The sequence below is a fragment of the Tiliqua scincoides genome, chromosome 2, assembly GCF_035046505.1.
Source record: "Tiliqua scincoides isolate rTilSci1 chromosome 2, rTilSci1.hap2, whole genome shotgun sequence".
Classification (NCBI taxonomy): domain Eukaryota; kingdom Metazoa; phylum Chordata; class Lepidosauria; order Squamata; family Scincidae; genus Tiliqua; species Tiliqua scincoides.
Genome location: NC_089822.1, coordinates 250137242 through 250208028, shown reverse-complemented (window position 1 = coordinate 250208028; position 70787 = coordinate 250137242). Strand labels below are relative to the sequence as shown.

The window sequence follows — 70787 nt, the reverse complement described above, 5'->3', positions numbered from 1 at the left end:
CTAGATTCTGCGAGGCTGATGCAGCTTTGCAGTTTTCCTAAGCAAATATATAGACATCAGTCCCAGTGAAATCAATGTTGGGTGAAGGGCAGGAGAGGCAGTGGAGAGAACGAGTCTAAGGATGCCAGTTCAAATCCTTCCCTCGCCATGAAGCTTCCTGAAGAGGGATATACAGTATAACTGATGGATCGTAATCACTAGGAATTCACCTGGCATGTTGAAGGTTGACGTCCACAATTATGGTCACCAATGGCAATGGTAATTCTGGCAACCAGCTGAGTAAGGATCTGGCCCTAAGCATCCTTCATTACAAACCCACCAAGGTTACTTACTGGCCCAATATCCTGGCAGGAGCTGTCCATCCATAAGACTGACTAGAGTGGCCATTTTGAGTGGGGTGCTGAGGGGGGGGTGGAGAGTGCTGGCTGCCCCACACATTCACTCAGCCCCTTCTTGCTCATTCTCCTTGGATTGCATGGAAAGGAGGATGTTTGCGGTGCCAACTTCATTTTTCCCCAGTAGCAGAGCTGAAGGAGAGGGGAGCTGCTACTGTTGCCTCTGTTGTTTCCTTTAAACTTACTCAGTGGGGATGGTGGCCGCAGTGAGAGTCTTTCCCAGGGATTCTCCCTGTCTGACTAGTTTAAGCCATTTCTGCCCAACGTTACATACATGCAACAGGAATCAAATGTGTACATCTGTGGGCTGGGCAGAGATTGGTTAATGAAAGCAGTGGCAGCAGGTGAGGTGAGTTGAGGTAGCAGTGATGGGCATGGAAGGGTTGGGTGGGCTGCTGCTGGTGGAATCTGGCACCACTTTTGGCGCTGATTGGTTGCAGACTGTCCTGGCCCTAACTCTGGCAGAAAGTTGATCAGGAGTAGCATGAGGTGGACAACAGGATTCCGGAGCAGATTGTCAGTGAGACTGACAGCCCAATCCTCTCCCCACTTACCTGGGAGTAAGCCTCATTGACTCTAATGGGACTTACTTCTGAGTAGGCAGGCATAGGATTGGGCTGTCAATATACGCAAGCAACAAAATGAGGCAATTGAATCCATTCCAGAGAGAAGATTGGGAATCGCACTTACGAACTCTCTCCTCTAAAAACTTCCTGCAAGTGGGAAAGGAAACTAGTGTAACAGGCGAAAACCTGGAATGGAATAGGTCTCCCTTTGATGCTAGTGTCTGTTTGCAGAGTTGGTTTTATTATTGTGGGGGAGCCTTCAAAAGTGGTCTCCGGCACCTGGAGTCCAAGGTGGTGCCTTCCATTCTGCTTTGGAGTATTCTAGCAGCTCATTCTGCTGCTCAGGTAGTCCCAGTCTTGGGGAAAAGAAACTGGTTGGAGTAGGGGGAGGGAGGTGAAAGGAGATCTAGAAAGCGAGATTTGTTTTTTTCCATCTTCCTAGAATCTTAAAAACTTCTGTAAATTATTTATTCATCGCTCTGTAGGGATTTTCATTTGCTGGGTTTAGAATAATTTTTTGCGACTCCTTTGACCACACCTGTCGTTGCCTCTTTGGTGTGCCTGAAGCCGGAGAGCTACACTGAACTTCATCTGGGTCTTGACACCTGCAAAAATGTGTACTAGCCTGCCTGTCTGCTTTTGCCGCCTTGTCCTGTTTCACTTGTGACCGAAAACAAGAGAGAAATCTTTTTGTAACCTTTTCCTCCCCCATCATCTAGAGGCAATGCTTTCTCTATGTTCCCCATTTTATACCCGATTTGTTTGATCAAATCATCTCTAACTTGAAAACAATTTTAAAAAAAAACAAACTATTCCAGGGATCCTTGTGTCTGGCTGGAAGTGGAATGTGGCCTGTCCCCCCCCCCCCCCACGCCCAGGTGATAAGCAATCAGTTGAATTGCTGTTTTTCCAAACCCTGTTTAATTTTTCTGGATTGCAGCTGCTGAACCTGCAGAACCGGCAATTGCCCCCTACAGACAGTATCGTGGCACAACCTGGACATACCCAGAGGTGATTGACCTTCTGGTTATCTGGAGAGAAAGGGAGATCCAGCAGGAGCTTCAGAGGAGCCATAGGAACATAGAAACTTTCCAAGTTGTCGCTAGCAAGATGGCCAAGAGAGGCCACAAGCGTTCTGCACTGGAGTGCAGGTCCAAAATCAAGACTCTGAAGAGGGACTATAGGATAGCCAAGGCCAACAACTCCCCTGGGAAAGGGCACCTGGCTTGGCTGTTTTATGATCGGCTCGATCATCTTTTGGCAAATGATGCAAACATCCCGCCTCCAGACACGCTGCCCAGTTTCAGCCATCGTGGGGTGTCACGAGCCGACTCCATTTCCCAGTGTTCCACAGAAGAGGAAGGCATGCTGGAGGGCACCAAAGAACTTAGCCCAGCAAGTCAGGAGCCGCTTGCTTCAAGAATACAGTCACCTGGTGAGGCTTCCAGTTTGTCAGACTGCTTTCCCGTGGTGCACATCAAGGAGGAAGCCTCTGATGAAATAGGTGAGCCCTACATTTCAGTAATGTCCGTTCAGCCCGGCAGGAAGTATGAGATTTTTTTTTTTGCACAAATCCCAGAAGACACTGCGCTGATGTGTTGCAGCAAACTCACAAGAGAGTCCCGTGGAACCATTTAAGATTAGCAGATGTATTGTGATGGAGTTTTTGTAGGTTATTGTGTGCACGTGATTAGCCAGACTGAAGCCTACAAACACTTGTAATGTAATACACTGGTCATTTAATACAGGAGTGACCAAACTCACTTAATGTAAGAGCCACATACGATCAGATATTTGAGAGCCACAGTATTTCAGAAGCATTTAAAGTCTTAAATACGCTTATTCCCCATGAACGTTAAACTTGCGTTTTAATCCAGTGGACTCTCGGGTTATACCGGGTAAATAACTATAAAGCTTGAAAATTTGTTTACCTTTTACATTAATCGTGATGCAAAAAGAAGCTCAACCAATATATTTCTGTGAGCCACATGTTGTTTGTCAAAAGAGCCAAGGTTTGGTCACCACTGATTTAGTATGTCATGGACTCTTTGTCCTCCCCATCTTGCTATGGCTGCTGTACGTGCCTTTACAAGTCTTTATGGTATAACGAGATGTAATTCCTTCAAACTTTTAAAGGAGGGATGTGTTGGTGGCGGCAGCCAATGTTTTGGTGGTCCATTGAGTTAGGGAGTTCAGTGGTCTTCAACCTTTTTTGTGCCATGACCCCAATCAATCAATCAATCAATCATGAGATTGGAACCCCACTATTGATTCCACCCCCTCTCGGGACCCTATCTGCCTATCCCATTGCCACCCTCCAGGCCACCCATTGCCACCCATTGCCTGCCATCCATTGCCCCCTGTAATGCCCTCCCAGCACTGTTAACTGTAACAAAATACTCTTATTAGAGAGAGCAGAAAAAGCTACCCTGAAGCCAGGCACTAGTGAAAGCTATTTTAGCGCAATTGCTAAGAACCTGAGAAGGTCTGGGACACGATCTCCTATATCTGAAGGGGTATACCACATGCCTCCCCCTTTCCCTGGTGGTACTCTAGTCCAGTGGTCTTCGACCTTTTTCATTCCTATATGTTGCTGTAACCCCACAACTGAGGCTTTGTCACATTGGGGTCCTGACCCCAAGGTTGAAGAACACTGATGTAGTTCAAACTGGGGCATCACAGAAATGTCTGTAGCGTGGGGGTTAAGCTGAGGAAGTGGCTCTGGAAATGTAAGCGAATTCCATTCTGGGTCCCACAGACACCTTCAAAGATTCTTCCTTTCATCAGACTAGGGCAGGCTATACTGTTGAGAGTACCTAGTAGCCATTTTCATGGGGGCTATTTAAATCAGGCCTGCTGTAGCATTCAGAACCACAGCCAAAATACTTGATTTTTTTTCCCCTTTTGATTGTATGTAAGTTGACTAGAGAGGCCTTGGCCTGAAGAGCAATATACAGATGACCCAAATGCACTGCAAAAAGCTAAAACAGAGGAGCAGATGGTCCCTTTGAATTATGATGGTCTGTACCGTGTCAAGTTGTAGGTGGGGGTATGTATGGAACTAAATGCCTAAAATAGTCCATCCAGTATATAAAACTAGCATGTTTTGGGGAAAGTTTGCTTATGGACCTTTCTTCTTAATGTGCTGGATTTGTATATCTGGGAAATACTTTGTAGAAGGGAGCTGTCTAAACATTCAAGGCCCACCCCAGCGCCCTGTCTGAAATAGTGCAGCCCAGGAGCAGATATCCTGCATGACACTTCCGCAGCGTTTTAGTTCTAAATGCTGAACGGTGGGAGAGAGTAGAGGGGTGGGAACTGAATGATTGGCACCAAGAAGAGCACATGTGTATGTGCAACCTCCTGATTTTTGAAATGGGTTATGTCAGAATGCCAGATGCAAGGAAGGGCACCAGGATGCATTTCTCTTGTTATCAGGTGTGCTCCCTGGGGCATTTGGTGGGCCGCTGTGAGATACAGGAAGCTGGACTAGATGGGCCTATGGCCTGATCCAGTGGGGCTGTTCTTATGTTAGTTGTAAGAATTACTCGCCTTCCTTGTTCAAGACCTGAGCAAAGCAATTAGTTTTGCAAAGGGATCTCACGCAGCAGCCTCTCTCTTGCAGCCATCCTCCTTCCTGGTCAAGCAAACGGATGTACCCGCTTTCTGACACTGTACCATTTCTGTACTTTCAACAGAGCAGTTTCAAAGACTAGCTGTGGGAAGACAGGCCTACAACTGGGATTCATTAAAGGTTTGAACAAAGAGCGTGAGAGGCTTTGCAGTGCCAGAGACATAAATGGCCTCTTTTTATGGATTCTGTATTAGGACTAAAGACAGAAATCCCTCCCATATCTGTGGATCCAGGATCTGTGGGTCTGGGAGTGGGAGCAACCATTACAGTGCCTTTTGTTTTTTGTTAATAGTGCTGGAAGCACAGGTGTTCCTTGCTTAACAAGGACAATTCTTGCTTAACTGAATGTGCAGGCAACATGCTAGAGGGAGACTGACAGAACGTTAACAGGAAGCAAGAATGTTAACGTCCCTGTTAACGTCCCTGTTAACGTTCTGTTAGTCTCCCTCTAGCGTGCAAGCTGATTGCCTGCATGTTCAGTTGAGCAAGAATTATCCTTATTAAGCTAGTAACACCTATGCTTCCAGAGCTAGTAAAGAAAACTAATGGGCAAAGGAGGCATGGGGGCTTCTATTAGCATAGGGTTCCCCCTGTATCTATGGTTTACGTATCCATGGAGGGGGCAGAATGGAACCCCTGCAGATATGGATGCCTGTAATGAATAGAAGGGCTGGATTTGTGCTCCAACTAGCAGCATGTGTTGTGTAACACACACACACACACACACACACACACACACAGAGTTAATTTCATTAATCCTTTGCTGTTACTTGCCCTTTGTGCATATGAGAGCTCGGTGCCTTCTCGATCCCTTTCCTGCCTCTGCTGAAATAGTGAGCAGCCCACAAATGTTAAAACCTGTCTGTCTTTGTGGAGCCACAACGTGAGGCCTTTGGCTTCTATAGACCATGCTTTGGGAATTAACCCATCTGTGTCTTTTCAGGCATTGCAGAAGTTGGCAGTCCAGCCCCGCTGCTGCCATCTGCTTCCTGTGATAAACCAGGCAGCTCTGCCTCCACAGTAGGTAAGAACAGACCATTCCTGTGATGGGGGACTTCGGGAATCCTTTGTGCAAGCTTGTAAATAGCAAATGGTTTGGTTGTCTGGACCAAGTGAAAAATCAGGTGGGTGTGGCTCAGCACAGCGGAATTAATGTATGACAGACCCCTGCTCCAAGGAGGGAGCAAGAATGGCAGATAGCCTTGCAAATATATGTACAGTACATAAACGTTCTTGGCGCACCTGCGCAATTCTGTTACAGCAGATGGATCATGGCTCAGGTGTAGAGCACATGCCTTACCCAGAGAGGGTTGAGAGAGAACTATTGTATTATAGACCCCACTAACTTAGATGAGCAAGTGGCCCAATCTGGCAGAAAGCTCTCTTGTTGTCCATAATGTCTGTAGCTCAGTCGTAGTTGTGACTGTTGCCTGTAGAAGCCCCCCCCCCCCCCATCATAGGAAAGAGTGCTGAGAAGATGGAAGATGAAAGCAGACAGGCAATTCAAAACCGTGGATTGTCTGTACATTCTGAAACCTGTACCGCGTTTTGATGTAAGGGAGCCTGTGCTGTTCACACTTCTCCTGCACACCCACCTTAAGGACTCTGTACCAGTATTCTGACTCGCGCAACTTCTCTGCCTGACAAGGTGCCTGTGTCCGTCAGTCAGCGCTGGGGCCAGAATGGTTGGACTTTATGTTTCTAGAACTGGGGGAACAGCCATGATGGTCCCCTCTTTACTCCAGAAGCCCCGGGTGCAAATGGAGATTGTGACCACGCCCAGTGAGGGCTAATAAACATGTTTAGTCTCCAGTACTCCTCTGTCTTAAGACTGCTAGCAACTGTAGGTTTTGGGGCTATTGCATAATGTCATGTCATCCCTCTCCCCATTTTTTCACTTTACTTGACATCCAGCCAGATGAAGAGTTTTAAGAACTCAAAACCTTGCTTACGATTGTGATGGGTGCCCTGAAAGGGGGGGTCTCTGGGGGTCACCCGGCAGGCTGCCGAGGGTTGGCTGGATGGTCTCTTGGGACCTCTGGGTGGGGTGTCCACCTCCCTGGGGTTCCTTGCAGGGGAAGCCTCAGACCAAGCCAGGGGGAGGGGGTTCACAACACCCTTATCCTCCTCCCTGGAGGCAGGACCTGAGGCCCTTGGTCTTCAGGCAGGGGCTCCACCTCCAGCCTCCTGCCTTCCCTCTCCAGAACTGCCTGTCATCACAGTCCTTCCTGCTTTTATCTTCCCCAGCCACACCCTCAGCTCCTCCCCTCCCTCCCTCTCTAGGCTTAAAGGGGCCCTGACCCGCTTCCCTCCTCTGTGGTGGTTAATGGTCACTGCTCCGGTCAGGTGAGCTCTGGGTGTGCAGTCTCTCCCACCCAGCTGCCCTGCGTCTTACCTGGTCAGCTGGAGAGGCAGTGGTGGCTCTATGGCCAGGCAGTTCTGCCCCTGGCCTGCAGCCAGGTAAGGCAAGGGTCTGACAAGGGCTCGACCCCTGACAAAGATCTTGTATTTTTTTTTTATTTGATCCTAATAAAGTTGTTTGTAGCTCTTGAATTTCTACTCCCTCCTTGGAGACTTCCCAGCGAGGCTTGAAGACATTTATGTATCCTTCTGAGTTCTTGACCTTTTTAATGACATCTGGCTTTTATAGGCTCCTTTTTTAATAAGGTGTTTCTGTTATAAGGTGGTGGCTGGCTGCTGCTCTTACGTTGTATTGTAATAGTGTTTTATTGTTTTGAAGATTGCCTTAATTGTTTTATGGGTTTAAGTTTATTGTGTGCAATTTGCTTTTTTAATTGTGATTTTATGTTTTCCGTGTATTTGCATCTGTTTTGTTGTAAACTGGTTTGGGTCCTTTCAGGAAGAAAGGTGGGATAAAAATGCTGCAGATAAATATTCTCTCGGACCAACATGGCTAGCTGTGATTTTTTTTCATGTGTTGCAGATGGGGCTGGAACACCCTCTCCCAGTCCTTTGCCTGGCCCTGCAAGGTCTTATGCGGCTGAGCGACTTGCCAATATCCGAAAGCGGAAAAAGAAAAACCGTCAGGACATGGCCCTGGAAATCACACAAGCGGCTGACAAGCGGGTGCAAGCGGCCACTGACCGAATCCTGACTGCCCTCAGTGAATACGCAAAGGCGGACCTGGAGGACCGTGAAAGAGACCGTTTGGACACTGAGCAGATAATTGCACTCATGAATCGCCAGACGGAACTGCTGGAGTCACTGGTGCGAAAGCAGAGCGAGGCTCAGGCCCCTGTCTCCCCTGTGTTGACCCGGCACGCCCGGTTACCACGGCTTGGGCAGACCACTCATTCTGCAGATTCTTCTCCCTTGCGCTTGGGAGTGTCCAGGAGGCCCGTTGCCCGGGCAAGGTACAGAAGGTGATTCTGGAACTGCTCAACGTTGACTGGGAGTGCTTCTTTAGAGTTAGAGGGCAGGACTTTGGAAGGGGGGGGGTGTATTTGTAATGGGTTGCGGTTTCATTTTTCAGGGATTTGAAATCTTTTTACAATAATGATTTTTGTTTGCCAATTGTGTAAAGCAATGAAAATAATAAAGTAGGAAAGGTTTTTGCATAATGAATGTGGTGAAACACTGAAGAAGGGGGCAGCAAGGGGCAGGAGGTCTGGTCTGGGCAGGAGGTCTGGTCTAGAGGGTAGAGCCTCCGTCTGCCTGAAGATAACATCCACAAGGTCGCCAGTTCGAGGCCACCGGCACTGTGCGACCTTGGAGCAGCTGACAAGCTGAAGCCAAGCTATTCCATCTGCTCTGAGCGTGGGAGGATGGAGGCCAGAATGTGAAGCCAGATCGGAATGAAGCACCTGAATGTAGTGGTTCTTGAAAGAAAGAACCTTCTTTCAATTGTAAAAATCCCTATTTAATAAGGGATTTAAATAAGCCTGCCTATGTAAACCGCCTTGAATAAAGTCTTGAACAAAGACCAAGAAAGGCGGTATATAAATACCTGTTGTTGTTGTTATTATTATTTCTATAACAGTTTCGGCACAGAAAGTCTGTTGCCATTTCTTCTCCCAACTTCCAGTCTGGTAAGTAAAGCTGAGGTACCATAGCTTGCCCAAGACCTTGCCCTAAGCCATGATTTTTAACTCTGGGCAACTCTCTCCCCATAAGAACATTGGAGAGCGATAAGGAATGATTGAAGCTCAGTGCTCAGCACTGAATTTGCATGTAGAAGATCTCTGCTTCAGTCCTTAGTTTTAACTGGGGCTGCTGTTGCAGGCCAGAGGACTAGGAATTAGATGCCTGTGTCTCAGGAGCACCAGCATAGCTAAGACTAGACAGGATTGAGCTGGGTAGACCAATGAGTTGATTTGGTTCAATGCAGTTTCTTACGTTCATTGTGCCGCCGCAGCTGTTCACTGTGCCATGTCAGAGAGACCCCACAGTCCCCACAGCTTCTACCATCCTAGAGCCGCAAGAGGATTGGAAGGGTTGAGCAAAAAAATCCCCTAAGTTTAATGCCACGGATGATGTGGAAGGGAGTTCCCCCAGTTTCCATGACATGAATTGGGGTGATGAACTCGGCATCCCTTGCAGATCCTGCCATAATGCAGTTGTTAGGATGGAACCTGGATGATTTGCGAAAAGGAACAGGCAAAAGGGATTGATGGTAAGGATTGTTGCGGGAGCAGGGACGGGAGGTTATGCTGGGCAGTGTTCCTGCATGGCCGCGCAACTCTCAAACAAGCACTGCACAGCTTGGAGCTCAACTGAACTGGAAGTTGGCAATGCCGTATGATGCCTTTGCCGAAGGCTGGGAGGGTGCTACTGGGCAACCATGAGAGCGCTCCATGTTGTGGCACCTGATCCAGGGGTGGATTGGGAAGCAGCATGCGAAGAAGGGAATTTAGAGTGGGGTTCTTCTGCTTTCCAATGAAGGCATTTACATTCCTATATAATCTTTCGTCCACCACCACCCCAAAGAAACTCAGGGTAAAGGCTCCCTGCTGCCCCTTATGTTATCCTCACAACAACCTTGAGAGGTAGGCTGGGCTGAAATTTTGACTGAACCAAAGTCACCCAGTGAGCTCTTGTGGCTGAGTGGGGATCTGAACTCTCCAACCAAGCTGCTCCATCATTCCCAACTGGTCCTAGTTTGGCTCTATGCCAGGGGCATTGAACAGGCATATTTTTGGCACTGTTCTAAGTCAAGGGAAGCGATATGTCAGTTCAACCTGACTCATAAATCCACAGAAGTTGCAAGCCTACACACATTTTTATTAGGCTACTTGCTCATAGAGATATCAGTGTTAGTCCTTTGGAACCCTCATTACCCAGAAGAGTCGACTCTCTTCCCATGGCTTTCCTGCTTCCTCACTTGGGTTCTTGCCACAGTGGGTCAGTGTTCTACAGGGGTTAGAGTGTTGAACTGTTGCTTGAATTGCCCCTAGCCACTGGCCAAGCTGCTGCAGTGTCATGAAATGTTCAGAATTCTAATTGCTGAAGGGGGAGGGGCAGTTGTCTCTGATGAGACAGTACTCAGATGAAGCAGGGTACGTAGGAATGCATGGACCAAGAAGCAAAGGGGTCCAAGAGTTAAAGCTCACAGCTGAAGGACAATATGGTCTGCAGAGTCCATTAGCACCCAAAGTGTCTGACTCTTCTTCATCAGGCATCCGTCTGAACAAAGAAAAGGTATTTAAAAAAAAGAGAGGGGCGACCTCATAGGACTGGTCTGCCCTGCTGGATCTGCCCTTGTCTGAGAATGGCCTAAGGGAATAAGCTGCTTCTCTGGGAGCTGCCCAAACCAACTGTTCCTACCAATCTGGGATTTAAAATTTTTTTCTTTTTAAGCTAACAGCCTTTGTACTTGTGGACTGCTTGGTGGATCCTCCTAGGAATTCCAACTTGCAATAGCTGTCAAGGTCTCAAGCCAAGGTATTTTCAAGCCCCACTATCAGGAATCTGTTTTCTGAAGGTGCCTGGGATTGATACTAGACCCTGACACATTCAGAGCATCTGCTGTACCATAGCGTCCTCTCAGGTGGAAAGAGTAAAGATTCCTTTAGCAGCCTCATCCCACAACCGTAGTCACTGAACCCTCTTGATAATGGTCATCTCTCGGCAAAGCCAGCAATCAGTAGTCCTTAGCAATGCTCTTGGCCATCAGAACACATGCCAAGTGATAACACATACTATACATACACAGTTTGTCATTTGTATGTTTTTCACCGTTCTGAACAATTGATCTTTTCAAGTGGTTCACAATTTTGTTGTTAAGTCATGTCTGACTCTTTGTGACCCCGTGGACCACAGTACGCCAGGCCCCCCTGTCTACCACTAACTTCCGGAGTTTGTTCAGTTTCATGTTCATTGCCTCCGTGACACTATCTAACCATCTCATCCTCTGCCGTCCCCTCCCTTTTGCCTTCAATTGCTCTCAGCATCAGGGTCTTTTCTATGGTCATCCCTTCTCATTAGATGACCAAAGTATTTCAGCTTCAGCTTCAGCATCTGTCCTTCCAATGAACAATGAGGGCTGATTTCCTGTAGAACTGACTGATTTGATCTCCTTGCAGTCCAGAGGACTCTCAAGTCTTCTCCAACATTGTAGCTCACAATAGGAAACATCAAAGAACAGAAAAGATTAATACAATGAAATGCAACACACAAAACAATATTTTACATTGTAATGGCTGTATTGGTTGATGAGTATACTAAAATGAGTTTTAAACAACTTGTCATTTTTTTTATCCCCATTTAATTTCCCAACCTCCCACCCAATATACACCTTGGAATTGCAGCACTTCTGTCAAAGTTCCTCCTAATTTAAGAAATGCAGGTTTTTATAAGCTGTTATGTGCAATTAGGAGAATCAAATAATCAGGAGAGCCCAAGTGAGTAAAGGGGGAGGGAAGTGGGACAGAAATGCAGAAATGTTGACGCTTCTGCCTTATGCAACGTATTTTTTCTTTTTTTTTTAATGCCCCTCTTGTTTGTTTGTTGAGTCTTGTGTGTGACTTCTTCATTGGCTTCTTGATGTGTGTGTGTGACTTCTTCATTGGCTACTTGATGTGCCAACACTATGGTTCAGTTTTATCTTGCCACTTAACATAGTGCTGGTCTTTTCGCAGCAAATACTGCTTGTCTGATCCAAGCCTGCATTCCTTCTTTATATTCCAAATAACTGGAACATATTCTAATCCTTGAAGAAGATGAATGGGTTGGTTTAAAAAAAAATTTCTATCCTCTTTCTCCAACTGACATTCAAAGCAGCTGGCAACATGATTCAAATACATCAACATGCAAAAACCTATACGACAGCCATCCCCCAAAAGACCCACTCAGTTTACTTGATTTAAAAACAGCAGTAGCATAAAGATGTTAAAAAACAAAATGAGACAAAACAGTAACTAAATAGCAGCAATGCAGAAACTGCAATTGCATAGCCTTCAACCACCCCCACCCCCCAAAAAATAAAAAATTATTCTAAATGTCTTTAACCCCTGCTGGAACGATGCTGGGGGGGGATCTTCTCCAGTGAATTTTCCACACATTCCTAAGCCCAGACTGTTCCTTTCCATACTTCAGCAACTGCATCTCTGTAGTCTTGTACAACATTCTCAGAACCTGGTATGCCCCATGCCTACCACCTCATCAGTGAACACCAGTGGTGTTAAGAATATCTATATACTGCTTTTGAACAAACACGTTCCCAAAGCGCTTTATAGAGAAAATAGCTAAATAGTTCCCTGCCCCTAAAGGTCTTACAATTTTTATAATAAAACACCAGCAACAGCCACTAGAAAAGACACCGTGTTGGGGCGAAGTGGAATAGTTAGGCTGCAATCCTAACCACATTTTCCTGAGAGTAAGCCCCACTGAATAAAATAGGACTGAGTAGACCTGGTTAGGATTGTGCCCTTAGTCTCCCCCAGCTGAATATAAGAGGAGCAATCAATCAATTGGCATCCTTCAGTCTCAGAAGACTCTGGTATTGTGCTCTGAAAAGTGGTTCTGGAACAGCGTCTAGTGTGGCTGAAAAGGCCGATTCAGGAGTGACAATCTCTTCCACATTGGGAGCAAGTGTAGTGTGTCCCTGGTGTGTCTCCCTGGCTACAGGCCTGCCTTCTTTGTCTCAGTCTGTTCGGCAAGTGTCTCTTCAAACTGGGAGAGGCCATGCTGCACAGCCTGCCTCCAAGATCCCTATAAGGAGCACCACTTGAAAAAGTGCCCCATTGCCCAGTTAGCAAGAGTAATTCCACATTGCACAAGAATCCAGTCCAAGTCTCTCCTGTGTCAACCTGCATTCAATAGGCAAATGGAAGGTTTCATCTTGGTCAATGTATCCTTCTGCTGTGCTGGGAAAATAAGAGCTAAATCCTATGCATGTCTACTCAGAAGTAAGTCCCATTATAGTCAATGGAGCTTACTCCCAGGAAAGTGTGGCTAGGATTGCAGCCTTAGGGCACAATCCTAACCAGATCTACACAGAAGTAAGTCCTATTTTGTTCAATGGGGCTTACTCTCAGGAAAGTGTGGATAGGATTGCAGCCTTAATGTTCTTTGGGATCCTAGGCTGTAGCTGCACTGCCGGTATGTGAGGTAGCAACCTTGTATGTGAAGCTAAAACAGGTTTGGGTCCTGTCAGTGCCTAGAGGGGAGACCACTTGGCTAGCATCTATGCAAATACACAAGGATGTTGTAGGAAGCCTCCAGCAGTCATCCTTGCACTAGTGGTTTATGACACAATTTATCTCATTTTTGCCTGGCCCACAGGTGTACACATTTGGTCCCTGTTGCAGATCCGCAACTTTGGGCAGAAATCACCACTTCCCAGTTTTTCATCTGTGTCTGTGCACGATGGGCAGAAATCCGAGTGAAGACAAATAGTCTGTGTGTGAAGTGATGGCTGTTTCAGATGTCGTACCCCTGCCCAGAAGGGCAGCGCCAGTTCGGTAGACAGGGTGGATTCTGTCCAGTGCCGCTGAGGCCGAATAAGCAGACACTGAAAGGTGGAAGGCTTTGAAGGTTCTTTATTGTTCAACAGACATGTCTGTGACCTTTGAGAGTTTGCACCACTCAAATTCAAAGGCAATGTCAAAAGGGTGGGACACTCCTTTTATACATTTCAGTTGTCATTCAAAACACAGTCCCCCAAAAGGGTGTTAACTTTCCCTGGTAACTTTCTGCTGGCCTTCTCATGCCCCCCCACCTTCCAACAGGGAAGTATCCTGGTTTCGGTCTAGCCATAGCAAAACATGTCCTGCTATTTTCAGCTATGAGGTTACATATTGTCTGGCGTGTGGGGTTTTGTTAGCTGTCAACAGGGGAATTTTGTGACATTAAGCACTTTGGTTAACTTGTCAGCAAAAAGGAAGGGGGTCTGTTAATTATAGAATTTGCAAGGCAGTTAGTCTGGAGCATCTCCCCTAAGTTCATACTTGGCCTGTCTTTGTTCTGCTCCCCCTCCCTCTGTCCTGTATTGATGGCTGTTACAGGTTGCTTTGGGAGGAAAGAAGGGGGTCCAAGACAGGTAATTAGGTAACACAGACAAAGCTATAACAGTTTGAAAAGCTGGCAACCTTAGGAGTATAGTACTCAGGCTCCAGGGGCAGGCAAGTTTATTTTGGGGGTTAGGTGGTAAGCCTACTGCATGACACTATGGGAAATACATCTGTATGGAGACTGGAGGACACAGAGAATCCTATGGTAAATAAGTGACAGAGTTGTAAGAACATAAGAGCCCCGCTGGATTAGATCAAAGGCCCATCTAGTCCAGCGTCTTGTATCACACAGCGGCCCACCAGATGCCTCTGGGAGCACACAAGACAACAAGAAACCTGCATCCTGATGCTCTCCCTTGCACTTAGCATTCTGAGGTAGCCTACTTCTAAAACAAGGACGTTGCACACACCAAATCACAGCTTGAAACCTGATGGACGTTTCCTCCAGAAATCTGTCCAATCCCCCTTTAAAGGCATTCAGGCAAGATGCCACCATCATATCATGTGGCAAGGAGTTCCACCGACTAAATAAATATTTTCTTTTGTCTGTTCTAATTCTCCCGGCACTCAGTTTTATTGGCTGTCCCCTGGTTCTGGTGTTGTGTGTGAGGGAAAAGAGCAACCCTCTATCTGCTCTATCCATCCCCTGTATAATTTTGTATGTCTCAATCATGTCTTTTTTTTTTTTTCTAGACTGATATAGTAACCTGGACATAGTGATAGTGGTGTGGGTAGGTTGAAATCCTTAAATCAGTGGTTCCCAAACTGTGGTTTGGGACCCACAGGTGGGCTGTGACATGATTTTTGGTGGGTCCCCAAAGGGTGATGGAAAGATCAGGTAACTAATTTGCCTCAAGCCGTGAGGCTGTTAAAAAATCAGATACTGTAGCTGCTAATTACCCTGCAAAGAGCTCAGCTCCTGCAGTTTGCAAGCATGTGTACACATAGGGAGATAAATGTTTGAGGGTTTTTTCTGATTATTATAAATAAAATATTTCTTTCTAGAACTCCTTTTTTTAAAGGCTGGTAAACCTAGGTGGGTCCTAATAGAGTGTCATTTTAAAAAAAAAAGAGTCCTGGTGCTAAAAAATTTGAAAACCACTGTCTTAAAATAAGTTTGAAGCAATAGGACACTGTTTCACAAACTGTGGGTCCAGACCCACTAGTGAGGTTGTGAGCCAATTTCCGGTTGGTCCCCATTCATTTCAATGTGTATTTTATTTTTAGTATACGATGCCAACATGGTATGTGATTGCATTTGGGGAGATCTGTACTTTTGACAGGCTACAGTGTATATGCTTTTAACGATGATGGTCCATGGAGCTTACTCCCAGGTAAGTGCGGAGAGGACTGCAGCCTAGGATTGTTAAACATTTTTCCTGCCTGATGATGTCACTTGCAGCCATGACATCACTTCCAGGTTAATGACATCACTTCTGGTGGGCCCCCACAGATTATCAGTCTAAAAAGTGGGTCCTGGGCTAAGAAGTTTGAGAACCACTGCAATAGGGATTCCCTGCACTGGAGCAGGACTGCCTTTAAGACCGTGAGGGAGCTCATACGTAGAAGATTTCCGGGCTGGGCAGCAGAGGCAGGAAGGGAAGGTATTGAATGGTTGCAGAAGGGCTTTGTTGCTGCTGGGCTGCCTCTGGGCTGCCCATCTCCTGCCAGGCCTGTGCAGAATTCCTAGGATAATTCTCTTCCTTGATGCAAAGGCCCTTTGCTTTTATACCAAGAAGTTCACCAGCTTTGGAAACTGTGCAGGGAGCCTGGCCAGCCAGCTTCACTCCAAGACAGAGCAGGAGATTTAACCCCCCCCCCCCCCACACACACACCCTTCCCCAATGGAAGGATTGAGGTGATGTCCATTGAATAGCATGCGATCAAGGTACATGTGGGCTCCTGGGGGCAAGTGGGAAGATGTGGGAGAAAGGCACACCCAAGGCAGGGAGGGGGGAACAGAGCTTTGGGGGTACAGTGGTGGAAACAGCTTTGTAGTTTGTGTATTTATTTTTATTTTTTTAAGCCATTTCTGTGCAACATTACATATGCGCAACAGGGACCAAATGTGTGCACCTGTGGGCTGGGCAGAAATGGGTTAAGCCAGTGGCCTTGAACCTTTTTGTGCCACGATCCAAATGTAAGTAATGGGACTGGGAACCCACTACTGGTCCTGCCCCCTCCCGGGACCCAATCCGCCTACCCCTTGTCCCCTCCTGCCCGGTTTCCCCTACCACAGTCTTCATGGCACACTCTTGGCTGCTGGAACCTTGCAGCCAAAGTCTTAAAATCTTAGCATGCTCTGAAAAACTTGCATCAAGCGCTGACTGCATTTGTTCTGACTTCTGTTCCCTGATCAGGATTTTCCTGTCTCAAAACCTGAGCTGATGGCCAAGATGGAGAGAGGGGAAGGAACATGGAGGCTGGATCCCCAGGAGCCTGGGGAAGGGGACATCCCAAAAGATGTTGTTTCAGGTAAAGACTTGACCAGAAAAACATAAGTAAGTGCTAATACTGTGTAGTATATTAAGAGTAATTATTTTGATTTTCTGCAGTGGGGTGGTGTTGGCTCCCAGAACTGTGTCTTCTGTGTGTTGTGCCTGAAAGCTGCTCTTGGGCTCCATCTAAATTGCATATTTCTCTCGCTCACCTTAAGCCTAAAGACTTAAGGCACACATAGAACCACAAGACTTGTCACTGTTTTTATTATAATTATTTTGGTTCAGCTTGTGCCGCTCTGTACCACTTCAGGCTGCACGCTGGGAATCGAATATTGAATTGCTTCCCCATATTAAACCCAATTCTGCCCAGCTACACATTTGATCCCTGTTGCATATATGCAACGTTAGACAGAAATGGCTTAAAGAATCTCTGCCTGCATTTGCACAGCTAGCCTAGTCTTCTCAGGGATGTGCTAGTTTGGTATTCAATGATTTTTTTTTTTGTTTTTAAACATGGGGAAGGGTGTATTCAAGCATCTCCCTTTTGCAACCTGACAGCCCAATCCTATTCACACTTTCCTGGGAGTAAGCCCCATTGACTGTAATGGCACTTACTTCTGAGTAGACAGATGCCTTAAATCAAGCCAGACCATTGGTCATTCAGTATTGTCTAAATAGACTGGCAGCAGCTGTCCATGTTGTTGGACAGAACGTTTTCCCAGCCCAACCCTGAGGTGTCAGGGATTGAACCTGGAACCTTTCCTATATAAGCATGCGCTCTGTCACTGAACCGTTTCCAGAATGTCACAGGATGCTGCAGAGTGCATTTTGCCTTCCCAAGTTAGGGTTGTATGAGTTTAAATTCCCAGGATCACCAAGCAAAGGTGTGGAATTGGGTATCTGAAATGCAAGTCGGCATCCTTCCCTTCAAAAAATATGTATCTGGTCCTTATGGCTGTGCAGATCATTTTAAGAAGACTACCTGGCAAAATTGCAGAAGACAGAGGTGGACTGATTGTGATGTGCAGCAAGGGGCAGTTCCAAGGGGGGTCCATGTGTGCACACACACCCCAAACTGTCTGTTAGCAGGCAAGGGCGCCCATCAGGCTGAGAAGCAAAATCAGGTGCAAGAGGAATGCCCACTGGACAGGCACTAGTGAGATTGGCTGCAATGGAAGCCCAAGTCTACCCAGCCAGTAGACTTGGGCTCCAAGGCCAGGTGGGAGCCCAGGTCCACCCAGCTGGTAGATCTAGGCTCCAAGTCCAGGCAGGAGCCCAGGTCTACCCACCCAGCAAACCTTGGCCATGGAGGCCATTGAAATCAACCCGGAGCCCAGGTCTGCCCACCAGGTTGACCTGGGCTCTGGAGCTGGCAGTGCTCACCCCCCCCCCCCAAAAAAGACACTGGATTTGCCCCTGTGTGCAGCTATGTCAGACTATGGGGAGGGGGTTGAATATCCCACACAATCCTTTGTTCCTTGTTTTGACTTGCAGAAGCAACAAATTATCCAAAACAGGGGTGCCCAAACCCCAGCTCGGGGGCCACTTGCGGCCCTTTGGGGCTCCCAATCAGGCCCTCGGGGAGCACCCAGTCTCCAATGAGCCTCTGGCCCTCCAGAGACTTGTTGGAGTCTGTGCTGGCCTGATGCAACTGCTCTCTTCATGACAGCCAACTGTTCGACCTCTCACATGAGCTGTGGAACAAGAGCTCCCTCCACTGCTTGCTGTTTCATGTCTGTGATGCAGCAGTGGCAGCAAAGGAAAGGCTGGCCTTGCTTTGTGCAAGGACTTTTATGTCTTGAGCTACTGCAAGACCTTCATTCATTCATATAAGTTCCATCGCTAATAAATTCATTTATGTAAATTTATTCAAATTTTAAATGTAAATTCATTCTTTTTTTCTCCGGCCCCTGACACAGTGTCAGAGAGATGACGTGGCCCTCCTGCCAAAATGTTTGGACACCCCTGATCCAAAACAACGATCTACGCAATTTATTCAGACGATAGCAACGTGACCTGTTCTTTAGCCCTGTATTAACTGAAATTCACCAAAGCGAAGGATGTTTCTGAAAATGGTCTTTCCTCCATTTCTTCCCCCTTCAGACATGAGTTTTGCCAACGACAAAGTGGTTTCTGCCGCCGTTACAGTGGCCCTGGCAGCTGTGGGCGCTGTTAAGACCGTCATCGGGATCCAGACCCGCATCTTCACCAGACTGGCCACACGCCGGAAGTTCCTAAGGCGGGAGTGCAGCGACTTGGATGAGTTGGAGCAGGTGGTGGAGAATGCGGCTGCAGTGCGCCTCCGGGCAATTGTCGAATCCAGCATAGATTCTTTAAAAGCCATGATGTGCTCCTGCCTCTTCCAGTCTCCTGCTGTCCTTGCCGGACTGATAGACGAACTTTACATCATGGAACGTGCTTTCTGGGTGCAACCAGGTCGCTCCCAGTGGTGGGAGAAGGTTGTCCTTCCCCACTGGGATGATCCGCTTTGGCAAGAGAATTTCAGGATGAGCCGACAAACTTTCATGGAGCTTTGCCATATGCTGAGGCCTGTCTTAGAGCGGCAGACCACCAACATGCGAGCGCCAATTACTGTCGAGAAGCAGTTGGCCATCGCCATCTGGAAGCTGGCCACCCCAGATAGCTACAGGTCAGTCGCCGAATGTTTTGGCGTTGGGCGCTCGACAGTCTCAAGGATAGTCATGGAAGTTTGCCAGGCACTTTATGATGTGTATCACCATGTGGTCCACCTGACGAGTGCCCAAGAGGTGATCAAAGGGTTCGCAGCCAAAGGTTTTCCACACTGCATAGGGGCCATTGATGCGACCCACATCCCTATCATTGCGCCTGCGCACAGAGCCACGGAATACATCAATAGCAAAGGCTATTACTCGATGGTCCTGCAAGCGCTGGTGGACCACAAAGGCAGGTTCACGGATGTCTACGCTGGGCGGTCTGGGAAAGTGCATGATGCGCGGATATTCCGAAGCTCTCCGATATTCCGTGCCATGAATCAAGGCACATTTGGTCCCAACACAACCATGGAAATGGAGGGTGAGCGGGTGAAACCTGTGATCCTTGGGGACACTGCTTATCCTCTCCTGCCTTGGTTAATGACTCCTTACAGCGGTCATTTGGACACTCGCAAGCAGCTATTCAACAATAGGCTCAGCCGCTGCCGAACTGTGGTAGAATACGCCTTTGAGCGCCTCAGGGGCCGCTGGCGGTGCCTGCTCTCCCGCCTGGACGTGAGGGAGCGCTACGCCCCCAGGGTCATTGTGGCTTGCTGCATATTGCACAACATCTGTGAGACCAAAGGAGAGCCCCTCCAGGAAGGGTGGGAAGAGGTGGTGAGGTCTGTGTCACGGTCTTACCAGCAGCCAGAGCGACAGCCTGTGTATGTGTCAAACCCACGTGCCCGGGGGATCAGGGAGCTTTTTAGTGCATATGTGGAAAAGAGAGAACAGGGGAACCACCGCTGAATCAGATGTTTTCCTCAACAGAAACTCTATTTGTAGGCCTTGGGAAGAAGATACCTCTCTCTTCTTCTTAAAAAAAACCAACACCACACAATTATTTTCCAGGGATTTTTTGGGAAGAGTTGATGGATTTTGATCTCATTTCTGAGAAGCAGCATGGCACAGTAGTTAGTGTTAGACTAAGAAGTAGGAGAGCCCAGTTCAAATGCATATGTGATTTTTGGGCCAGTGTGAGGGTACAATCCTATACACATCTACTTGGAAGTAAGTCCCATTGTGTTCAGTGAGGTTTACTCCTAGGAAAGTGTGTATAGGATTGCAGCCGCATTCTCTCAGCCTGACCTACTTCTTATGTGAAGAGCTATGTATGAATTGCTTGGTGGAAGAGCAGGATGAAAATGTATTAAAATTACATATCCTTTATTTATCACTTACCTGCTCACATGCAATGAGTTGAAATTGCTGACAGGTGAGTGGCTGGGTGACACACACCTACTTCTCTTGCTGCCTGATTTCTTAGGTCACTTCTGGCCACTTTAATTCTCCATTGTGTCCCTTTTTGCACGCGTGCGCACACACACACACACACACATATAGTGGCATGCTGTGGTTGCTACCCCTGCCAGTCTTTTTTCCTGGCAGAGACTGAGCATGTACAAGGACCACCAGCCATAGCATGCTTCCATGATGCTAGAGAGCTGGCAAAAAGTCTGAGCTACAAATCTGGAAGTTCTGATCTTGCCTCTAGGACAGTGGTTCTCAAACTAGTGGGTTGCGACCCACCAGTTGGTGTAACGCTTCCCCTGTTCCTTTAAGGGGTGGGTGGAGGGAGGGGGAGGGGAAGGGGAGGGAAGCTAAGGGGGGTGCTTTGCACTTACTTTCAGAAGACAGGGCTGCAGCAGGCTACAGGAGGTGCAGGGAGGCTTGGAACTTCCACTAAAAGCGGGCCTAAAGCGCTTCCGTTTTGCAGGACCTATTTCAAATTCTGACCTACACTACAGGATTGTTGCGAGACTGAGAGCACAAGCCTCTGCTTGTCTACTCAGCAGTATGTCTCGTTGTCTTCAGTGGGGCTTACTCTCAGGAAGTTGCAGTCTTAAAATAATACGTGTTGAAGTGAGGTCAACGTTTGAAAAGTACTTTAGTAAAGTACACTTTATTTTTAGTAATAAAATTTATGCAGAGGGGCTATACTGGAGTGGAAATGGGAGCCCCTCCCCCCCATGGCAGTACTCAAAGCTCTTCTCCCAGCTGCCTTCTCAAACATTAGGCACTCACTACATATCAGGAAGGTCATATCAGGTACTGGCTCTGTCAAGGAAGTGCACACAAGGCAAGAGAGCCTTTTGTGAATGGAGCTGAAGTGGAAATGGGTGTGGTGCACTTTTGCTTTGGACCAAACATCCTTCCCCCCCCCCCCCCACGGTGCACCTGCCAATCACTGTTTTCGTAACCAGAGCCAATAAGTTGCTTGCTGCTCATGCATTGCAAGGTGCTTTCTCAACTTCTGGGTGAGGGAAGACTAATCCTAATCTACAAGTTGTGCAAGTCAGTGGGAACTATTGGGGAAAGAGTCCCACAGCAGTGGACTGCAGCGACGTGCAGTGTGGGGGTGGAAGTTGAGGCAGAACTGCCCCACCAGAATTCTTTGAAAAGTGCCTCCATCCCTGTGATCACATGAATACTTACAACCCAGGGCTCTAAGTAGCTAGAGCCCATGGGTTGTGTTTGCGTGATCACAGCCACCACAGTGGAAGTGGTGGCACTTTTCAAAATACTCCAGTGGGGCACTTCTGCCTCACCTTCCACCCCACCCACCCTACACGTTGCTGATGTACTGTAAGGCAGAGACCCCAGCCTTGTGGAGTCCATGGGTACACCTTAAATTCTGAGATTGGATGGGGTGTGTGTGGTAAGTGATATGGCCCTGAGTGAAGCATATAACCCAAACACAGTAAACTGAGGCTGATGGTTTGACAATTTGTTTGCAATCTTCACAGGTTGGGGACAACAAGAAGAAGACCCTAGTAAGATAATGCTCTTAGTAAGATTGGCCTTAGTAAGATAATGCTCTAAAATTCAAAGTATCCCAAAGTGGAATTAGTGTTGTTGGATATTTCAGTCTCTTGCTGGGGTGGGGTAAGATATCTAGGGTCATTCACCCCCTTTCACTGACTCAGTCACTAACATCTCAGCGAGGGCATTCCTTCAAGTTACCTACAAAAGGAGGAAACTCCAACAGCTCCAAGTACCAAGTGGCACTTTATTCAAGATGTACATTCTGTAATAAACTGTTGATCTTCAGTGTTCTGTTCTTTAGTTGTCTTTTGTTGCATGTGATGTTCTCCATTTCCCATAATAGCACCCTTTTAAAGACAGAAAAGCTGCTGGCAGTTAATTGCTTTTGGTGTTCAGAAAGAATGGACTTCTACTGTGTGTTTTATGGAAATGTGGCCTTTAAGAACATAAGAACAGCCCCACTGGATCAGGCCACAGGCCCATCTAGTCCAGCTTCCTGTATCTCACAGCTGCCCACCAAATGCCCCAGGGAGCACACCAGATAACAAGATACCTGCATCCTGGTGCCCTCCCTTGCATCTGGCATTCTGATACATAGCCCATTTCTAAAATCAGGAGGTTGCACATACACATCATGGCTTATAACCCGTGATGGACTTTTCCTCCAGAAACTTGTCCAATCCCCTTTTAAAGGTGTCCAGGCCAGACGCCATCACCACATCCTGTGGCAAGGAGTTCCACAGACCAACCACAAGCTGAGTAAAGAAATATTTTCTTTTGTCTGTTCTCCCAACACTCAATTTTAGTGGATGTCCCCTGGTTCTGGTGTTATGTGAGAGTGTAAAGAGCATCTCCCTATCCACTCGGTCCATCCCCTGCATAATTTTGTATGTCTCAATCATGTCCCCCCTAAGGCATCTAGGTGCCCCAGCCCAGTAATCATCTTAGTTGCTCTCTTTTGCACCTTCTCCAGTTCCACTATGTCTTTTTTGAGATGTGGCGACCAGAACTGGGCACAATACTCCAGGTAAAATAAAAGCGTACGTGAGCAACACACTGGCTTTAAAGACACAAACCTGATCATTGTTGCCCATTTTTGTGACCATTTTTGTGACCATACTTGGACTACAGAAGATTTGTGCTCATGACAGCTTTACAAGAGGCAGGAACACAATGGATGCCATTCCCCCCCCTCCCACCAATGGGAAAACCACACCTGTGGGAATTCTGCCCTACATGCTGCTGTTAATGGCACAGAGCCTCTGTACAAAAAAGTCTGCAACTTTTGAGCCATACTAAACGGGAGGGCTGTTTCAGAAACAAACAGGCAGTTTCTTCTGCTGCCGTTCACATATTGCGTTGCCAGGTTCTTGCCCAGATCCAAGCACCTTTACATTCCCCCAGGTAGCAAGAGAGGTTGCAGTCCCTGTGCCTCCCTCTGCTATTGTGCTTCTGCCTCCTCTACCCACTACCAAGAACTGCCAACTGGCCAGAAATTGTCTGCTCCTGCCCTTTTAACAGAAGTCTGCCATGCACAAGTCAACAAGTAATACTTCTTTGTAGTATAACTTGAAATGTGATCACCACTTGCTACATGGCAAACTGCTATTAAAGGGAAAGCCACAGAACCGGCCACCCTACCTGGTGACCACCAGATCTCTCCTTTTGCTTCACAGCAAGGTAGGTTTAGCATTTGCATCACGTGATTTAGGTGATATGATAAATTCAGAATGATAAATCCTCATTCTGTGATTTAGAGCAGTGGTTCCCAAACTTTTTAGCACTGGGGCAGACCCACCTAAAATTTTTTTTACTTTGTCAGCTGCTCAAGCCTCTGCTATAATGGTGATTAGGCAGCAGTGCTCCCCCGCCCCCCCCAAGTAGCAGGTTGTTTAACCCTTGATTCACATAGTCTAATCGGCCTTGTCAGTTTTGTGACCTACCAAAAATTGAGTCATGATCCACTGGTGGGCCACAGAACCAGTCTGGGAACTGCTGATTTAGAGTACTTAAAGGTATGGGCATGCTCTCTAGTTGAGGTCTTGGCAACCCTATTTGTAAATATTAAGTAGCCCTAGATGAATGGCTATATGAAACCACCCTGGGGGTGGGAGTATAGCTCTGATTACTAACACCTGGGGGGGGCACCATTGGAGAGGCCTTTTTTTTGGGGGGGGGAAGGTATTTGGTTGGTCATTGTGGGAACCAGGATACTGAGTGACATCAGACTTCTAATTCGATCTAGCAAGGCTCTTCTTAAGTATGCACAGACATGCATCTCCACAAAACACTTCAGTTCTGTTAGTCTCAATGTGTTGTGTTTTTCACACTTTCTTCAGCTCCAAGAAGAGACCGCTTGCCAAGTTAGTATCTTTAGATTTATCTCAATCTGGGGTTGTGGTTGCTGCTTTTGGATATGGAACTAAGCAGTATTCTAAGGCCACAGTCCTATATACACACTTACCCAAGAATGAGCCCCATTGAACATAATGGACTTCTGAGTGAATATACATAGGATCATGCTGTAAGTTTATGGCTACCACTTCTTTTCTTTTAAGTGGACTTGACCTTGAAGCTTTCTCCTGACACACAAATGTAGCAAGGGAAGCTGTTCCTACCATTTTCCTCAATGTAAAAGAAGTCACAAATGAAATTTCTGCACAAGAGCTGGGCAAGCTAGAAAGATGGCAACACTGCCTCATAAGAACATAAGAACAGCCCCACTGGATCAGGCCATAGGCCCATCTAGTCCAGCTTCCTGTATCTCACAGCGGCCCACCAAATGCCCCAGGGAGCACCCCAGATAACAAGAGACCTCATCCTGGTGCCCTCCCTTGCATCTGGCATTCTGACATAACCCATTTCTAAAGTCAGGAGGTTGCGCATACACATCATGGCTTGTACCCCATAATGGATTTTTCCTCCAGAAACTTGTCCAATCCCCTTTTAAAGGCATCTAGGCTAGACGCCAGCACCACATCCTGTGGCAAGAAGTTCCACAGACTGACCACACACTGAGTAAAGAAATATTTCCTTTTGTCTGTCCTAACCCGCCCAACACTCCATTTTAGTGGATGTTCCCTGGTTCTAGTATTATGTGAGAGTGTAAAGAGCATCTCCCTATCCACTCTGTCCATCCCCTGCATAATTTTGTATGTCTCAATCATGTCCCCCCTCAGGCGTCTCTTTTCTAGGCTGAAGAGGCCCAAACGCCGTAGCCTTTCCTCATAAGGAAGGTGCCCCAGCCCCGTAATCATCTTAGTCGCTCTCTTTTGCACCTTTTCCATTTCCACTATGTCTTTTTTGAGATGCGGCGACCAGAACTGGACACAATACTCCAGGTGTGGCCTTACCATAGATTTGTACAACGGCATTATAATACTAACTGTTTTGTTCTCAATACCCTTCCTAATGATCCCAAGCATAGAATTGGCCTTCTTCACTGCCGCTGCACATTGGGTCGACACTTTCATCGACCTGTCCACCACCACCCCAAGATCTCTCTCTTGATATGTCACAGACAGCTCAGAACCCATCAGCCTATATCTAAAGTTTTGATTTTTTGCCCCAATGTGCATGACTTTACACTTACTGACATTGAAGCGAATCTGCCATTTTGCTGCCCATTCTGCCAGTCTGGAGAGATCCTTCTGGAGCTCCTCACAATCACTTCTGGTCTTCACCACTCGGAAAAGTTTGGTGTCGTCTGCAAACTTAGCCACTTCACTGCTCAACGCTGTCTCCAGGTCATTTATGAAGAGGTTGAAAAGCACTGGTCCCAGGACAGATCCTTGGGGCACACCGCTTTTCACCTCTCTCCATTGTGAAAATTGCCCATTGACACCCACTCTCTGCTTCCTGGCCTCCAACCTCAATCCACGAGAGGACCTGTCCTCTAATTCCCTGACTGTGGAGTTTTTTCAGTAGCCTTTGGTGAGGGACCGTGTCAAACGCCTTCTGAAAGTCCAGATATATAATGTCCACGGGTTCTCCCAAATCCACATGCCTATTGACCTTATCAAAGAATTCTATAAGGTTCGTGAGGCAAGACTTACCCTTACAGAAGCCATGCTGACTCTCCCTCAGCAAGGCCTGTTCATCTATGTGTTTTGAGATCCTATCTCAACTGCAAAGAGTTTTAAAGAGACCCAAGTGCCTTAAACAAAAAATCTAGAAGAAGTGAAACAGTAAAACATTCCCCTCCTTGTCAAGAATGGCTTCATTTGTAGAAAGTAAGGCAGGCAGAATTTTAAGACTGAACAGCTCAAGATTAGGGGCCAGTCTGCAGAAAGCTTGCAAAATCAAGACTAAGGCAGCCCTATTGTACATTGTTACTAACAGACCTAATGGATGCCTCTACTTGAGGTTGACAATACCCAACAAACAGATCTGTTCTACTCTGACCCCTTTTTAGGACCTTCCCTTCCACCCTCAGCCAATCTGCAGACCCACATTGAAATTAAGGGGATGCTCATATCAGTTAAACCAGAATGAGAAAAGCCAACAGGAAGCAAGCTAATGGGGCAGTTCCATGATTTCTTTCTGCAATTGATCAATCAAAATTTGGGTGGGGCCCTTATTGCAGATTGGTTGGAGTTCATTGGCTGAGCTAGGCATTTCTCTCTCACTCTGGTTTCTTTGCACCAAGGGGACCAGCTATAAAGGTAGCTTGGATGTTTTTTTGGTTTGCTTTGTGATGTTACCATGGATGTTGTGAAGGCAGTAAAGTGTGTTCAAGATGAGGCTGAGTGTCCAATCTGCTTGCAGTTTTTTAAGGAACCCATGATCTTGGAGTGTGGGCATAATTTTTGCAAGGCCTGTATCACCCAGTGCTGGAAAGGAGCTCAAAGCAATGTCTCCTGCCCTCAATGCAGGCAGAGTTTTGCTACTGCCCAGCTTAGGCCAAACAGAAAGCTTGGGAACATCTTGGGGCTTATTAAACAGTTCCGGTTAAAAGATGTGGAGTTGGTAAAAGCTGGAAGCTTGTGTGAATCGCATGATAGGCCTGTGGTCCTCTTCTGCAAGAATGATCAAGTTCACGTGTGCTCAGTGTGTGCTGACTCTAAGGCTCACAGAGGTCATCTTGTTGCTCCTGTGAAAGAGGCTGCCCAGGAATACAAGGTAGGTACAGACTGTGTAACTCCTGTTTGCATTCTCTTATTTTTCCACAGTTGTAGTGACATCACTAGGGGGGTGTAGGGTGGCCCTGTAGTATCCAGAAAATAGCTCATAAGGTAAGGGTTAAATGGTCCCTCTTGCAGCAGTGATGCTCTTATCAAAATTGGAGGCTCCCTCTGACTGCTTTTAAATGCAGCTGCAACCTTGTTATGCATGGATTTTTTTATACATGGATTTGACTCAACACGAATGGCCACTGCACATGAGAAGGAATGTGCTGATCCCTGGAGAAGGGGGAAAATGCACCCTTTAAAATCAGTTTAAAAAACTGTTTTTCTTACTGTTGTAGCAAGGCGGTCATGAAAGTGAGTATGTATCTAACCTAATTATCCACAGATTTTTCACCTGTGGAAAAATCCACAGATTTTTCTATCTCAATGCGATGAGAAGGGCCCTTTAAATTAAAGGAAAACATTTAACAACTAATGTGACTCAGCCTGTAAAACAAAACAAAAAATTGAACCCCCCCCCCCCCAGTCTTTGGCTCTTTGTCCCAGATGTAAGAACTCAAAGACTAAATGTCTAGTGCTAGTCTGGTCTGGGAAACATTTAGTTGTGACTATCTATTTATCTAATCAATTCCCAGGGCTGGCCTATTCAGGAGGTCAGGGGTGCCCACCATCACCCACCCACTTGCCTCCACTGTTTTTTCTCCTCCTATTTCATGTACTGAAAAACAAAGGGTGGAGGCGAGGCAAGTGGTGGACTACTAGAGCATCTCTGACACTCTAGCCCACCCTCTTTTCTCTCCTCCACAATTCCTTTTTGATTCAGAGGGAGGAGGAGCAAAGGCTGGGGCATCCCAATCTCATCTGATCTTGGAAGCTAAGCAGGGTCAGGCCTGGTTAGTACTTTGATGGGAGTCCACTTGGGAATACCAGGTGCTGTAGGCTTATACCATAGTCTTTCGAGACTGAAGGTTACCAACCAACCACCAGGTAAGGGGAAGCAGCATTTGACACCCCGCTTCAGATGCCAGGAAGCCGTTGGCTGGCTTCTGTGCCTATAACAGCTGCTTCATCTGGAACCAACGGGACAATGTGTGTCTCCAAGTTGTGAGAAGTTTCAGCCTCTGACCTGCACATCAGGCACAGGAGCAGTCTAGTTCCTCTGGTCAACTGGCAACCCAACTACTGTAGCAGAGGGGCTGGCTGTTGCTCAGTGCATGCAGAAAGTCCTGGGTTCAATCTCCAGGCATAGGTGAGACTCTCTTGCCCACAGGCTGGAGAACTGCTACCAGAGTGCCAGGCAGACCGGAGAAGACAGTCCTGAGCGAGATAGTTGGACTCGATTGAAAGCAGCTTTCTGGGTTTCTCTAACCTTCCTTACTCACCTGCAATTCTCTAACTCAGTGTTTCTCAAACTGTGGGTCAGGACCAACTAGGTGGGTCGTGAGCCAGTTTCAGGTGGGTCCTCATTCATTTCAATATTTTATTTTTAATATATTAGACTTGATGCTACCATGGTATGTGACCGCATTTGGGGAAATGTTACGGATCTATACTTTTAACAGGCTACTATGTATGTACTTTTAACAATGATAGTCAATTGGACTTACTCCTGGATAAGCATGGGTAGGATTGCAGCCTAGGATTGTTAAAATTTTCCTGCTTAATGGTTTCACTTCTGGTCATGACATCACTTCTGGTGGGTCCTGACAGATTCTAAAAAGTGGGTCCCGGTGCTAAATGTGTGAGAACCACTGCTCTAACCCACCTGCAATTCTATGCATGTCTACTCAGAAGTAATCTCAATTGAGTTCAGTGGGGTTTACTCCCAGGAAAGTGTAAAGTGAATTGCAGCTTTTGCCATGCGTATTTGGAATAGTTTTAGCTCTGTGCAGTAAATGTAAAGCTGGGCGTTGTAGATGAAACTTCAGCATGCCATCCACTTGTATGTCCCCCTGGAAAACATAATTTCTCTCTTTATCTCAGAATGAAATTCAAGCACTAATTGAAGCGAGGAAGAAAAAGAGAAAAAAGATTCTGCAATGTTTCTCTGAACTGGGAGCACAAAGGCAAACTCTTGTGGTATGCTTTCCCAATACATTCATATGTGGGTAGTGTTTGCAAGGGGTGGAGATGATGGGGATAGGAGTCATTTAGAGGCAGCAGTTTCCAGCTTTCTATTCTGTTAGATTTGTTCTCTGAATATGGATGTCAGAACAGCTGTCTGGTGTGATGACCTCAAAGGTGTGTGCCATTGTTGCATACAGTTCAGGTTGTCTCAGACACCTAGGCCAAATTGAGCAAGTGTGGTGCTTTTGTTGGATGCAAGTAGTCAGGGGAGGGGGCAGCATTCAAGACCATGATGTGCGGGGAAAGAGGCCTTTGGTCCTCTCTTTCTCCACTGGTGCTAGCCCTAGGTTGCTGAAGCTTCTGGGGCAAAGGCCTGCACTGGCCCTTTCCATGGTCCTGGCTCCAGAAGTGAACCACAATGGTGTAGTGGTTTGGGAGTTGGACTTAGACCTGGAAGATCCAGGTTCAATTCCTTGCTCTCTACTGAGAGTCGCTCTCCATGCAGCGTCATCATTTAGTATATACCTAGGTTGAGCTTTGACGCAGGCAAATAATTCTGAAAGTACAAGAGTCTAGATCTAAAAAACAGGTTCTCCACCACTTGCCCCTCTCCTTAGCTTAAGCTTCTATGCCCTAGCCTTCTGTTTCGCGTGGCCTCATTTTATGGGTTGGCTCTTTCCTTCTAGCAACTTATGGCAGATGGAAGCAAGAAGATGGCAGTGGAATTCAAGCAGCTTTGTCAGTTCATGAGAGGGGTACAGGATGATCTGATGGACCTTGCTGGGCAGATGAAGATTGACCTGGACGTTAAACTTGCCAAGCTCTGTGAAGAAGCCTCCTGTGCAGAAAAGCTCATTGATGAGATGGAGAAAAAATGTGAGCAACCAGCTTGTGAATTTTTACAGGTGAGGTGGGCTAACTTTTGATAGAATACAGATATTCTAATGTGGTTTGTTTCATTGCATTCTGCACCTTTCCAATGATATATAACATGATGGTGGTATTTGTACATTCCGAGGTTTTCACAATTTTGGCCACTCGGCTTGTGTCAAGCTCAGCTTGTTACCCCCCTAAAGCTTGTTGCCTGGTGCAGTTGCTACCCCCAGCACCCCCTTAGCCATGTCACTGACCTCCTCCCTGTCTCCAAGGCTTGATTTTCTAACAGTAACTGTAAACCAATATATTCAAGCTTGTTAACCGATTAGCACCCCTGCCGCTCCTGAAGTGTACTGCATTACAAAACAGGAAGCTTAATTTAAATTGACTTGTGTGAAATGTTAACAGTGTTTGACCAGTGAAAACATCACAGAGCAATAGGAAAGCTTCTGAGTCCACTAGAACAATTCTTCATAGTCTGAAGAAGAGCTCTGTCAGAATTGAAAGCTTGCCTACTTCTCTGTTTCTGTTGGTTGTATTCTACTATTTCTTTTGAATGTTTGTTCCCTAAAGGATCAGCACTGCTAGCTGCAGTTAATCCTAATGTTAATCATATCATATACCAGGCATGACTCCTAAAATGCAGAGTAAGAATTTCAAAGTAAAATTACATCTACATCTTACAGCTCCTGAAGCTAATGCCTTTCCTTCTTTATCTGTCTTTGTAGGACATCAAACCAACCTTGAGCAGGTATGTACTTTTTGTCCCCCTTGTGCAGTCAGAAAAAGTTTGGTGATGGTGAAGATAACAAGGGTTCTTTGTGTATTTGGACCAAGTATATTAAGATGCAGGTGAAGTCGATGGCAAAAATCCTTGCTGATGGCCATGGCTATGGGCTAACAATCTTCTGGTTAAACTTAGCGCTGTGGAAGAAAGGGACCTAGTGCAGGTGAAGCCTAGTAATAGTTAAAGCAGTGCTACTTCTCGGTGTTCTTGCCAGACATATCAATTGCTGCAAAAGAGACTTGTGTGGGCGGATGCAGTTATATCCCCAGCTTCTAGATGGTGGCTGAAACCAGCTTGCTTAAAGCTGTCTGGCTGAAGGGAGACTTTGAAGCAAGGATTTTTGATTTGCATTTAGGTACTATGCTACACTGGAGTGTGCTGCTCATTTCAAGATATAGAACAGGTGTGTCACTTAACAGGGATCTGTTATGTGATTAGGTCATTAAGTGAACATTCAGCCCAATCTAGTGCCTTTGTTGTGTAAACAGACGCTGTCTGCCAGACACTAGCTGGCTGCACAGGTTAGATTGCCTCTTTGCATTAAGAGCCTCTTTGTTGTGTAAACAGACACTCTGTTGCAGGCTATGGGAGTTCTGACTGCCTCATTAAGAGCCTCTTGATAGTGCTTCAACCACTGTCATATATGCACACTGTCCTTAAGCAGAAGGTTGACAGGTAATGTGGTTTTTTCTTTTGGTCTCAAGATATGAGGCAGAAGCATTTAAAGCTCCAGAGTCTTTTACTGCAGAGGTGAGACAGAAGCTGTGGGATCTCTCCTTAAGAAGTTTGCTTCTGCAAGATACCCTGAAAAAATGCAAAGGTAAAATGCTCACCAAAGAGTGACCATCAACAATGTATAATGTAAATGAATCATGGGGCAGTTTAAAGACTGATACTGATTGTATGTCATTCCATGGCATCAGCCATATTGATAAAAGTTTTTTACTACACTGGAACCCCCTGAATCAGACCCATCAAGTTGGAGCTAGTCCATAGTAAATCTATTCTTTAAGGTTCCACACATTTGAATTGTGTTAGTTTGTTATAGCAAACACTACTGGCTCTCTGGAACATGTCAAATACTTATGTTAATGCATTTGTACAGAGTGAGCTGTGCTTTAGCTTGATATCTGAGCCAGGATGCTGTAGGGGATCTGGACTTGAACCTGGAAGATCCAGGTTCAAATCCCTGCTTGGCCGTGAAGCTTCCTGGGTAACCTTGGGCCAGTCACTCTCTCTCAGCCTAACCTACTTCACAGGGTTGTTGTGAGGACCAGAAGGAAGGAAGGAAGGAACCATGCACACCACCCTGAGTTCCTTGGAGGAAGGGTGGTATGAAAGTTTGAAATGTACTTTCCATACACAAACCTCCCTCTGAGTTGCATCTTAGGGGTCATGGCTCCCTTGTCTCACCTTGGATCCAACTAACCTCTCAGATCTCTAGTTGTGTGTGGGGGGGCGCTAAAGGTTTATTAGCACTCTCTTATAATCCTACAACTGCAGAGTTCCTTGAATGAAGTAATGGGACTTAGAAGTCATGTCACTATAACGCTTTGAATTTTTAGTGTAGCTGTACTCTTGGGCAGAGGGTGGGGGCAGGTAGTAGTATGGCCAGATGTTATAACAGTGAATTGACAGCAACTGTTACCCTGCACATGCCCAATCTCGTCTGATCTTGGAAGCTAAGCAGGGTCAGGCCTGGTTAGTACTTGGATGGGAGACCGCCTAGGAATACTGGGCGCTGTCAGCTTATACCATAGTCTTTTGAGACTGAAGGTTGCCAACCAACCATAACAGTGAATTAATACTATAGAAGGGAAGGGGTTTTTGTGTCTTGATAGCTGTGTAGGAGAAGGAAACATTGTCAGATGTCATGTTTCATGCCCTTCCATAATGGCGCTTGTGTGTGTGCAAATATTAAAGTTATAGGAGCCCCGGCCTCTCTTGGCGATCTGGTCATACACCACCATGTGCATGTTCCTGCAAATCCCATGAAAATGAAGGCACTTTATCCCTCTTCTGCATCATCTTTGCACAAAGGCTGCTTATTGCCAAAACCAAAGTCTCTTATCGGCTATAGGCATAAACATGTTGGTGGGCAAAATTGCCTGTGGTCTGTTACAATTTCACAGCTTTCTTTAGGAACCCAGACTTGAAGGGTGTTGAAGTATTGGCACTAGGGAAAAATAACTGAATAGTGGGACATGTGGGGTTGTGTATAAGAACTGTTGGGAGGAAAAAGTTTGCTTTGTTGAGACCCTGTGATTCCAGCTGCAGCTTCCAGCAGGATGCCATCAAAGGTAGAGGTGTCTGGGAGAGAAGGGATAATAAGGGTTTGAGAGAGGTTGTCCCTGGTTTAGAGATCAAGAAGTAGGCCAAGCAAGGGAGCTGTGCAAAGCCACAAGCTTAAGGGGCCTTTTGATTTCTGACTTAGCAACTGATGCTGCTACTTGTAGCTGCGGGGCAGGACTTGAGGACTAGAAGATCCTTCTGGAGGGCTTCTGTGGCATGATCAGGGTGTGAAGTACAACAGTGAGTTGTGACTTGAATGGCAACCTTTTGACAGTTTTAGGAAGCTTGTGCAGATTGCAGATTGAGCAGTGGAAACTTGGCCTATTCTAGGAAAGGTGAGAAAGAGAGAGGACCTTTCCTACAATTGATACTAAAGAGGAGTACAGTATAATTTTAAAAAATGGAAAATCAGCTGCCTACAATCTGTTTCTTTCTCCAGAGATGCTGCTGTTGAAACCAGAAGTGGAAAGAGGTAAGGAATAGATCTACCTATGGATCTGAGAAGGGGGAGGGGATTAAGAACAGAGATACATCCTGGTTCTCTAATTAAATGGATGAAGGCTTCGAGTGTTGCCACTTCTCCTGAGTGGAGGAATAAAGTAATGGGATTAACCAGGCAATTAAAAACCAAAAATATGGTGGTAGGCTCAAGTCTAACAGCAATATGCTTTCTGGATTGAACCAAGGTTGCCAGCTTTTCAGACCACATCCATAGCTGGGCCCCTAACAGCAGCTTGATCTTCAGTGATTGGCACACAGAAAGGTTGAACAGCTAGAACTTTCCGTAGTGCAGAATAAATTTGTGCTGATCAAATGGCAGCAGAAACTGGTTGCAAATCTTGGGCTGATGTGGATGTGTAGGGGGACAGTCTGTCCATATATAGGGAGCAGGAGAAGTAAAGGGGCATGTGAGCACTACTGCACATGAGGAACACCTAGCTTCTAAGGTAAAAATCTGTGTACCACTTTATGGCCTTTGTACTATTAAAAAGATATCACAGAGGAGGTGAAATTGTCATTTTGCGTTAGTGATATGATGGAGACTATCCAGCAGACACTTGCATGATGGCACACCAAATCTTGCTAACCCTGCTAGTAGGGCAAGTGTGTACTTCCTTGAACTGCTTTGTCAGTCTGAATAGGCCTGAAGTTCTCAGGCTTGAAATTGAATCCACGAATGCTCAGTGGGTCCCAATTTGGTGGGTCACCAAGTTTTTTTTAAACATTAAAAAAAAATTGCAAGCACCCTTGCCCAGTTCTTCTTGCATTAGAAAATCATTAGCTGAGTGCTTACCTGTGGTATGAGGTTAGCTGCCCCCAATTAAAATGTCACATCTTACAATTTCTCTAGTAATTGGCATGCTGTAGATCAGGGGTGCCCAAACCCCAGCCCTGGGACCACTTGCAGCCCTTGAGGTCTCTCAATGCGGTCCTCAGGGAACCCCCAGTCTCCAATGAGCCTCTGGCCCTCTGGAGATTTGTTGGAGCCCACACTGGCCTGACGCAACCGCTCTCAGTGTGAGGGCAACTGTTTGACCTCTCGTGTGAGCTGTGGGATGAGGGCTTCCTCCACTGCTTGCTGTTTCATGTCTGTGATGCAGTAGCGGCAGCAAAGGAAAGGCCAGCCTTGCTTTGTGCAAGACCTTTTATAGGCCTGGAGCTATTGCAAGACCTTCATTCATTCATATAAGTTCATCTTTAATATATTCATTTATGTAAACTTTTAAATGTAAATTCTTTTTTTCCCCGGCCCCCGACACAGTGTCAGAGAGATGATGTGGCCCTCCTGCCAAAAACTTTGGACACCCCTGCTATAGGTCAAGCATGAGCCCAGTTTTAGCCTTTGTCTGGCCTGGAAGTCCCTAATTGCACATCTTGCTTGCCAGTTAAGCCTTCTGGATCCTCTGAAAAGATTGTAAAGGTTAGGGGAATAGTCCTTGAACTCCATTTCTAGGGAAAGTCTAGCAAATTTCTACACACATGTATTGTATGTAAGGTTTCTAGCAGTCTTGGGAGCACAGGATCCCAATTATTTATTAATACATAAAAATAGTATTTTGTCTAGTGGGTTGTGATTGTCTTTAACCTGTTTTTGCCCAGCCCACAGGTGTACACATTTGATCCCTGTTATGTATATGCAATGTTGGGCAAAAATGGTTTCTCTCAAGCAAAAACACTTTCTCTCTTCCTCAAGCAAACATGACCCTGGATCCGACTACTGCATATCCACAGTTATCATTATCTGATGATCGCAAGAACGTGAAACACAGACCTCAAAGCTCTCATCCAGTTACAAGTTCTCAAGGCTTTGATTCTGATCCTTGTGTGTTCAGCTGTGAGGGTTTTACCTCAGGGAGACATTACTGGGAGGTAACAGCTGAGGGTGGAAACTGGGCTCTGGGTGTTGCAAAGGAATCTGTCAAAACAAAGGGTGTGATCCTCATCCAGGCAGATGAGGGGATCTGGGCTCTGCAATCAGAGAGCTTTGAACAATTCTGGTGTAAAGGTGGCAGCAGAATTCGTGTCTGCCTGGACTATGAGAGAGGGTGGGTGGCATTTTTTGATGCTAATACCTGCAAACTGATTGCCACTTTGCCAGCTGCTTTTGCTGGTGAGAAAGTCTTTCCTTTCTTCATGCTACTGAAGTTGGGGACCCAGATCAAGTTATGTTCTTGAAAAAAATGGATTGGTGGCTTGCCAGAAGCGAGCCAATCCCGTTGTATTGCACTCAGTGACGGGTGGGAAGGGGCAGAATGGCAGCCACTAGAGTCAAGAAGCACTTGGTAAGGGGACACACTTGTAGATGTGGACATAAGGGCGGAAATATGTTGGGCTTGAATTCAAAAAGCAGTCTTGGTGTTCACATGGTAGTTTTAGAAATCAAGCTGTAACTTTTGAAAAATAAAAATGAAGCAATTTTCTTATCTGTGCCAGTTTCCTATCTGGTCTTTTTTTTTTTAACACCCTCAAGCACACTGGTGTCATTTTGGAGGTGGAAGGAAGACAGTAAACCATTTTTTAAATGTATAAAACCTGCATGTAGTCCAAACAAGTGCTCTGCAGATGTTTGACTCAATGTCATATGTAGGCACAGGATGGCTCACTTCAAATTGGAGAGACTAGTTCAGCTAGAACCTAATTTAAACCTGTTTGTCCACTTGTGATTTGACTCCTTCCTTGAGTGGTTAGAATCAGAGCAATCCTGTGTGTCTACTCAAAAGTAAATCTCAAGCCAATGGGGCTTACTCCCAGTTAAACAGGATTGCAGCCTTGGTGTAGCCTCTGGGTAAGCAGGCCAATGAGCTTGCAAAATACTAAGGTTTAAGCTAGGTTTATTAGCTCATTTAAAGAGAAAGTCTTGACCTTTGTTCACATTTTGGCCAGCAAGGGCTCTACTTGGGTTTACTGACTTTCATGAAGGTTCTCCATCCATTAGACCAGCCATTTTCAACCACTGTGCTGTGGCACACTGGTGTGCCGTGAATGGTCTGCAGGTGTGCTGCAAGAGTTTGGGGGAGCATCATTTGTTAATAGGGCCAATGGAGATGTGAGGTCCCCACCAACAGTGTGCCTTGACAATTTTAGTGCCTTGTCAGTATGCTGTGAGACAAAAGATAGAAAATCACTGCCTTAGACCAGTGATTTTCAATCACTGTGCTGTGGCATACTGGTGTGCCATCTGAGTTTGGGGGGGGGTCACTTATTAGGGCAATTGGGGAATGAACCCTTACTGGCAACATGCTGTGCCTTAAAGGTAAAAAAAAATTGATGGTGTGCCTTGACCATGTTAGTACCTTATCAGTGTGCTGTGAGATGATAAAGGTTGAAAATCACTCTTAGACTAATGGTTCTGCTGTGGATTTAAACCCACACCCCTGAAGTGCTGGTTTAAACATCCTGTGGCTCCAGTATACCTACTGAACTTAAGCATGTAACTGCAAGTTGCCAGTTCCCCACCAACGTATCTTAAATTTTAAGATTACACAAGTTGAAATGACTTATGAAAATTGAACACCCACAACAGCTCTTCTTAGGACTGTGTAAGTGGCTCTGAAAAGAGCCTTTGGGTTTCAATAGGTTGTCCCTGAGGTAGGGGGAATGCGGTTATCTTCCTTCTCACTGAGTTGCAACGGGAGGAGGCGCAGGCTTAAGCAAGGCTTTAGGAATCTTGGCAATCTTGCCCATGCTGGTAAGAGCCTTGTTGCTAGAGGCGCTTTGCATGGCTTCAGTCTTCTTGGGGAGCAGGACGGCGTGGATGTTGGGCAGCACTCCACCTTGCGAGATCGTCACCCCTCCCAGCAGCTTGTTCAGCTCCTCATCATTGCGCACGGCCAGTTGCAGGTGGCGGGGAATGATGCGGCTTTTCTTGTTGTCCCGGGCCGCGTTGCCAGCCAGCTCCAAGATTTCGGCGCTCAGGTACTCCATCACCGCAGCCAAGTACACTGGGGCGCCACCCCCAATGCGCTTTCCATAGTTGCCCTTCCGCAGCAGCCTGTGCACGCGGGCCACAGGAAACTGCAAGCCTGCTCTGGAAGAGCGCGACTTGCCCTTGGTGCGGGACTTCCCACCGGTCTTGCCACGGCCAGACATCACTACAGCGTCCTCCTCTCTCCAACAACGGAATAACGGAAATGAGTTCTGAAGCGCGGGACAGGTCCCCTTTTATACCTTCTTTGGTACCGACTCCCTGACTGTGATTGGTCCAAGCTTGTCAACCAATAGAAAGAAGAATCCTGATCCAACCAATCAGATAGTAGGAATTTTCATAACTGCAGAATGGTCTTCTTGGTGGCGGCTTTTCTCTCTCTCTCTCTGTGTATGTGGTTTACTTGAGACTTTCCTTTTCTACAAGGCAGGAGAGAAGTACAACTAACTGATCCGATCCAGCCTATTCCGGTCAACATTCAAATAATCTTGGCTATCAAGAAGAGAAATTGCATATTTTTGTTTTGTTTAATTTCTTCATAAAAAGTAGTATAAAAACTACTTGGAAATTACTTCACTTGGCCAAAGACATCGTCGAAAACTGTGGACTGGCTAAACTCCAAGGAGTCCCGTTTACAATCCCAATATATTAGGCACAGTCGCACGTTGAATCGCTAGTTCCATACAATTATTTTTATGGTCCATTTAATAACGTCTATAATTATTACAGTCCAAATTCCGTTCGCTACCGTTTTACATCATCAACTGCTCAGGGCAGGTTCTTTAGCATCGTAGAAAGTCCTGGCATTATTTGGTATCAGCCGTTAATATTCTCCTTTTTAGATATAGATTGTCCTCCCCCCCCCTCCAAATACTCCTGCTGTTTGTTCCTCGATGACCAAATGGTCGACTGAGGGTTCCTTAAGTATCTTATTTCCTTTGGTACATATGGATTTCCTTGGGTCTTGACGTCAACGAGGCAAAAACTGAATACATAAGTGCTATACACAGTACACAATACACAAGTGCAACTAATCATAAATATACATCTTCAAAACGTCCAGAATATATAACAGGCTTTGCATTGCTTTGCCTAACAAAGCTGTGTGTTAACATTCTTTCCATTTTACAGATTAGGAATTGAGGCTCAGAGAGCACAGCGTGCATACTCCTGAACCTTCGTTTTAATGTGAGCGAGTTAGACTCCAAGCCTGTTAACCAGCTGTCTTACTAGGTCTGTCAATAAAGGCGGCGTGACCGGAGCAGCTGTAAAGAAGAACAATTACCCTATTTGGTTGCTTATTGTAGACCAATCAGAATCTGCCATCAGAATCCAAGGGGTTGAATAGAATCTCGGTTGGTAATAATCTAAGAAGTAATTGAGCAACTCCGCTGTATTTGACCACTTAGGCTGAAGTCCCCTCCACACTTTCCTGGGAGTAAGCCCCATTGGCTATAATGGAACTTAATACTGAGTAGACATGCATAGGATTGGGCTCTTAACCTGCAACCCATGGATTCGAAATGAACAGGCTTTTAATGACTGGGAGTGTGAAATGAGGAGATGGTGGTTATTCCCCTGCACAGAGCAGCACGGTCGTGTTAATGCCTTATCAGTCAACCAAAGGCCAGCATTTTCATCAACTGCATCTCAGTGAGTCCACGTCACCATCGTTCAGACGTTACTGAGCTCAGCAGGTAATTGTCTTGTCACCCATAACCGCTGTTACTCCCAGGAAAGTGTACATAGGGTTACTCCTAAGGCTGTGACCCTATGCACGTTTTCTTGGGAGTAAGTCCCATTGAATTCAGTGGGATTTCCTTCTGAGTAGACATGCATAGGATTGTGTTGCCACTCCGGTTTCCGTCCGATTCAATTTTGGTCTCAGCCAGGAGGAAATTGCTCGGCTCTCCAAACAGGGAATATGATCAGCCCAATCCTATACCTGTCTACTCAGAAGTAAGCCCCACGGTGGGGCCTACTCCCAGGAAAGGGTGCATAGGATTGCAGCCCATGTTATTGCGCAGGTAAACTCTGTGCAAGTCTATGCATGCTTTATTCACACTTTTATAAAGTCCCATTGTATTGAATGGAGCTTGATCCCAAGAAAGCGTGCATGGAGTTTCAGCCTGTGAGACCTGGGCCCAGAAAACACACACACAGATCGTCCTTGTTTGGATAGTCGTGAAGAATGCAGCGTCTGCAAGAGGCAATTTTATCACAGCAAAAGCGCCTACAAATTCTGCGAAAGTCTCCTGAATTGCACGGGGTCACTATCTCTGGATGGAAGGAGTCGAAGCTGATTGGCCCGTGTCAACCACCCAATGAGAAAAGCCCAGCTTTCACCCGTTTGCAGGCGCATATGCAGACTTGCGCCCTGTTTTCTTTCAGGTCAGTCCCGATACGCGACCTCAGACGGCTGAGTGAAACTTTCCGTCCCTTTCGTCAATGGATGTAAAGACTTTTACTTTTAGCCTAACCTTAACCTTGCAGAACGTAGTAGCTAAATTTTCATCCAGAGTAATAAGGCCTATCTTTGAGCGACTAGGAAAAGAGTCCCGTTGAAAAGACAACTAAAATATATTTTGATGCTCTGGAAAAAAGAGTTTCTTGTAATTTCCCCCCCCCCCTTTGCCTCACTGAGTGCTGCAAACTTTTGTTTATAGTTTTCTTTAATATGTTAATAGCAGTTTTAATATTAACATAATTTCTCTTCCATTCTTCAACATTATTGCTTCCAGGACGGATAACAAACACATTTCATGACAATAGCAATCACAATAATCCTGTAAATGTTTAGCGTTCAGGTCAAGGTGGGTATATTAAATTTACAGCTTTATACCCCGCATTATCCTCGTGAGCGGCATTCAAAGTGGCCCCGTAATTTGATTTGGCAATCAAATTCAATACAATATACATGCTTATACGGGGCCGCTTCGAATGTCTCACGCGAAGATAATAGGATTGTGGATTTGACAGATAATAGGACAGTGTATTGCTTTATTTTACCAGGGGAATCCCCTATTTAGAACCCTGGGTTTGGATGTTAAAGACCAGGTCATGAAACACCACCTTCCATCTAATCCCTGAGTTGGTTCTTGCACCTCCCAGAGAAGCAGCTCCCTGAGGTGGAGATCCGGGGGGGGGGGGGCTAAAGATTTCTTAACAGCACCAGCAATGCTCTCATAACCCTACAACTGCAGAGTTTCTTGGATGAAGCAATGGTAATTATAAATTATTTAACTATTTGAGTTGGTAGTGTAGCTGTACACTCCAGCGGGGACAGGGCAAGTAGTATGGGGCCGATTACATAATAATGAATGGATCGTCAAGGAGGGCAGTGTTGAGGGAAACATCAGATGTCATGCTTCAGGCCCGTCCATCGCAGCTTGTAGCCAACTCCCAACTTCCTTGTGTGTGAGCACAAGTATTAAAGTTACAGGAACTCAGGCCTCTCTGAGCATCTGGTAGCACGCAACCGTGAGAATGTGCCTGTTGAACCCATGAATACTGATGCACTTTGTCCTTTTTCCTATCATCCTTGGACAAAAGCTGGTTACAGCAAACCCAAGCCTGTTTCTAGTAAGGCATAGCCAAAAACGTACCTAGCTGGGCAGGACCAGACTTAAAGCTTGTCTTGAGCTAGTACCTGATACAACCAGGAGAAACAGCAGGGCACGTTTTGAGGGTTAGACGCTTCTTATGGATGAATGCTGATCTTGAATTTGGGGGGGGGGGGTTGGCAAAATTTGTTATGCTCAGCGAGTGAAGTGCAACACTGGGTTGACTTGTGCCACAAGCCTTTAGTAGTTTGAGAATGCTTGTTCTCAGATTGCATACGTATTGAGTAGTGTGTTGCGATGTATTTGGAGGACAAACTTGGTCTGTTATATTGGTGGGAGGATCCTGCTCCTCTGTAGGTACCACTGGGGGGAAAAATAGAATTTAAAAATTAAAAATAAACTGCCTACTGCTTTATATGTTGCTTAAATAGCAATTATGATGCGGTCTGGGCATTCCAACTGAAAATCCCAGTATGCCAGCCATTAAAGGAATGCCTCAATTCTTGTCTTGCAATACTGGGTACCAAGACAAGCAGAACCAGCTCTTCTAATGACTGTGTAAGTGGCTCTGAAAAGAGCCTTTGGGTCTCAGTATTTCGTCCCCTAGGTAGGGGGGACGGTGATGCTTCCTCCTCACTGAGTTGCAACGGGAGGAGGCGCAGGCTTAACTGCGATTTTAGGAACCTTGGCCGACTTGCCCGAGCTGGTACTAGGTTTATTGCCACCGGCACCGTGCATGGCATCCGTCTTCTTGGGGAGCAAGACCGCGTGGATGTTGGGCAAAACTCCGCCCTGCGCGATGGTCACCCCTCCCAGCAACTTGTTCAGCTCTTCGTCGTTGCGCACGGCCAGCTGCAGATGGCGGGGAATGATGCGGCTTTTCTTGTTGTCCCGGGCAGCGTTGCCAGCCAGCTCTAAGATCTCGGCGCTCAGGTACTCCAGCACCGCAGCCATATACACCGGGGCACCGCCACCAATGCGCTCCGCATAGTTGCCCTTCCGCAGCAGTCGGTGGACCCGGCCCACAGGAAACTGCAATCCTGCTCTAGAAGAGCGGGACTTTCCCTTGGCTCGCGCCTTCCCCCCTGTCTTGCCACGACCAGACATCACTACCAGATGCTTTTCTTCCACCAGCGACGCACGAATGAGTTCTGACCTTGGCACAGGTCCCCTTTTATACCGTCTTAGGTACAGACTCGCTGACTGTGATTGGCCCAAGCTTATCAACCAATAGAAAGAAGGATCCTGATCCAACCAATCAGACGCTAGGAATTTTCTTAACTGCAGAATTGTCTACGTCAGGGGTGCTCAAACTTTCAACTTTGATTGAACTTTCAATCCCAAATCTGTGGGATGACAAGTTGCACCTGCTGAAATTCTCTCTTCTATACACTTGTTAAAGGTCCAGCATCCCTAAAGTTGAAAGTTTGAGCACCCCTGGTCTACGTGGTGGGTTTTGTGTGTCAGCCCAATCCAATCCATACTTTCCTGGGAGTAAGCCCCATTGATTCTAATGGGACTTACTTCTGAGTAGACATGCATAGGATTGAGCTGTGTGTGGTTTAGTTGAGACGTTCTTTCTTTCTAGCTCAACCTTTGATTTTTTTCCCCTACTGTGCTTCTTAGTGAAATTATTTGTGTGTGTGTGTGCCTTCTAATGCGTACTTTACTATACACTGAAAAGAAAATTGAGTATATTCCCGAAGTTTGTTTGTTTGTTTGTTTTCCTATGTGTATAACTCGCTGTTTTTTATTCGGATTATTCAAAACGGATTATTCGTTTCCAGGGTCTGATTTCCCTGATAGTCCTGCCATTTTGTTATGCTCTTTCCCTCCAAGACTCTCTGAGGGCCCAATCCTATCCAAATTTCCAGTGCTGGTGCAGCTATTCCAATGGGGCATGTACTGTGTCCTGTGGTGGGGAGGAAGTCACAGAAGCCTCCTCAAGGTATGGGAACATTTGTTCCCTAAGGCTGCATTGTGGTTGCACCGGTGCTGGAAAGTTGTATAGGATTGGGCTCTCAGGGTACAATCCTATCCCCGCTTTCCTGGGAGTAATCCCCACTGACGATCGTGGGACTTACTTCCCAGTAGACATGCATAGCATTGGGCTCTAAGCAGTCTTTCTGGTGTTGAAGAAACACGGGACAGGGTGACCAGACACAATGGAGGACAGAGCGTCTGTACCTTTAACCACTGTATAGAACAGGGAATTGGGGCAGGTGCAGCTCAACCTGAAAGGGTTGAAAAAGCTGCACCTGCCCAAACTCCCTCTTCTATACAAAGGTTAAAGGCACAGTCACTCTGTCCCCCATTGTACTGGTAACTCTGCTCTCTTTACACCTTTTTGGCTCCCTAGCATGGTGACTAGACGTCCTCTTTTTCCAGGACATGTCCTCTTATTTAGCCTCATGTCCTGGAAAAGAACTTAAATGTCCTCCTTCTCCCTGTGAGCAGGCCCCTGAAGGCAGCACATAGCCTTCTCGGAATTAAAAAAAATTATATTTACTAAATTATGACTATACAGTAGTTTTAAATTTAATAATAAGTGATATATGTTTAAATTAATCACATGGAATCAAGTGTTTTTAGCTTTTATTTTGTCATGCGCTACATTTTTCTTGGATGCCGTATATTTTGGGGTGTTTTGTCCTTTTTCTGCAATTGTGACATCTGGTCACCCTGTTGCAGCCACAATCTTGTGTGCTTCTAGTCTAGCGAAATCACACTGCTGTCACCAAGATGGACTTCACTTCTTCCCACAGCCATCGTGAAAAACTCTGGGTTTCAGGAAGTCTCGTTTGCAATCTCAGCATTTTAGGTACTTTTCCATTTCTCACCAGCTGCCACCTTCCTTATCCTGGAACGGCCTGGCATGATTTGGGATCGCCCTTCAACCCTCTCCTTTTTAGTAATAAATGGTCCCAGTCAAGTTCCCCCCTCCACTTGCTGTTTTTCGATGCCCAACAGAACAATCCAATGCCTGTCTACTCAGAAGTAAGCCTCATGGTCTTCAATGAGGCTTACTCTCAGGAAAGTGTGCATAAGATTGAAGCCCAAATAGCTGACAGACAGCCCAATCCTATGCCTGTCTACTCGGAAGTAAGTCCCATTAGTGTTAATGTGGCTTACTCCCAGGAAAGTGTGAATAGGATTGGGCTGTGAGGGCCCAATCCTATCCAATTTTCCAGCACCGGTGCAGCTGCAATGCAGCCCCAAGATAAGGGAACAAATTTTTCCATACCTTAAGGAGGCCTCTGTGACTGCTGCCCCACCACAAGATGCAGTGAAAGCCCCATTGGCACAGCTGCACTGGCACTGGAAAATTGAATAGGTTTGGGCCCTTACTTAAGTTCTTGTCTTATTTCCTTTAGTACTTACTGATTTCTGCTGTATTTGATCTATTAATCGATAAACAATGGATTCAAAATCAATAGGCTTTTAGTGACTGCGACTGCAAATCTATTCACACTTACCTAGCAGTAAGTCCCATTGACTATAATGGGACTTACTTCTGAGCAGACATACATAGACTTGGGCTCTGGGAGTGTGAAATGAGGAGATGGTGGCTATTCCCCTGCACAGAGCGGCACAGCCGTGCTAACGCCTTATCAGTGAACCAAAGGCCAATATTTTCATCCACTGCATCTCAGTGACTCCACGTCACCATCGTTAAAATGACATTACTGAGCTTAGCAGGTAATTGTCTTGCCACCGATAACTTTCGGCTACTCTTTTAGAGCCCAAGCCTAGACATGTCTACTCAGAAGTAAGTCCCCTTAAAGTAAATGGGACTTACTCCCAGGAAAGCGTGCATAGGGTTACAGCCTTACTCCTGTTTCCATCCAATTCTACTTTGGTCCCAGCCAGAAGGAAATTACTCGGCTCTCCAAACAGGGAAGATAATCAGCCCAATCCTATGCACGTCTACTCAGAAGCAAGCCCCACGGTCTCCAGTGGGGCCTACTCCCAGGAATATGTGCATAGGATTGCAGCCCATGTCATTGCGTAGATCAGGGGTGCTCAAACTTTCAACTTTAGGGATGCTGGACCTTTAACAAGTGTATAGAAGAGAGAATTGCAGCAGGTGCAACTTGTCATCCCACAGATGACAAGCTGCACCTGCTGAAATTATCTCTCCTACACAATTTTAAAGGTCCAGCATCCCTAAAGTTGAAAGTTTGAGCACCCCTGGCGTAGATAATCTCAGTGCAAGTCTATGCACGCTTGACTCAGAAGAAAGTTCCACTATATTGAATGGAGCTTGCTCCCGGGAAAGCGTGCATGGAGTTACAGCCTGTGAACCTGAGCCCAGAACGAACGAACGAGCACGCGCGCGCGCACACACTCTTTTGCGAAAGTCCCTTTAATTGCATGGGTGGATGGAAGGAGTCGATGTTGATTGGCCCGTGTAAACCATCCAATGAGAAAAGCGCAGCTTTCACCCGTTTATAGGCGCATGCTGAGTTGCTCACTGTTCTCTTTCAGGTAGGTCCTAATAGGAAACCCGGCAACGCAAGACTTTTTGTTCCTTACTAGCGTTAAAGAACTAATGGTAGATGAGTTGCCTCTTGCTAGTGTGAGGCTTCCTGACAGGTTGGTTAATCTTTTGTTGATCGTACTTTTTGCAACTTCAGAGCTCTGATTTGTAGAGTATGTGTTGAAATAACTTTCTGTAGTTCTTGTTTAGACATAAAATCCTCTGAACTCAGTTGAAACCTTTCTGGGTAACTAGGTGTTGAGTTGTATGCAGTGGAGGGGATGGCTATTAGTAAGAAAGGTGAGGGAGATAAGAGAATTCATGGTTCTGGAGCTGGGCTTAGACTTGGAAGATCCAGGTTCAAATCCTTGCTCAGCCATGAAGCTTTCTGTGTGATTGTGGGCTAGTCACCAACTCTTAGCCTTGCCTACCGATCAGGGTTTTTATGAAAACAAGAGGAGGAACTATGTACACCACCCTTGAAGGAAGGGTGGTATAAATATGCAAAAAATAAGCACAGAATCTTAAGTATCCTAAATATTAAGGTTAATGGGGCTCTACTAGAGTCCTTGGAGTAGCAAAAGTGTTCACCATAAATAAAAGGCAACTGTGAAGGTGAGCTAAGAATTTGCAGATCCCTGGCCATATGTGAATGTAAAGTACAGGTTGAGTCTCATTATTCTGAGTTCCAAGCACTCAGGTGGATGGCAAAAAAACCACACTATAGCAAATCAATTTAAAAAACAAAGTTTCTTTGCTCTGCTTATTTAAAAACAGTCTTGCTGACCTTTGTGATGTAAGATAAGAGTCATTAAGAAGACAATTCATCAATCAGTCCTCCAAGAGCTTAGAAAGTTGCTTCACTCAGCCCCTCCCTTCACCAATGTAAAGTGATCACCTTTCTTTCATGTGTTCAGGGGGAAGGGAGGGGTCCACTGGAGATAGAAGGCTTAATGGATTGTCAGCTAGCTGCCCTCTCTCTCTCTCTCACTCATTAAGGAGGCTATTGTTAAAGGGCAGTTCAGTTTTTCAAACTAATTTTAAAGGGATGCATTTTTCCCCTTCTCTAGGGATCAGCACATTCCTTCTCATTTGCAGTGGCCATTTGTGTTGAGTCAAATCCATGTATAAAAAATCTGTGTATAACAAGGCTGGACCTGTATGCTCTAGAGCAGTGGTTCCCAACATTTTTTCACTTGTGTACCCCTTGGCAGCCCATTTCCATAAATTGTACCTCTCATATTAGCCCTGCAAGTCATTCTAACGTAAGCCCTGCAAGGCAATCTAATACAAACCTGCCTTTTACTGTCATTATTCAATTTTTTTTTTCAAGTACCCGTAAAGATCCTGGCAAGTACCCCTGAGGTACATGTACCCCAGGTTGGGAACCACTGGCCTAGAGGACTCTCCCACTACCAGAGTTCTCAGCAGGATGAGTCGACTTAAAGTTCCCAGAATATGAAGTCTGTAAACCACTAGATCAAATTATTCACTGGTTTGCGTGGATAAGTGTGTATGCTACTATTATATCTCCTCTTGCAGAATAGCATAAAAGCCCCGCAATAACTCATCATGGCCAGAGCAGTCAAGAATTTGCAAAAACTGGCAAGGGTAAGCAAGTCTTGGAACAAAACTATCCCCCATGGAGGAGACCATAAATGTGCTACCACCAGCCATTGCACAATGCAGAAGACATCATTCCGTCCCAATCGTACCAGTGTTTTGGCATTGCAGCGAAACCAAAAGCATCGAAAAGCTTCTGGGATGTTGCTTGATAAGGTTCCTTTTCTACATTTCACCAAAAATGTGGCCCATGGCTTTGAGAAGAACCTACGTGTTCAAACTCCTGCTATCATGTGTTTGAGGGAAGCCTGTAAATCTTATTTGCTGGAGTTATTTGAGGACTGGAACCTGTGTGCTATTCATGCAAAGAGAGCGACTGTCCAGTCCAGTGATGTTCACCTGACCAGGTGCCTCAAGGGTAGAATGATCTGGAGGTGAAGATCTATCCCAGTCTGACAACATCATGCCATGAAACAAATAATGTGGGAATTACCAAAGGTTCATTCCCAAAGCTTTGTGTGTTCTTGTGATGACTTGCAAATTGTTCAGTCTTCGACAACATTGCAATATACTGTACTGACAAGAACAAGTAGCATGTTCTGAATGCTTGCCATGCAGTAAAATGTACACTTGGAAGGGTTGACTTAATGGTGAGGGCAGAACTAGGGCTACAAGAAATAAGTTGATTGGCTTAAGAACAGTGTGTGAGGATGAACATATTTTGATATTTCAGCACAGTCTGAGTGCATTTGATAACAGCCAGTTTTTTCTTTGACGCTTCTAATAATGCAGTCATTGGTGTCACAGGTCCCTCAGCATGGTGTTATACAACTGTGAGAATTTGATGGTGGTTGTGGGAGGGAGAAGCAAGCAACAGGCTGACCAGATACAATGGAGGACAGAGAGCCTATAACCACTGTATAGAAGAGGAAATTTTGGCAGGTGCAGCTTTTTAAACCTGGAGCTGCACCTGCCAAAATTCCCTCTTCTATGCAGTGGTTAGAGGTATAGCCACTCTGTCCTCCATTGTGTTTGGTCATGCTGTATGCGCACAAATGGGTCTCAAGCTATCACTTTGTGGTGTAATTAAAAGCCTGTCCTACTTGGGAGCCACCACACTGAATGCAGTTACATACTGTAGCTTACCAGGTGCTTGACAGCCCCCTCTTTTTTTGCATTCCTATGTAGGCTACGTCAACAGGTCTACACATGGCCCTTATTGGCTGCCATGTATGTTCAGCTTGGTGGGATACAAGTTGTGCAGATTTGCGAGTTGTGTAGGCTACTGCAGCATGAAAGCACATCTCTATGCAGATCATGTTCATGTACAACTTCAGTGTAAATCCCTGCTTGTTTTTGGCTCTTTCAAGTTTAGAAGTAAGTAGTTGAGGCTAGCAGTGCTTTTCTTCAGCTATGTAGAATTCATAGCAATGATTGTGAATGTTAAAATGAGGTGTCCTTTCCCCCTTTATCATTTGTGCTTCTTTATTAATGCTGAAGCTTAAATAAAAAGATGCTGCCTTGGCTGAACAGAGCAACAACAAAGAAGTCGGGTGACGTCTTTCTGAGGGTTGAGAATCTGGCTTAAATTCCTCAGTTAACTAACATGGAAGGCTGCATCTGGCTAGAAGTGATTTCCTCCTCAGTTTGCGCATAGGGATTGGCGACGGCGCAAACTGAACCACCTCCATACTCTGTGGCCACTGTTCGATAAAGTGTCACTGGATCCAGCAGCACAATTTCTGAAAGACAAAAGGAAACACTTGATGGAAAAAAAGGAACTAACGTTTTTCACAGCAATACCTATCAACTGGATCTTTTTTTTTTGTCAAGGTACGATACCACACTTTTTGCACTGTATGCATTTGTGTATAGAAAGAATGGAACGATGTACACAACTAAGGTAATTTTTGCTGTCGAGTTATTTAAAATTCCTTTGTTTTGTGAATTTCTGTTTTGTGGGGTTATTTTGAGTTGCCACAGACAGAAAAAAATAGGTTAAAAAAGAATTTAAAATAAAACAGAAAATTACCCCCCTCCCCAAATGTACATGTTGAAGTGGTTTGGATTTATCTGCTCCCAGCAAGGTGTGTACAGTGGGCCCTTCTCCATTTCAGGAGTATAGCTTAGAAGCAAAATGGCAGTTCTCTTACATTGAGCAGGGCAGTGCCTATTCACCCCCAGAACATAATCTTTTCCTTGTCTGTTGCTGGTGTCTGTTGTATGTCTTTCTTCTCTTTCCTTGGTTTTTAAGTCTGAGGGCCCAATCCTATCCAATTTTCTAACATCAGTGCAGCTGTGGTGTAGTCCCAAGGTAAGGGAACAAAGGTTCAGTATCAGTGGGTCCCCGAGTCTGCGGGTTGGACCCACATGGATCTTTTAAGCCCTTAAAATGCCACTTCCAGTTTTTACAAAAAACCAGAAGTGACCTCCTAAGGGCCTCCCAAAGACCTAGCCTTAGAAGTTATTCTGAGGGCAGGGGAGGCTGTGCCTGTCCTCCTGGCCCTAAAACCACCCTCTGGAGATGAGGGGAGCTATGTTCCCTTGCCTCTAGAGGATTAAAGGACCCCAGAGCCTGCTGATTTCATTATCTGTGGAGGTTCCTGAAACAGAACCCCATGGATAATGTGGGAGGCCCTGTATAATTTTTCAATAATAAATGGAAGGTTACACTACTCCACCTTTAAAGATAAAAGATCTCCACCTTTCATCATTTTTCCTTGACAAAGGCTCTCTGCTCCTTCATCAGGTCCTTGACAGGCACCCCGATGCTGTAATTTTGAATGCTGCCTTGATTGAACTTGTGCCTGCTCATGTACTTGAAGGCACAGAGCAGTCCATTTGGGGAAAACAATGGCAGCCGTTACTGCCACACACAAAAATGCAACTCTGGAAGTTTGGATTCTCTGTGGACAATACTTCATGTTCAATTTCCCTTGAACTAAATTCCTTGTGCTAAATTCCCTTACCCATTCCTGCTTAAACCCAACTTTCATCATAATGAACTGAGGCAGCTATAGAGTACACATAAACAACATACCTCTCCAAGTTGCTTCCCATGTTCTAGAGGGGAAAGAGAAAATAAGATTTCAGTTTAAAGAACCTGTCACTTTCACCATTCTGCCAGCACTCTGTTGCAGGTCCCAAAGGTAAGCTTTATCTGTAGTGCCAGTCTGTCTGGTATCACCAAGGGAGACAAAGGTGTTTTGCCAAACCCTACTAGACTCCTGTGGCATTTAGTTCACACCTAATCAGTGGTCCGACTCAGTGTATCTGAATGGGTAGCAGGGAACCTAGGAGGTCCACTACCTTTCAGCTGGCCCAGTGATCTTGTGTGTGTGTGTGTGTGTGTGTGTGTTTGTTTGGGGGGGGGGGGTTACAGCAACCTTTCAAAGCCTGTGCAAGAGAGGCACTTCTATAGTGGTGCTGTCTTCTCACAACGGAGTTCTTGATATAACCCTCCACAGCAGCTATTTTCAACCACTGTGCTGTAGCACACTGGTATGCTGTGGATGGTTTGCAAGTGTGGCGCAGGAGTTTGGGGGAGGATCATTTGTTAGTAGAGCCACTGAGGGATGCGAGCCCCTGCTATCAGTGCAGTGTGCCTTGTCAATTGTCAAAAAAAAAAAAGATGGTGTCAGTATGCTGTGAGATTAAAAAGGTTGAAAATGGCTGCTCCATGGCCTCTTCTCTCTGTTTTGCCTTGCAGCTGCTAAGGCTGGCCCTGCTCAGGTTACTTCCTCATAGGGTTGGTGTGAAGACACAAGAGTAGGGGGAAAGGGATCCAAGGAGATGGGCAGGGTCTGCAGGGGCTGTTCCTGGTCTCATTATTTAGTGGGGTCATGGCACAAAAAAGTTGAAATCACTACAGGAGCCTATTGGAATTCAAGAGGCCACCTGTTACAAGGGGTGCATTTTCTTTTTATTTTGTATTATTAGGGACGAAAAGACCTGTATGGAATGGAACTTCCAGGGGTTGTTGCCCTGCTGGAGTTGCCTCCATTGAGGTAATAACTTCCCTCAAGCTCCACTTATCTATGAGGTCATAAGAAGTGGGTTTGGGTGTGTGCATGTGAGAGGACCAACACCTGGAAGGGGACATCAGGTCTCCCATACTTTCCTCCTCCCCAAGTAACCCAGCACTGGGTGACCTAGCACAGCTAGTGGCAAGATCCTGGGGGGGGGGGGGGAGAAGGTGTGAAATAGAGCTTTGAAATCCATCCTGATAGCAGGGTGAGTGTGTGTGATGGTACATTTTAAAAGTGACCCAAGTGTGGAGAAGGAAAGTCGGGTACACAGAGGTGTGCAAGGTACCTTGCCCAGTAACACCTTTGGTTCACATAGGTGGGAAGGGGGAGTATAAATGCTTAGAATAGGTTAGAGAGATCTTAGGACAGTGGATAGAATTTGGAATGTATTTCAACACATAAGAGCATATGCAGAAAAAGGAGTTTCAACATTTGGGTTACAAAATATGGGTTTTGGTAGTTTTTTTTATTCGTAGAGCAATGTTTGCTTTTAGAGTAAAAGCAGATGGTTTAAGAGACAAAACGACATCATGGTTTTTAAAAATATTGGCTTCAGATTATCATCTGTGCTCATGTTAATGCTGCAATAGTTTCATTTAAAAAGCATTCACAAGCAAACTTGCCACATGACATAAACTCTCTTTAGCAGTAACATTGCTTACTGTACAGATGTAACGCTATCCACAGTTAGCTCTGAAAGGGGTATATGTTTATAAGGGGAAGGAACAAATATGCTATAGGTCCACTACAGGCATAACTGAAGGTCCAGTCTTATCCAACTCTCCAGCACCGATGCAGCCCTGAAAGAAGGGAACAAATGTTCCCATATCTTGAGGAGACCTCTGTGACAGCACATGCACCATAGGCACAGTTGCACTGGCACTGGAAAATTGGATAGCCTTGGGTCCTCAAACAGCATTCCTTGTCTTTACAGAAATCATATTGCCAAAGAAATTTCACTATTCAGGAAAATCATTACCTTGAAATCTTTGGCAGAGTCTTCTGCATAAGCAACAACATGGCCTTGATGAGCTTTGGCTCTCTCACAGGTTGTGCAAATGAGACTTGCATCATTTTCGCAGAAGAGGCTCAGAGCTTCCTTGTATTCACTGCAAAGTGTCTTTTGAGGGCTTTTTGACTGCAGGTAGAGTTCATTATAGCTTTCTAGTATTTTCTCCAGGCATCTATTGGGGATGAGATCTTTCTCTGGAAAAGAGGTTCTGCACATTGGGCAACACACATCAATATTGGATTTTTTCCAGCACGCGGAGATGCAGGCTCGGCAGAAACTATGCCCACAATGTATGATCACTGGATCCTGGAAGGGTTCCAGACAGATTGAACAAGAAGATTCATCCTCAAAGGTGGTTGTTGGATTTGCAGCAGCCATGGTGCTTGCTGTGAGCTGGAGAAACGGGCGCTTCCCCCTGAGCCAATTGCCTGAGTTGAAATTCTGAGACCTGAAATTCTGAAAAGATTGGAAAAAAAACAAAACAATAGTTCCTAAGCACCTTAAAGGCTAACAAATGTATTTCTGCATAAGCTTTCATGGACTACAGATGCACAAATGAAGTACACAAAACAAGTAGGGGAATTACTTGTTCCCTCATGACCTTTTGGTGAGGAAGCAAAACATACCTTTTCTGTCTGGAATATGCTTGATGGTTGGGTGTTTGCCCTCAGCGCCTCTGTAAGAGTGCTGTGGCTGGACTGCTTTTCTGAACTAATTTGTACCCCACCCCCTCGGCTTGATGATGTGCGTTGGGATTTGCTTTGTGTTAATGTTTTAGTGTTTCATGTTAAAATTAATGTTTTTAATGCTCAGTATTGATTTTTTTAATTTATTGTGATAAATTGTACTTTTATTATGGAGCCGTGTAGGCTGCCTTGGGCATTTCCTTCGTTATGGGAAAGGTGGGATATAAATTTTTCAAATAAAAAAATAAAAAGACAAACCTAAACCCACAAAGTTCAGCTCCTAGGTATTAACAGGTAACCTCACCTTGGGAACCTAGCTCCAAAGCATGTGCAGAATGCTGTGTCCCTATCCTTCAGCAAGCCAATTGCTGTGCTGAGTTCAGCAATGGAAGGCATCAGAACCACCCCCCCCCATTTTTATGCCTTTTCCAAACCACCTCAAAAGTTCCAGCCAATCAGAAGCTTGAAACCCTGAGAAAGTGCTAAAAAAAAAAAAAAATCCAGCATACTGCCAACCCCTCCCTACTGGAGAACACAGCTCTAGCCAATTCCTACTTAACTAAGGGTGTAATCCTGAATGCGCCTTAGACTGGTGTATGTCCCTTACTCCGGCTTCCCGATGTTGCTAAAGTGCTGTATGGCACTTCTGCAACGACGTGGGAGCAGGCTGAGGGATGCACGCCAGCCTTCTCTTGCCCAATCCAGCCCCAGAGCAGGTAGGTCTGCGCTGGCTGTGTTGGGCTGGTGTGGGGGGGGCAGGGGGGGACAGGCGGCAGTTGGGCCTGTGGGCAGGTGCAGCCGCGCAGGGGTGGGGCCAGGATCTGGCAGGGGGCTAGCTCCGGGCTGGTCGGATCGGTGCCACCCCTTTAGCTGGCACAGATCCGAGTAGCCTCATTGGGGCTGTAGCAGTGTTACCCAGGGCCATGGGAGTGAATTCCCCTTGCCCCTGGCTGAGCTGCAACCAGCCCCAACCCAGTGTTGGATATACAAGGCAGGTCTGCTGGCCTCCCCATTCCAGCATGGGTACTGGAAGACAGTACTGGGCTGTCTTCCAGTACTCTGGCCTTGAAAGGCCAAAACAATCTTGATAACACAGGAGTTGCTCTAAGTAATATCTCACTTCACAGCAGAAACTATGCCCCAAATGTATGATCACCGGATTATGGAAGGGTCTCAGACAGCTTGAACTAGTAGAGGCACCCTCAAGGGTCGGTGTTGGATTTGCAGCAGCCATGGTGCGTGCGGCAAGCTGGAGAAATGGGCGCTTTCCCCTGATCCAGTTGCAGCAGTGAGAGAACTGAGACCAGAAGTTCTGAAAAGATTGAAGAAACAGACAGACAATAGTTCCATAGCCTCTTAAAGGCAAACAAATGTATTTCTGCATACACTTTCATGAACTACAGATGCAGGAAGTGCAATCCTCAGCTGGCAGGTAGTGTATAAATAAAGGAGACTTGAAACCCCAGAGAAGTGCTAAAAAGATAAGGCCGCACACTCCCAGCCCCTCCCCACTGCTGAACATAGCTCTAGCCCAGAAGTTTCCAAACTTTTTGGCAGGAGGGCCACATCATCTCTCTGACACTGTGTTGGGGGTTGGGAAAAATGGAATTAATTTACATTTCAATTTTGAATAAATTTATGTAAATGAATATATTAGAGATATGAATGAATGGTCTTGTGATAGCTCAAGGCTGGCCTTTCCTTTGCTGCCACTGCTGCATCACAGATGTGAAGCAGCAAGCAGTGGTGAGAGCCCTCGTCCCACAGATCAGGTTGAACAGTCGCCCTCATTCTGAGAGCACTTGTGTTGGGCCAGCACAGGCTCCGGCAAGTCTCCAGAGGGCCAGAGGCTCTTTGAGACTGGGGGCTCCCTGTGGGCTGAACTAGGATTCCCTGAGGGCCGCAAGTGGCCTCCAGGCTGGGGTTTGGGCCCCCCTGCTCTAGCCAATTCCTAATTAACTAATCCAGTACTCTGGCCTTGAAAGGCCAAAAGAATCTTGATAACACAAATGTTGTTCTAACCAATATCTGACTTCACAGCTCTCTTTCCCAGCACTGAAAGACATCCAACACCCCCCAAAATGGAGTCCTGAGTTCTTCACAATGACCATTCACAGTTTGTGATAAGAACCTCATAGCAAAGCTAAGTCCATTAATTCTATAACATGATCAGAATCCTTAGTTGAGATTCAGGTTCTTGTGATAATGCCAAGTTTCGCCATAACTTCCAATTCCAACTTAACATAAAAAACCCTACCCTTTGCTCCAATGGGCTCCCTTCCCTTAGAAAGTGGGAGATCTACAGGATTGTTTTGATGCATTAAGACAGCAACATATTTTAGGCTCTCAGGTTTTAGGATTTGTTTCAGGGCAAGGCTTGTTACTCTCCCTTCTTGTCCCGGTTGGAGTGCACCCAGGGAGGAGGGGAGCGGTGTTTTTTCTAAGCACTGGCTGCTGGTGGTGGCATCGGTGGATTTCACCAGCAACTTTGCCACTGCATCATTCAAGGGAGCTTGTCCATCAGTGTCGCTGATGTGAGGGGGGGCCTCTCTCTTCTCTCTCAAGCTCTTGACCTCACCTGTTTGTACACGTGCATTATCAGGGTCTTTAGCAGGCACCTGGCCCTGGTCTCTGTATGGGCCTTTGTCTTCAGACTCAGGGTCTTGAGGTGCTTTCTTTTTCTTGAGGGCACCTCTTGAGGGCACCTCTTTCTTGTGGTGCCCTTTTTCTTGCACCTCTTTTTGGGAGCCATTCTTCTGTGTCCTTGCCTTCAAATGTCACCAGACTTCTGCCAGGCCTGGTCAGTTAGAGACAATGACATGCAAATGAAGAGGCGGCTTGGAGGCTGCTGATTGGGCAGCATCTCTCTGCACAGCAACCAAGGAACCATTGTTACACTGAATGTGACTATGACCTACTCTTGGCCATCATCCAGTTCCTTCATCTAGATCAGTGGTGTCCAAAGTTTTTGGCAGGAGGGCCACATCATCTCTCTGACACTGTATCGGGGGCCAGGGGAAAAAAATTAATTTACATTTAAAATCTGAATAAATTTACATAAATTAATATACTAGAGGTGGAACTTATATGAATGAATGAAGGTCTTACAATAGCTCAAGGCCTATAAAAGGCCTTGCACAAAGCAAGGCTGGCCATTTCTTTGCTGCCGCTACTGCATCACAGATGTGAAACAGCAAGCAGTGGAGGGAGCCCTCATCCCACAGATAATGCCAGAGATCAAACAGTTGCCCTCATGCTGAGAGCAGTTGTGTTGGGCCAGTGCGGGCTCCAGCAAGTTTCCGGAGGGCCAGAGGCTCATTGGAGACTGGGGTCTCCCTGAGGGCCACATTGGGAGTCCTCAAGGGCCGCAAGTGGCCCCAGGGCCGGGGTTTGGGCACCCCTGTTCTAGAATATTTATACACCATCTTGCAATAAAAGCACCTTATGCAATAAAACTGGGCAACAATTGAAGCATCTGAAAGCATGTTTTCCTTTACTGCAGTTTGTCTCCTGCTCACTTCATAAAGCAGCACAAGACGCTGGGCTTCATGCTATCCTGCAGCCCATTTGTTATAGTGACTGCCCCTTGTGTTTTTCATTTTTGATGAAATCAGCAATCGTGCTTTTTCCTTAGCATGTTTATTATTACAGAATCAACAGAATCCATCAAATTAAAACCTGCGCATCATCTGCAGAAACTGATTTTCGACCCAAAGATGATTCAAAACAATTAGTAAATGGGTATCTGTAGAACAGAACACCACCCATTCTGCTAGTAGCTGGCCCTGATAGCCTTCAGCTATTACTCCCAGGCAAGTGTGCACAGGGTTGCAGCCTTAATGAACCATAATTGCATTAACCACCACTCAAAGACTTTTTATAAACCACGAACACTGCTGAGGTTGTATTTGAGAAGGAGGAAAGAAGATGTATATAACATCAATATGGGTCCCATGCTGGGGTCCCATGCTGAAAAGAGGCTAGTTTACATGAGGTTAACGAACAGGGAAAGTCAACCATCAAGAAGAAAGGTTAAACGGCAATCAATTTCACCAATCTCTTAATCTTTGATTAGATCAGTGGTTCCCAAACTTTTTAGCATCAGGACCCACATAAAAAGGTTTTTTTTTCACTTTACCACTTTCTCACGTCCCTGTGGCTATTATAATGGTGATTGGGTAGCAGTGCTCTCTCCTCCAAGTATCATGTTGTCTAACCTTTGATGCACTTAGCTTAATCTACACTGTCAGTTTTGCGCAGCACCAAAAATTGAGTTGTGGTAGACTACTGGTAGCCCACTGGTAGGTTATGGACCCACAGTTTGGGAACCTCTGTAATTCGATCATGCAAGATAGTGGTGAGTACTCCTGAAAGGAATCATTGGGGGATACCCCAATATCTTGGAAGACATGCAAGAGACATATACTCCAAGCAGCCCACCAACCATTTGGGCATTACTGTACCCAAAAATATTAATATTCCAAGGCAACTTTGTCAATGAAGATGTAATTTTTGCCTTCCCCTTCCTTCCAGTCCGGGCCAGCCAATCCATGAGGCCAATTCAAACAATTCACCTCAGGCAGTGTCCATCCACTTGCCCCCTCCTTCTCTGTCCACCCCCGGATTGAAAAAGGAAGAGAAGGACAAAAAGGAAGAGGAAATGTGGAGGGTACTAAACTAGAACGTTGGAGACTGGGAGGAGCAGTGGCTGACCCATTCATGGATAAGAGGCAGCATATGGCATCCTGGATCAGGCATTAAGAGGTGGTCTTGGGCTAGCCCCACTTTCCATCAAAGTAGTAGTCACTACATAACATAGTGTTTAAGCTTCCTTTTCTGAATGAGCACAGCTGGCATGTGTTTAAGCACCAATAGATGTCATTTCCTCAACCAGGAGGAGGGAAATGACTAAAAAAAAAAAATCTTTTCTCAGTTTGTAAATATAACCAGCTGGAGATTTGGGTGGCCAACCTTCGAGAGATCAGAATGAATCAAACTGAAAAGACGACACAGTACAAGATGACTTTGTTCACACTGGTAGCCTCTTGCTCTTCTGATGGTTCAGTGCTGTAAAGTTTCTGAGCTGGACTTAGCCCTTCATATGGAAGAGAAGGTCCTACTCTCAATACAAGTGCATCTTTTTTTGTGCCCTTTCCTCTTCATTAACCAAAACTTCTCTTTTTCCCCAGGTAAGCAGTATTTATTTGCGTCTTAGCAAGCTGCTGTGCTGTTGCAAAAGTTGCAAAAAATTCTGTAAAGTGCACCACAACACCCTGTGTGTAAGGAGTGCCAGCAGAAAGGCCTGCACTGCCCTACTGGTGCTGGATCCAAATGGAGTGCCCAATGGAGCATGTGGATCACTGGCCATGTGCAAATGGAACATACACCCTACATCTGTTCTCAGCAGGATGAGTCAACATAAAGCATTCCCTGAATATGGAGTCTGTAAATCCCTGGATTATTCACTGGTTTGCTTGCACGAGTGTGTATGCTATTATGTCTCCTCATGTAGAATAGTATAAAAGCCTGCCAATAACTTCTTATGGTTAGAGCAGTCTAGATTTCACAAAACTTTCAAGGGTAAGCAGGACTTTGAACAAAACTGTCCTGCATGGAATAGCTCATAAATGTGCTACCACCAGCCATGCCAAGGGCCAGGAGACATCATGTCACATTTGTCCCAGAGTTTTGGCATTGCAGCAAATCCACAGGTATCAGAAAGCTTCTGGGATGTGACTTGATAAGGTTTGATAGAGATGTCAGAGGGTTAACTTCTCTTGTTTGAGAAAAATAACTGAAATTAGAGCCAAGAGAATGACTATTGTTTCCCTTAAAAAACAGGATAGGAAGGTCATTATGTTATTATGTCAAAGTGACCTAAAGAGATCATGATTGGCAGAACATGTAGATCATAACTTCCCCAAAAGGAGAATTCCAGGATCTTGTGTAACCAGAGTTGTGGGCCAGGAACATTCTGAGATGCAGGGCAGAATGACCTCCTAATTAGAGCTGGAACCATGCACCAAACCTGTCATAATATGCCCAATAAGGAGGTGGAAGTGACATACAGTGTCACATGGGTAACTTGTTATTTAATGTGATTTTCTGGGTGTGGTTCTTTGAGAAACAAGATGGGAAACGAAGGGTGAACATTTGTATCCAAACTGAATCAATTGGCTTGTATAACTTACTAAACAGCTGTAATAAAGCCTCGAAACCCTTTTCATAAAGTCTGTGTTTGGCATTGCGTCAGTGAAAAGAATCTGAAAATCTTTCCAACAGGTTCCATTTCTATGTTTCACCAAAAAAAAAAAAAAAAAAGTGGTCCACAGTTTGAGAAGAACTTGCATTTCTAAACTCCTGCTATACTGTCCCTGAGAGAAGCCTGCAAAGTATATTTGCTGGAGTTATTTGAGGACTGGAACTTGTGTGCTGTTGTGTGAGAGTAACTGTCAATCCAGTGATATTCACCTGATTAGGTGCCTTCAGGGCAGGATGATCTGGCCATGAAGATCTGTCCAAATCTGGCAACATCATACCATAAATCAAATAATGTGGGAAGTAGCAGAGCACAGAGATTCCTTTCCTAAGCTTTGTGTGTTCTTGTGACAACTTAAAACGTTGTTAAAGACAAACTGAACAAATTGCAATAACGCAGTACTGAAAAGAACGAGTAGCATGTTCTGAATGCTTGCCATGCAGTAGAATGTACACTTGGATGGAATGACATAATGGTGGGGGGAGGACAAGGGGCCACAAGAAATAAGTTGATTGGCTTAAGAACAGTGTGTGAGGATAGACGCATCTTGATATCAAACACACTTGGGCTGTGTCATGGTAATAATCTCCTCCTCAGTTTGCCCAAAATGCATTGACCATGCCTGCAAACGTATCAGCCATGCCTGCAAATGTATCGACCATGCCCTCATATGCATCAACCATGCTCGCACATGCGCTAGCGACGGTATCCACTGGACCACCTCCACACACTGTGGTCGCTGCCCGATAACGTTTTTGTGGAGCCGGTGGCACATTTTCTGAAAGAAAAAAGTAAACGGTGAAACAGGAACCAATATTTTTCATAGCAAAACCTATAAACTGAATCACTTGGAAAGCACACGTCTGTGTTATCTGTATATATTCGTATATAGAAAGAAGGGAATAATGTAACAAGGTAATGTTTGCTGCCTAGTTATTTAGAATTGCTTTCTTTCATGAATTTCTGCTTTTGTGGGGTTTTTTGAGTTGCCACAGGCAAGAAAAATAGGTATTTAAAAGAAAAGAAAAAAGAAAATTCACCCAACCAAATGTATACATTGAAGTGGTGTACAGCAAGGCATGTATAGTGGGCCCTCAGTATCTGACGGTGGTAAGTTTCATGACCCCACGTGGATACGAAATTCCACGGATAATGAAATCCATTGGGGAGGGGGGCTACACTAGCAAACTGGAGTGCCTTTCAGATCCATCCGGGAGGCCTTCTGAGGCATGGAGGGTCTACACCAGTGTTTCTCAAACTGTGGGTTGGGACCCACTAGGTGGGTCGTGAGCCAATTTCAGGTGGGTCCCCATTTATTTCAAAATTTTATTTTTAATATATTAGACTTGATGCTAATATAGTATGTGACTGCATTTGGGGAAATGTTACAGACCTGTACTTTGAACAAGCTATTATGTATAGTCTTTTAACAATGATAGTGAATGGGATTTACTCCTGGATAAGTGTGGGTAGGATTGCAGCCTAGGATGGTTAAAAATTCCTGCTTGATGGTGTCACTTCCTGTCATGATCACTTCCAGTGGGTCCTGAAAGATTTTCATTCTAAAAAGTGGGTCCCAGTGTTAAATGTGTGAGAAATGTGTGTCTACACTATACAGATATCCATCCAAATTGCATGTCCAACAGATCAGTTTTGGTTGTGTTAATTGTGCAAGAAAGAGCCAATTCAAGTTCCTTGTGTTGTGTTTTGGAACCAGTGGCCTAGTACAATACTATATCAAACTGGCAGAAAATCAACAGGTGAAGTGTGGCTATATATCCATACACAGCTATATATCCAGCGACAGCATAGAGCTGCTATTCATGAAAAAGACCCTGTTGGCCCCAGCACTCAAGTTTAGGGCTCTTACCTCTGCGTTTCTTCGGAGTATGCTGCACAGATGTGCTTTCTTCAGAGAATTTCTTTAGCCTCTTTCTGGTGCCAGATGTCTTTGTCTTACATCTGGAGAGAAAAAAAAGCAAAAAAGAAGAATCACTATAAAATGGAATTTTAACCCAGTTCTATCATGAAGAGCAAGGGGTGCTTCCAGTAACCACCCACTGATATGGGGCAGTAGCGCCTAGTGCCAGGCACTCAACCCCTTCCCATTCCCCACGCTTCCACTGGATTTGGACATGCAGCTTAGTGGGACAACTTGATAGTTTTAGTCAGAAGCCACCAGCCCAAGAGACCCAGTTCCCAGAGGGATTCCCTGGGCAAAACACCCCCTCCAATAATAGTTTCAGGATTTCTATTTCACCCATTCTGACAGTAGTGCCTGCAAAGCAGGGAGGCTGACAAATCCACTGAGCTTAGAGCACAGCAAAGGTTCTAAATGAAATGGTTTTATTAATGGATGGATTAATGAGGGAAAACAGAATATAATCAGGTGTAGTTGCTCACATATAAACATCCACTAAAAGTTACTGGCTCTGTAGGAAAGCCTCACAGGTGCAGGCCCTGCTGAGTTCTAGGCAGCTGTTACATCCACGTACAAAAATGCAACGCTTGGAGTCTGTGGGCAATACATGTTCAATTCCCCTCGAACTAAATTCCTTGCACTAAATTCCCTTACCCATTCCTGCTTAAGCCTGACTATCATCACAGTGAACTGAGACAGCTATAGACGCAGACAAACACAGACAACAAACCTCTCCAAGTTGCTTCCAGTGTTCTATAGGGGAAAGAGAAAATAAGATACAAGTAGATTTCAGTGTAAACAGCCTGTCACATTCACCATTCTGCCAGCACTCTACTGCAGGTACCAAAGGTAGGCTTTACCTGTATACTGTCTGTATCACCAAGGGATACAAAGGTGTTTTGCCAAACCCCACTAGACTCCTGCAGAGTTTAGTTTACCCCTAACCATTGGTGCAACTCAGGGCACCTGAATGGGTAACAGGGAACCAAGCAGGGCCACTACATTTCAGCTAACCCAGTGATCTTCAACCTGTGGGGTCTCAAAGCATCATTTGGGAGAGGGTTGCAGCAACCTTGCAAAGCCTATGCAGGAGAGGGCTTAGATCCAGTCCAATAATGGTGCTGTCTTATCAAAATGAATTCTTGATATAATCCTCCATGGCCTCTTCTCTCTTTCTTGTCCTGAAGCTGCTAAGGCTGGCCCTGCTCAGGTTGCTACCTCGAAGGGTTGTTGCGAAGAGATAAGTAGTAGGGGAAAATGGATCCTGGGAGGAGGACATGATCGGTGGCACACCTTTTCTGTGTGCCCTGAGATGAAAACGGTTGAAAATAGTTAATTTAAGACATCTCAAGCCAGAGCCAACCAGAATGGTTTGGGTGTGTGCATGTGAGAGGACCCCACTGGAAGGGAACATCAGATCTCCAATGCTTTCCTCCTCCCCAAGTAACCTGGCACTGGGTAACCTAGCACAGCTATTGGCAAGACCCTGAGCTGGGAGGAAGGGATGAATTGGATCTTTGAAATTCATCCTGATGGCACAGAAGGAGTGCGATGGTGCATTTTAAAAGTGACTCAAGTTTGCAGAAAGAAAGCCAGGTACTCAGAGGTGGGTAAGGTTCCTTGCTCACTGACACCTTCGGTTCACATAGATGGAAGGGAGGGGTATGATTTTTTATAATAAGTTAGAGAGCTTTTAGGACAGTGGACAGAATTTGGAATGTATTTCAACACACAGAGAATATGCAAAAAAAGTTTCAACATTTGGGTCAAGAAATGTATGGATTTTGCTAATTTTGTCCATTCATCGTGCAATGTTTGCTTTTAAAGCAACAGCAGCTAGTTTAAGGAACAAAACTACATCGTGGTGTTTTAAAATATTGGCTTCAGATTAACATCCATGCTGATGTGACTGTTGTAGTAGTTCATTTAAAAAGCATTCACAAGCAAACTGTCACATGACCTCAACTCTCTTTAGCATTAACATTGGTACAGATGTAATCAGTGGTCTCACTAGGGTTATCATCACCTGGTGCAGGATGCCAGCACGTCTCCCACATGATGCACCTCCTCCCATGCGGCATGCGAGACAATGCTCTGGGCGGTGGGTGTGGTGATGCACCACTGACCCACCCCATTGGTTTTTTGGCTATAGTTTTTGATAGAATAGATATGTCAATGCAGTTTGTTTCATTGCATTCTGTATGAAATCACACATCAAATGATATCTAACCTAATGGTATTATTTGAAAGTACCAAGATTTCAAAAATTTTGGCCAGCACTGGTGTCGCGGCCCTCCGTTCACGTCAGTCAATGCAGCCAGCACCCCCTGACAATGCCAATGGATGTAATACTACCCCCAGTTAGTTCGGAAAGGGGGAATACATGTATAAGAAGAGGGAACAAACATGCTGTATCTATAGAAATGCTAAAGGTCCGCTACAAGCATAAGTCAAATAGCATTCCTTGTCTCTACTGAAATAATACATTTCCAAAGTGTAGCGATGCACAGGCGCTAGGCTTTGGGATGTCTTTGCATATTTGGCAATCTGGCAGGCACACCTGCGACTGCGCAAACGCTTTGCTAATATGTTGAGTGTCTAAAAGCCAGTGCTCTGGAAAATAGTAGAAGGTTATAGAAAGAGCTAGCCTTGAAGATGTGAACAACAGAATCATATCTAGGAATGTGGAATGTGGTTAAGCTAGAGAGCCGGCTAGTTATACCCAGTCTGAATCTTAGCAGCCTCTTGAAATTTCCCTATTACGCAGACTTCTGACTCATGGTTTAGTATTGTAAACAAGATCAGAGAATGGAAAACCCCAGCCTGTTGTGTATAGTTTGAGAGGGAATAAAAGTCAGAGAAGGCTGAATCCCAGATGCTTTCCTTCTGCATCAGGCCTTCCTTCTGCATCTCGCTTCTATACATGTTTGTTTTATTCATTGCTATAACTCTTTGCTGCCTCAAGTTCTAACTTTCAAACCCTCAGAGTGTTTCTGCTTTAACACTCTCCTTCAGGCAACAAGATACAGTCTTGTGTGTCTCTCACCAAGCACCAAGGCCCCCAAAAGCCTTGGGTGCTCCCCAAAGCAGCATCTTGCGCTGCTACACAAAGGAATTTCTCCATTCAGGAAAACCACTACCTTCAAATCTTTGTCAGCATCACCTGCGCAAACAACAATGTGGCCTTTATGAGCCTCCGATTTCTCACAGGCTAAGCAAATGAGGCTTGCATCATTTTCACAGTAGAGGCTCAGAGCTTTCTTGTGTTCACTGCAAAGGCTCTCCTTTGGAGGGCTTTTTGATTGCAGACAGAGTTCTTTATAGTTCTTTACTATGTTCTGCAGGTGTCTGTTGGGAATGAGATGTTTCTCTGGAGAACAGATTCTGCACATTGGGCAACAGACATCAACATCAGATTGCTTCCAGTAGTCGGTAATGCAGGCTCGGCAGAAACTATGCCCACAATGTATGATCACTGGCTCCTGGAAGAATTCCAGACAGATTGAACAAGTAGTTTCATCCTCAAGGATCGTTGGATTTGCAGCAGCCATGTTGTTTCCTGTGAGCTGGAGAATAAGATTAGCAAGATAAGCACAGCAACTGTCACAGCTGCCTCCCACAGCCCCACACCATCCCACCAGGCATGAGTTGGCTTGCAAAGGATCACACGCTCAGGCTAAAACCAGCCCTAATAGGTTGACAGTCACCACCCCTCTCTACCAGTCTCCCAGAGGCCTACCGACATCCTATGCAGACATTTAGTTGAGGGGGACAGAAACTCTCAAGCCCCAGAATCCTTTCTCTCCCAAGTACTGGCAAAACACAATGATGTGACTTAGTGGTTAGAACTGGACCCAAAGTTCCCCACCCAGTAGTCACACATGTCTGTGGTCAATTTCTAGGCACTCCTTTGCTTTCCTTGACTCAGCCCCACTGATTTCTGTGTCTCTTTCGATAGACAGGCTTGCAGCCTCTTTCCAGTTATTTGTTAGCTGCTAACGACCCTCATCTTCTCCAACTCCACTCAACATCAGAAGCCTTTCCCTTTACACCAAGCACCTTTCCCTTAGAAAGTGGGAGATCTACAGGATTGTTTGGATGCATTAAAGCAGCAAAATATTTTAGGCTCTCAGGTATTAAAATTTGTATCAGGGCAAGGCATTACTATTTCTTCTTGTCCCTGTTGAAGTGCACCCAGGGAGGAGGGGAGCCGTGTTTCTCTAAGCACACCGGCTGCTGGTGCTGTTGGCATTGGGGGGGCTGCATCAAGCTACTGACTTCAGTCATCACTTGTTTGCATAAGCGCATCAACAGGGACTTTACCAGGCGCCTGGCCTTGGCCTTCATACGCAACTTGGGCATTTGTTTCAGCCTCTTGAGCTGCTTTGCCTTCCTAGTCCTGGCTTTCTTTTCCCTTTGCTGTTTGGCAACATCAAAAAGCCTGCTGTGCCCTTGCCTTCAAATGCCACCAGACGGTTGCCAGGCATGCTCAGTTATAGGCAGCGGCATGCAAATGAAGAGGCTGCTTGGAGGCTGCTGATTGGCCAGCATGTCTCTGCACATCAGCCATTGTTACACTGAAATGTGACTACGTATGACCTATTCTTTGTCATAATAATCCAGTTCATTTATCTACAATATGTATACATATACAAGTTTGGGAACCCTTACTCCTGTTAGATTAAATATGCAACTTCTACTCAAAATATATAGCAGGCCGTGCATTGCTTTTCCGACCAAACTGTGACATTCTTTCCACTTTATAGATGAGAAACTGAGGTTCAGAGAGCATATCCATGCTACACAGCGTGCACACTTCTGAGCTTTCATTTTCACATGTGCAAGTTTAACTTCAATACTTAAAGTTCTCTAACCCAACTGAAGACAGCAGGTCCAGAGCAGCTGTAAATAAGAGCAATTAATCTCTTAATTAATCTCCTTAGCTGTTTACTAAAGACCAATCAGAATCTGAATCCAAGGTGTTTGACCTACTCTCCTCTGCCAGCAGTAATGTAAGATGTAAATGATCCACTCCACTGTATTTGACCTGTTAATTGGTAAACTATGAATTCTCCATTAATAGGCTTTGGTGATTGGGAGTGTGAAATGAGATTAGAGCTATTCCCCTGTACAGAGGTATGGTCATAGTAATGCCATTTCAGTGAAACTGTTTACAGCTTAGACTCAAACCAAAGAACTTGCATAGCCAAGTGGGAATGCATTGCTCCAGGGCAGCACAGTTTTAGGGTCAGCAGCCACAGCTCTGGTTGCATTGGGAGGGGTACATATCAGGAGAAGGCCCTTGAAGATGTGTCCTGGGGTCCACATTGTTTTAAAATTTTGGTTCTAATGTATGAAAATATAAATAATTTAGTGTGACTGCTGCACGACTCAAATTGATTAATTTTTTGGTTGTAGTAAACTTATGACATAAGGGGTTAGGATTGCGCGCATTGTTTCTCAAAATGAGCCATGTGGATTGTAGTCCTGCAAACAGAATAGGGATCTCTAACAGGAAAAAAAAAATCTATGCTTTCACAATAAAGTTACAATTTCTGAAGTGACTTCAAAGTGATTTAAATCTGTAGTTTAGTTGCACCCATTCAGTTTAAAATGAACTTGCACACAGGCTAACTGTAGCTCCAAGCAGCAGTTCAAGAACAATATTCTGCTACAGCCATGCTTTCTTTAGTTTCCCTATTTTGAAACAAGTATAGAGGTTAAATAATATCAGTTGAGAAAATCTGTTTAAAAGGATCTTTATTGAGAGATTGATGACACTATTGAAAGAAAACTGACATTTCTATAATAACAGCATGTCCATGATAAAAGCGAAAACATAAGGAATTGTAATGCTTGCAAGCAATACAGTGATTATATGAGAAGACTAAGAATCTATTACATTAGGCTAAATTACTGCCAAATTACCTGAATAAATGTATTGCACATATACCAGACTCTACTTCCCTGCTGTTCCACGATTAAGTTGATGCTGCAGTACTATGCCCATTTACACAATCCTATGTAGCCACACTGAGCATGGCAGTACCTGCTTCTGAGTAAACATGTTGAGGATTGAGTTATCAGCATGTCCCAAATCCTACTCTGAAATGCCCCAACATATTCTCAAGTCATTTTACTGTACAGCAATACCTTGCACTTTCATATCGTTAGGAAAGAGAGAATGGACAAAAGTCAAAAGTGGATGAATGTCAAGGAATGTAAAGTCTTATTTAACTTGCAAATTTATTTTGGCCAGAGCAGTGACGTCATTAGGAGAGTGCAGACCATGCTGTATGATGGGCCCGGGGGGGGGGGATGCACTGGGAAGGTGATACCACTAGTGACCAAAATCACTAAAATTACTGCTTGTAGGAATAATACTATCATATTATATACCATTAAATGTGTAATTTACAGCAGAATGCAATGAAAAAAAAACCAGAGTGAAATATCTTCTATAAAAAGTTGTGGCCAAAAAACCCGAAACCAGAAAACCAGGGGCGGCCGGGGAGCGGAAAGCAGGGCTGGGATCTGGCCTCTGGAGGTGGTGCAAGTCCAAGGAGACCCATAAGGGCTGCAGTGGCTTTCCAGGGGCGAAGGGAAAAGTTTCCCCTTACCTTCGGCTGAGCCACTTTAGAGCCCTGTCTTGCGCTGGATACAGCGCAAGTCTCCTGGTTTGCCTGTTCCAAGATAGGATTGCACTGCACAAAGTACGTTTCTTTAATTCAAAACGTACCAATGAGACTCATTGTTTGAAAAGCCAATGCGATGTTATTATGACACAGCATGGAACCAATAAGGTGTCAGTAGGTGATACCCTGGGGGGTAACACCCCCCAAACCAAAGTCACGGTTTGTAAGAATAATACCATCATGCTATATACCATTCAGTGTGTAATTTACAGCAGAATGCAATGAAACAAACTGCTTTGAAATATCTCTATTTGATCAAAAGGTATGGCCAAAAAAGCAGCGGGGGTGGGTTGGTGATACATCACCGCACCCACCACCTGGGTTGTTGCCCTGCCCACCGCCTGGGGGAGGTCCATCATGGGGATGACGCAAACCATACTGACGCCACTGGGCCAGAGAAAAACGTAGATAACTATATAAAACATGTGCCTGCATGCAAAACCTAAGTAAAGAGAAATAACAGAAAAATAAACATAAGAATATCAAGGAATGTCGTGGAAGGTTGGATGAAAGAGGAATGCACGAGGATGACATTTTAAATTTGGTTATAACTGAAAACGGCTGAAAGAGCAAAGTGTTGAAAGTAGATGAAAGTCAAGTTACTGTTGCACTAAAATTTAAATAACCATATTAGAGCAATAAACATTCAAAACAGTATTGTTGGTGTGAGGTAACCAGCAAAGAACACCAGACTTCAAAATATCAGGAATCAGAGTTTTATTCCAGGAAATTGTGTCCCCTGTGTCCCAAAAATGGTGGGGGTGGGGGGAGAAGAATCATGATTCCCTGCAAGGAATCCCTAGATTCCCTTTTCTAATTCATCAACTCCCATTGTGAATAATCGCCCATCAATCGTTTGTTGGTATTTAATTCTTCTGCAATTTCTAGTAAAATCCTTTCCTTTGAAACAAGAATTCTATCAAAGACAGAAATTTAGTTTCTGTATCAAATATAAGAGTAATTTGCCTTTTAGTCACTTATGGCTATATAGAAGTAGGCACCATAAATTTTGCAGATTAGTGTGGTAAAAAATTAAAACCAAGCATTATTCTGGGTCTTGGATATATCTTGTGACTTCAATTCTGTGCAGTTATTTGGGACAAGCCCTATTGTATATTGTGGGACTTACTTCTGAGTAAGCACACATAGGATTGTGCTTTAGATAAATAGATAAACAGATCCTGAGTTCTAAAATATAGTCATGTCATAGAGCTCCAGAATCAGTCGGAGCGTTTGTTTGTATGATTTCATTTGATCAGGGAAGAGTTGAGTTGCATGCATGAGGAACAGATTATCTCAGAGAATAGATTTTGCAATATGGATAGATGTAGGGGTAAATGCAAATGCATGTACTATATATGAAATGCATAGATTTTTTCACTATTTATTTTTGTTTTATATAAGAAAAAAGACATTACATAAAGTATTAAAAAAAAACAGAAAAAAGAATCCAGGTTAAATTATATAAAGAAAAAAGGAAAAAAAGGATATATAAACAATCAAAAATATTTCATGAGAATTTCATCAGATGTATAGATGTAGGTACACATCCTTGACCCTTTAGAGTTCCTTAAGTGAATTCCATCAAATATGATTGAACAGGAGGAGGTCTGTGGGGGAGACACCATGAGTTTCTGCATTGGGTGCCACAAACCCCAGTGACACTATTGCTGAGGAGACATGCTAAGGTTTGTGCCTTTAGATAACACAGGCCAACACACATTTTGCTTCCTTAAAAGTTACACCAATTCCTGGGTATATTTGGGGTGCTGATTCCAAAAATGGCATCCGTTTTACCCTCTCACGATTACACCATGGCTTCCTCAAGAGGAAGCTGCTTGAACCATTCACTAATGAGGCTATACTATATCTCCAAAACTAGACGTGATAGGGCAAAACGGATGCCATTTTTGGAATCAGCACCCCAAATTCATATCAAACCACCATAAAGTTTGGGAAAAACCTTTCTGACCCTCAATTTTGTAGGCTTGTGTAATTTGTGCCCCAAATTGGAAAAAAAAGGTCCTAATATAATTTCAGTGACATCTTTCTAATTTAAAAATTGATTTCACCATATGTAGAAAAGAAGGGAAGAAGTCAATAAATAATCATATATTTGCTGGAACTAGACGCAAGTCCAGATTTACTGGAGGTCAAGGCCAGGAAAGATTAGAGGAAGGTGTTAAGGAAATTAAGAACTACCAGTTGGACACCTGGGTATCTTCTACCAACAATCACGGCAGCCACAAGGCACAAGCATAGGTTGCATTCAAAGAAAGTTATTAGTAGGTCCCACTGAACTTAATGAGATTTAGGGACCTATCCCATCCAACTCTGCACTCCTGATACAGGTGAAACATAGCCCCAAGGCAAGGGAACAAGCATTCCATTGCCTTGAGGAGTCCAACATGACTGGCTCCCGCCCCCTACAGAACAGAGCTGGAGACAAGTTGATGAGTTAGTAATCCGGAAAAATGGGAAAACTCTTTCCCCTTTAAAGTCAACTGACTCAAAAATAAAAAGGCGAGTCTTATCTTCTGCATCATAAAAAGCTACTGTCCCCGCACCATAGTTCAAAGAAACCTGGATCTGTGTTGGCTCATTGTCATCATCTATTTCTATAAGGGTAGGAGGTGAAGTCAGAGCTTTGTACTGATCATAGTAAAGCCCAAAAGCCCAGATTCCCTCATCTGGATTGAGGTCAATTTCAAACTGTCTTTCCACAGATTCTAAGGCCACTCCCACAGCCCAATAATCTCCATCCCCTACATCCACTGTCCAGTAATGTTTCCCTGAGGTAAATCCCTCATCGCCAAGGACACAGCGAACATTTTCAAATCTCTTTGGGCTGTAGGGGAACATTTGACGGGCATCTCCCCATGTCACACTTTTCCGATCTGGAGACACAATGTATCGAGGATGTGCTGTTTCTGGATCCAGCAACACATTTTCTGAAAGACAAAAGTAAACATGATGGTGAAACAGGACCCACAAGTTTT

General features: G+C 45.2%; 5 protein-coding genes and 1 pseudogene across 6 annotated transcripts in view; 3 read left to right on the top strand and 3 right to left on the bottom strand.

The window, feature by feature from the left end:
- Positions 1-8483, top strand: part of LOC136641887 (myb/SANT-like DNA-binding domain-containing protein 7) — an 18347-nt gene extending 9864 nt beyond the window's left edge. For both annotated transcript variants that reach the window (XM_066617982.1, XM_066617984.1), the window contains exons 5-7: positions 1902-2465; positions 5539-5619; positions 7540-8483. In XM_066617982.1, coding sequence (XP_066474079.1) covers positions 1902-2465; positions 5539-5619; positions 7540-7982 — 1088 coding nt within the window. In that variant the 3' untranslated portion in view covers positions 7983-8483. The remainder of the gene's footprint in view (positions 1-1901; positions 2466-5538; positions 5620-7539) is intronic.
- A 7194-nt stretch (positions 8484-15677) lies between these two features.
- On the top strand, positions 15678-20733 carry LOC136641877 (uncharacterized). Its single transcript, XM_066617965.1, has 3 exons — positions 15678-15953; positions 16426-16540; positions 18610-20733. Exons 2-3 carry the CDS (start codon positions 16453-16455, stop codon positions 19986-19988), a joined length of 1467 nt encoding a protein of 488 aa, XP_066474062.1. The 5' UTR covers positions 15678-15953; positions 16426-16452; the 3' UTR covers positions 19989-20733.
- Positions 20734-32493: 11760 nt separating this feature from the next.
- On the top strand, positions 32494-32613 carry LOC136643225 (5S ribosomal RNA; annotated as a pseudogene).
- Positions 32614-37271: 4658 nt separating this feature from the next.
- On the bottom strand, positions 37272-37745 carry LOC136639026 (histone H2A). Its single transcript, XM_066613056.1, has one exon. The coding sequence runs from the start codon at positions 37743-37745 to the stop codon at positions 37272-37274; it is 474 nt and encodes a 157-aa protein (XP_066469153.1).
- A 4032-nt stretch (positions 37746-41777) lies between these two features.
- Positions 41778-42251, bottom strand: LOC136639025 (histone H2A-like). Its single transcript, XM_066613055.1, has one exon. It carries the CDS (start codon positions 42249-42251, stop codon positions 41778-41780), a length of 474 nt encoding a protein of 157 aa, XP_066469152.1.
- Positions 42252-66854: 24603 nt separating this feature from the next.
- The window catches only part of LOC136641872 (zinc finger protein RFP-like), a 17106-nt gene continuing 13173 nt past the window's right edge, over positions 66855-70787 (bottom strand). Inside the window, exon 9 of the mRNA XM_066617960.1 lies at positions 66855-70739. Within this exon, the coding sequence (XP_066474057.1) occupies positions 70108-70739 (632 nt within the window). The 3' untranslated portion in view covers positions 66855-70107. The remainder of the gene's footprint in view (positions 70740-70787) is intronic.

Coding starts and splice junctions, on each gene's coding strand:
- LOC136641877 (XM_066617965.1), top strand. CDS start 16,453: ATGGCCAAGATGGAGAGAGGGGAAGGAACATGGAGGCTGGATCCCCAG. Junction 16,541..18,609: donor CCCAAAAGATGTTGTTTCAG/GTAAAGACTTGA, acceptor TTCCCCCTTCAG/ACATGAGTTTTGCCAACGAC.
- LOC136639026 (XM_066613056.1), bottom strand. CDS start 37,745: ATGTCTGGCCGTGGCAAGACCGGTGGGAAGTCCCGCACCAAGGGCAAG.
- LOC136639025 (XM_066613055.1), bottom strand. CDS start 42,251: ATGTCTGGTCGTGGCAAGACAGGGGGGAAGGCGCGAGCCAAGGGAAAG.